The sequence below is a fragment of the Malania oleifera genome, chromosome 5 (assembly GCF_029873635.1).
Source record: "Malania oleifera isolate guangnan ecotype guangnan chromosome 5, ASM2987363v1, whole genome shotgun sequence".
In the NCBI taxonomy this organism is placed as follows: domain Eukaryota; kingdom Viridiplantae; phylum Streptophyta; class Magnoliopsida; order Santalales; family Ximeniaceae; genus Malania; species Malania oleifera.
Genome location: NC_080421.1, coordinates 63,672,980 through 63,745,068, shown reverse-complemented (window position 1 = coordinate 63,745,068; position 72,089 = coordinate 63,672,980). Strand labels below are relative to the sequence as shown.

General features: G+C 36.5%; 1 protein-coding gene and 1 non-coding gene across 2 annotated transcripts; one reads left to right on the top strand and one right to left on the bottom strand.

The window, feature by feature from the left end:
* The first annotated feature begins 8,708 nt into the window (after positions 1-8,708).
* Positions 8,709-8,814, top strand: LOC131156805 (small nucleolar RNA R71). The gene has a single exon (XR_009137077.1). It is a non-coding gene; the product is annotated as a small nucleolar RNA R71 (small nucleolar RNA).
* Positions 8,815-31,857: 23,043 nt separating this feature from the next.
* On the bottom strand, positions 31,858-68,060 carry LOC131155404 (protein PEP-RELATED DEVELOPMENT ARRESTED 1, chloroplastic). Its single transcript, XM_058108495.1, has 9 exons — positions 67,548-68,060; positions 65,343-65,498; positions 64,355-64,423; positions 63,806-63,976; positions 33,480-33,623; positions 33,192-33,350; positions 32,985-33,050; positions 32,646-32,705; positions 31,858-32,115 (listed from the first exon to the last, which is right to left on the bottom strand). The coding sequence occupies exons 1-9, from the start codon at positions 67,986-67,988 to the stop codon at positions 32,071-32,073; spliced, it is 1,311 nt and encodes a 436-aa protein (XP_057964478.1). The 5' UTR covers positions 67,989-68,060; the 3' UTR covers positions 31,858-32,070.
* Positions 68,061-72,089: the final 4,029 nt, after the last annotated feature.

The window sequence follows — 72,089 nt, the reverse complement described above, 5'->3', positions numbered from 1 at the left end:
TCTTCTGGCCTTCCTCAATCATGATGCGCCACTCTGAATCCCATGCTGCTTCGAAGATGCCCTAGTCATCTCGTGCCACTACTAAGAGGAAATGAGTTAAGCATCAATGCGATGATGCCTCTTCTTCTGGGTCGAATCTGGTTCCACCTTCTCAGCCAAATAAGAGGGGTCAAGCAGCCCAGAGAGAGTAGGCACAGACCAATAAAGGGCAAAGGGCTCAAAGGTTAACCCTTAACGATTATGATTTTTTGGCTGATGTATACATTCTGGCTTGAAGAGACTCGAGCCCACCCACAAAAGAAGTGCTACATTGAGAAAAAGAGGAAGATGGACCATTACATGACCTAGTCCACCACCTCTTATCATCCAGAGTGGGCGCGGGAATTCTACCGGAACATGTAGCATAATCCCATCACGGGCGTCTGGTTCACTACAGTTCACGAGATCACATTTGAGTTGACGTGTGATTTAATTAGTCAGGCATGGTCATATAAGGATATCAATGACATCCCTTAGCCTACAATCGATTATACGGACTTCCACCACATCATCCATTATATGTTTTACAGATCTTATTATTATGGTGGTATCTACCACAGAGGGACGTTCATGGCGAGGAACAACCTGCCTAATTACTTGCTCCTCCTCAACCTCATCTTACAGTGCAATCTTTGCACATTTGGGCATCACTCTAAGTGGCACGGCACCCTCTTGCAGGTCCTCTATGTTGCATATAGGGATATGGAGGTTAATATCCCTTAGCTTATCATGGATGACATGCTTATGTTCTATGAAACAAACCTGAAGTACCCCTGTTTGAAGAAACTATTGCCAAAGCCCATGCAAGGACAGCCTTCTAGGGAGCCTAAGAGGCCCCTAATTCCATATACCCAATTGATTATATCGATCCTGATGAGGAAGAATATCAACTGAGGAGATCTTGAGGCATATATCCCCATCAGAGAGGTCACCAATGAGAAGACAAAGAGCAAGAGTCTGACTTTGGTGGCCATGGCATGACTGAAGGTGAATCGGTGGGTGTCATTTGAGGGTGAGTTGAGTACTGAGTTTATTGTACCATAATTCTACCTGGGCCTAAGGAATAGCTTCATCCTTCAATACCACCACCACCTAGGGCTCCCAATAAGAAAAAGAGGGCGACTGCTACACCCTCCACCATGACTGCTGCACCTTCCACCCTAGCTTCTACTCGGCTAGAGATGGAGCCTCCTCCACCAGCTTCCCCCACCACTATGCCTCAGGAAAGGGATAACCTAGGCCATCTATGCCAGGATTTCTAGAGATTCACCATGGCGATGCAGCGTGACCTTGTGAAGACTTGGTAGGAGATAAGGTAGGGCTTCCAAGTGCTTTTTGATGCATTGCGAGTATGCTTCCTGTATTCTCTAGAGTCCTTCGTCTTTCTAGGATTCGCAGCTCCAACATCCCCACTTGCATAGGCTGAGGCCCCAGTAACTACCCCTAGGCCTTCCGCATCTCCAACTCTGCCATCTCTAGCTACCACTGCTCAAAGGATTTTTGCTTCACCAGCCCCTCCGTCATTTATGCCACAACCTTCCCCTCTATCTCCGCTCCGCACATTACTCCGACGGCTAGCCTAGTGGTGATGATTGACATAGAGTCCTCCAGCAAGAGTGAGATAGCTATTTTGACTGAGGAGGCTACAACACCAGCCTCTGCTTCTGCAGGCAAGGCCCAGTCCCCTGCAGGTCCTTTGAATTTTGTTGATGAGCCATCTACTGAGCTTGTGCTCATTTTTGTTACCCTATGTAGAGCCAGCCTTCATCACAACGTCACCGATGGCAGCTTCAGAGCCTCTAAAGGTGGAGAGTGTCCATCAAAACCCTTCTTTGTTGATGGTGCTCATTCTGCTAATCGACGTCGCCGAGCAGCCTCTCTCCATAGTTACACCACCCACCCCTGTCCTACGACACATTATAGAGAGTATGGTGCACGACCGAGCAGTCAAGTCTTCTAGTGCTCCCAAAGCTCACACACTACTTGTTGCCCCAGCAACTCTCGAGCCAGCTACTACATCAGTTGCTCCTGAGAAACCTACTGCTCTAGCAGCTCCCACTTCATCGGCTGTATCTGGCAGCGATTCTAAAGAGGATGCGATTACTTCGAGCATGCCTTCTATTGCTGCTAGTGGGTCTGATGTGCATACAGTGTCTAATGACTCTTATGATATGGGGGTTGGTGATTCCGATGTTAGTGTTGGTGGTTCAGCTGAGGAGGAGTACTTAGCACTCCATGGAGACTTATTTTATGCTCTTTCATTGTATTTTTACTATGCTTGAGCACATTATTGTTTTTATTTTTTTAATATATTTTCTATTTTGTTTCTTTTGCATCACCATGACTTTTATTTGGCTACACTGTAGCTCATTTTGTATCTACTTTCAGTATGTACTACCCGTTTCATATGATAATAAATAGTGATTTTCTTTCAATCTTTTGTGCCTTGCGTACTACTGCATTTATTCCTATATCTTGGTTTTATAACAGGTGCACTATTGTACAGGAATATGTATTCCTCTCATCCCCGTGCAGTGCTTCCTTTCCCTACTTTCTACGTGTTTTCTATCTTTACTTCAGCGGGGATACTGAAGTCTTAAGTTGGGGGTTGTGGGGTTAGGAAGGCATTACATGTTGCATTTAGGGGCACAAATATGACATGATTTTTAAATTTTCATTGAACATTGCCTACGACATGCCATGTTAAAACACTTAATGCCCTTTACATACTTTTATATAGCCTTTATGTTACAACCTTATGTTGTATCTTTTAAATGATTTTATTATGCTCACTAACAAGAAGTGAGTTGCTTATGCATAGTTTCATGAGGAATAGTCAGTTTTCTTATTTGGAAACTCGATGAGGATTGATTAGGAGTTCATTCGTTTTAATGTTGTTGTACGAGTTTTGGTATTCACATGGTGTATTACAAGGCTTAGACACACTTTCACATGATTTGTTTCAGTGAGGTTCCCTTGTGGGCACTAAGATAACAACCATGGTGACTATGACACCTGTTGAGGATTTTTTGAGCCCTTCGTTTTTTTTTTTTTTTTTTTTTTTAGAGTTATAAACATATACTCTAAGTTCACACAACTCAACTTTTCTTCTCTAGATATTCTTTGTATGCTAGTCTCCGTATTTTCATTTGCTAGCCTAGAGGTGATGTCCAGTGGGGAGATATAAACCTAGGTCTTGTAGCCTACTCAAGACATGAGTATTAAGCCAACACTAGAGATGAAAATAATTTACGAATTCTCTTCCCGAGTATTAGTTCTTTATCGATAGAACAAAGATAGTATAAAGTTGTATTGGTTGTTCTTGATGACCATGAAAAAGAAAAATTCAAAGAAAAGAAAATTTGATGCATAGGAAAGAAAGAAAAAGAGAAAATGATGAAAAATATAGATGTCTATTCCAAAAATCAAAACAAAGAATAAAAAGGAGAATAGCCAAGCTAGAGACTCCACAATCCCGCAAGTATCAACTGTCTTCGGGTGCTCTGATGCATATGATAGATTCGCGCATAGTTTGTGAATTGTGGATCTAGGGTAACTTTGGTAGGATGTTGGTAGGCTCACCAAGGCTTGGTTCCTTAACTACCAAAAATAATATTTATGAAACCTAACTATCCCAAGTTCAGTAGAAAGTGGGTAAATCGGGTATCGATCTACAAAGACTTAAAGCGCAGTTATCAAACCATTTCCAAATTAGTTTACTATAGCCTTGTATAAAAGAGAAGTAAAAAGGTGGTATTTTTCAATAGGTGAAGTCTAACAATCCACTGGAAAGCATGTTAAAGAAAGCAAGAAAATCTAAGTTAACCTTACTCCTACCAAGCAGTGTTTAGACATGAATATAGTTAAGGATGTTGTTTTTCATAATCTAAGATCAATGATTTTACCGTACTAAACTAATTGAAACCTGGCTAAACAATCCAAGGAGTCATTCAATGGCATAAAGTAGCAAGGGTGCACCAACTGTCTGGAGCACAATCAGGAACCGGAGTATGCTTTATCACAAACGATCACGAGAACCTCTATAGGATACTGTAGCCTAATACATGTTCCTAACTAAAGCAATAGAGGTGCTAATCCTGTCACTAAACATCATCACCATCCAAACAATAAATGAAAGCAGTAAACGAAAGCAGTAAAGAGAAAGCATGTAAAAAGATCAACCCTTTGCATTCATCACATCTGTCACTAACGCTAGGAAGTACAAAAGAAGACCATGTAATATACACTGGAAGACACACGAATGTCACCGATTGTCACAGGCTATTGAACACTTCATGCACAACCCAGAAATCTATACTACTCCTAATCTAACTTGGCTCTCAATGACGTCCTAGGTCTGTCACTAACCTAAAAGAGCCCAAAGAGGAACCCATAGAACATATTCGTAGCTATTATTTCTACCCATTGGGGTTTACAAGGTTTGAATTTTAAAATAGGAAATTTCTACAAAAATATCGCACAAGAAGATCGTTAGTTTCAACCAAGTCGCACCCTATTTTTCCCCTGGTTGCAACCTAGTTGAGCTACTAGTCGAGATCTAGACCTGGTCGCCCCTCAAGGTCTTGCTAGTCAATTTGCTGGTTGAGAATTGTAGGATCTCAATCTCAAGGAAAGCTCAAGAACTCGACCTGGACGCTCCTCAAGGTCCCTTGGTCAACCACTTCATTGAGATTCTTGGTATTTTTAGGCTTAGTAATCTTCAGTACCTAGACTTAGTCTCCCCTTTAGGGTCACATGGTCGAACACTTGGTCAAACCTTATAGCATTTTGATCTCATACTGAACCTTGGAGTCAATAGTGGATGACTTGGTCGCCCCTTGTGTTGGCTGGTCGCACCACATGGTCGAGCCTAGTCTTCTTTTCCTTTTGATGCTTTGAGGTCCTTGGAAGTTGGTTGAGCATCTGATTTAAGCTTTAAGTTTTCCAAATACTCCATTGGCTTCTCATATTGCTTAACTCCTTGATTTTAACCTGTTTTTGCTACATCATGAACAAACCTTGCATAACTCTAAACTATATTAACAAAAGGCATATACAAGATAAAAGAAGACAAAACAAAGGTTAATGAAGGCCTAAAATCATCTATTTTAGAGACTCATCACAACCCCCAACTTACACTTTGCTAGTCCTCGAGCAAAGAAAAAACTAGAAAACTAAGAAAAATCCTATCTACCTCCTCTTTCGTGGGAAACACAGTTGCATTTACCATATGCAATAAGGCTTTAAACCCCTAGGTTGATCCTAGAGGACGAGTTGTAGTCTCGTGAGGGTTTCCAAGGTGATACCCACAAACACCAACTCAATGAACATCAGATATGATAGCATGCAACACAGTCATACCATTTTACATACAAGAATATAACCTAGTTACGTACAGGCCTTTTCATACATGACTCCATTATACACACACTCCACAGCAATTTGCTCATGCAAGTCTCTACAATACCTAGCCATAAAAAACAATACACTCATAGAGAATCACCTAGCAATTGCAATTCAGAGCTAATATTATTATGTAAATTCAAGCATAGATAGGTTACATCACTAGGCATGTGTAAAGTGCATGATTTGCAACACTCAGGATACCTTTAGACACCTACAGAACGGTTGTCTTGACTCAGCCTCACTGGTATACCCTCAAAAACACTCAAGAAAGATAGGTTCACTCTCATATGTGAGGAAGAATGTCATGATCAAACATCCCACATATTTTGAAGAATTGACGTTAAGCATGGAGTAAACTAGTCTCATTAGAATGGGATCCAGCCTATTATGAGGTGTCAGGTCCTTCACACTAGCATATTCTCACCTACTCTCCCTATCCAATAAAGACCACCCTAGATTGACCTATTCATAGACCAGACATGAATACAACTCATGCATCTGCTAGGTAAAGAGTCTTGTAGAATCATGTGTTGTGTCCCTAGCTTGACTTTTTCATATACAGAGCAGGTATTCTATATATTTTTCATTTCTTTTTTTTTTTTTTTCTTCTGCTCATTCTTTTTATCCTTTTTCTTTCATGGTCAACTAGGACATTTCTCACAACTTTTTATGTCTTCATATCACCAATGGGACTTTAAGCTCAAAAAGGGTCCATGAACAAAGTCTATTTCTAGGCGTGGCTCAATTTTTACGTCTTGAGTAGGCTACAAGAGGTAGGTTTATATCTCCCTACTATACATCACCTCTAGGCTAGCAACTACAACAACAAAGACTAATGTACAAGGAAAATCAAGGAAAAGAGAAAGTTAAGTTCCAAAAACTAAGAGTTTAACATCAATAGTACCTCACAAGGTGTCATAGTCACCATAGTTGTTCTCTTAGTATTCTCAAGGAACCCTAAGTGCCACAAACCATGTGTGTGTGTTCTTTTCCTCATGAAGTACCACGTGACTACAAGAGTTTACCCAATGGTATTAACACCAATGAATCACTAGTCGTCCCTCGTAGAGCGTTATATCAGTAATTAGGCTATATCCCATGAAACAACACATAAATGGCTCACTACTTTGTTAGTGAGTATAATAAGGTCATACAACTAATAAGCCTATGCATGTAACATCTAGGTAATATAAGAGTATGTAAAGAGTATAATATATGTTAACATGGCATAAAATACATAGTGTTCACGCAAATATTTTAAAAAGTTGTCATTTTGTGCTATGAAATGTGCCATGTAGTCGTTTCCTACGCCCTACCCCCAACTTAAAACTTCAGTGTCCTCACTAAAGTGTGGAAAGAAAGAACCTGGGAATCATGGGAAAGGAAACATGGCATGGTGCAATAAAAATCAACCAGTTTACCTATGTAAGTAAGAAATATAAGATCTAGACATCACATGCAATAATTCACTGAAGCACAAAAGACATGGAGATACCAAAAACACCATGTATTTTCATTTATATTCATAGGCAGTAAGGTGTATATAGATCATCAAGAGAATAGGTACAACCCTTCCAAAAGTATGGTGATGCTCAAGACAAAAGAAAATACAAATAAGAGAAAAGAAATGAAATAAAAAGAAAGAAGACAGTATATACACATAAAGCGCATCAAAAAATTATCCCAAAAATTAGCCTTAGCCTAATCTGAGTCAGTAGCACCCCCAACTTACCTATGACCTACTCTAAGGTCCCTAAACGCTATATACTCGACAATGTACAACCTATAGACTCAAAGAAGAAAGAAAAATAAGAAACACAATTGGGTTGCCCCCACAAGTGCTAAGTTTACCATCTTCAGCCAGACGCAGTGAATGCTCATTTCGAATTCAACCAAGATCAATAATAAGAACCTTCTCCACTAATCCCTCACTAGCCAAATTCACATGTCCAAGGCCTTATCTCTAGACTAGATATTGAGTCACAAACAGCAGAAATGTTCTCATATGAGCCCTCTAGGCCTGATATGGAAGGGCTATTAAGCTGAAGTTTGATTGCATTTTTGAGAGGGCGGTCAACCTTAAATTGGTTAAATGTGTCAACCATTGACTCAACATTAGCTTTCTTTTTACACTAGGGGTTTGAGTGAAGAGTTGCATGATAGGACACTGTAAGGATATAGTGGGACAATTCTCCATCATTAGAGAGGGCAAGTGTCTCGGTAGTAGCTACCAAACTAGGATAAGGAGGATTAGATGATTCATCTTTTGGTTCTCTCCTGATCTTTTCCCTACCCTTTTCTTGGTCTACTTTCTCCCCGACCCTATTGTTTATCTCTCTACCACTCCAAAGGGTGATTTCAGCCTAGGCTTGTCTATTATATGATGAAGTTCCAACACTTGGCTTGCATTCTACACCATATTGGCCCTTAGGGTTCACGAGAGGCTAGCTCGACAACTTACCCTCATCTCTCCTACTTAAAGAAGCAGCTAGTGGCCCCATAGTGGCTTCTATCTTGGCAATAGATTTGGAATAAGAGTGAAGTAGTTGCCAATTTACATGGCGATCAGCCTCTATGCCCTTGAGGGTTTTCAACACCATCTCCTAGAAGGAATCATACATAGGTTGAGGAGGAGATGGTAGTTGAAAATATAATGGTCTCAGGATAGTAACAGGAGGATTTTGAGAGTTTTGATATGGGCGAGGGGGTAGAGCATTGGGTGATATTTGAGTTTTTGATCTTGGAAACTTGGATCTTGTGGCCTCTAGGAGAAGTTGGGATATTGCCTCCACCCATAATTGAACGTATTGGAGTAGGGGCCATTTGATGGCCTATCATACCAATTATGGGTAGAATTAACTTCTTCCTACAAAAGCTCAGGTTGGGAAGGTGCATATGGGAAATAGTAGCTTGTATGTGTGGGGTCTTAGTAGATGGCACACACCTTTGCACATGCCACAGATTGTGGTTGTTATCTTAAGGAAGATAACTGATATAGCTTTTGAATGATGGCGTGTAGGGTGGGTGTTAGGTCATGGCTTGCCACCAACTCATAGAATCCTTTAGATTTGGAAGCGGATGGTTCGGAGGGTCTGTAAGAAGCAACATTATGCCGTTGAGAATTCTCGGCAAGGTTCTCGAAGTGAATCTGGGCCTAATTCTCATGTTTGGAGAGGAAAGTACCTCCACACGATGCATCCACTATCCAACTATCACGTTCAGCTAACCCTTCATAGAAGGTCTGAATTAATTGCCACTTAGGGACCTGATGGTGTGGGCATTGACATAGCAGATCCCTAAAGTGTTCCCACATCTCAAAAAATAGTTCCCCACCCATCTGTAAGAAACTAGTGATGGCTCTCCTAAGCTGGTTAGTCTTCCCAATTGGGAAGTACTTTTTCAAGAATTCGTGTTGCAAGGTGGCTCAGTTGGTCACCGAGTTCAGCTTTAAGGACGTCATCCAATATTTGGCCTTATTCTTTAGAGAGAATGTGAAAAGCCTAAGGCGGAAAGCATCATCACCAAAATTGTGGATGCAGATGGTGGAACAAATCTCAAGGAACTCATTTAGATGCTTGTAAGGATTTTCATTTGAATTCCCATAAAAATTGGGAAGCATCAAGATGAAAGAAGTTTTGATCTCAAATTGAGTTGCCTGGACATCCAGGAACCAGATGCAAGACTCTGAGGTGTATGCATTAGGTACAAAGTAATCCCTAAGAAGCCTAAGTGGTTGCTCCACCACCATAAGTTGGTGGTGAGCTTGGGGTTCCAATATTTGAACAGTGGGAACCAGTGGACGTTCGACCATTACTTTAAGTTCATACGACTCTGTAAACTCATGATTCGAAGTTGGTTTCCTAAGGGACCTACAGGATCTCTCAATCTTAGGGTCGATAGGAACGAACTCAGGATCCAAAAAATGCAAACCCAACATACACAATTTATAGCACACAAATTCAAAACTTAAGAGTTAGTAAAAAATGAAAATAAATAAAGAAAGATGAAAATAAAAGGAGAGAAAATCAAAAACACAAGACAACAATACTTTAAAGTGGAAGTTGGCTTATAACCGTAGCCAAGTCCCTGGCAATGGCGCCAAATTTTGGTAGGCTTGCCAAGGCTTGGGTCCTTAACTACCAAAAATAATATTTATAAAACCTAACTATCCCAAGTTTAGTAGAAAGTGGGTAAGTTGGGTATTGAGTTATCAAACCCCTTCCAAATTAGTTTACTATAGCCTTATATAAAAGAGAAGTAAAAAGGTGGTATTTTTCAATGGGTGAAGTCTAACAATATACTAGAAAGAATGTAAAAGAAAGCAAGTAAATCTAAGTTAACCCAACTCTTAAAAAGCAGTGTTTAGACATGAATATAGTTTAGGATGTTGTTTTGCGTAATCTAAGTTCAGTGAGTTTACCATACTAAACTAATAGGAACCCGGCTAAACAATCCAAGGAGTCATTTGATGGCATAGAGTAGTAAGGGTGCATCAGCCGTCTGAAGCACGGTTAGGAACCAGAGTATACTCTATCACAAATGATCATGAGAACCTTTATAGGAGACTTTAGCCGAATATATGTACCTAATTGAAGCAATAGAGGTGCTAATCTTATCACTAAACATCATCACCATCCAAATAATAAATGAAAGCAGTAAAGAGAAAGCATGTGAAAAGATCATCCCTTTGCATTCATCACATCTGTCACTAATGACAGGAAGTACAAAAGAATACCATGTAATATACACTAGAAGACACATGAACATCGCCGAATGTCACAGGCTGTCGGACACTTCATGCACAGCCCATAAATCTATACTACTCCGAATCTAACTTGGCTTTCAATGGCATCCTAAGGCTGTCACTAACCTAAGAGAGGCCAAATAGGAACCCAAAGAACATGTTCATAGCTATTATTTATACCCATTAGGGTTTACAAGGTTTGAATTTCAAAATAGGAAAGTTCTGCAAAAATCTCGCGCAAGAAGATCGTCAATTTCGACCAAGTCGCACCCTATTTTTCCCCTAGTCGTGACCTAGTCGAGCTACTGGGCTAGATCTAGATTTGGTCATCCCTTAAGATCTTACTAGTCAAGATTCAGACCTAGTTGTCCCTCAATGTCTTGCTGGTTGAGATTTGCAGGATCTTAGTCTCCAAGAAAGCTCAGGAATTCGACCTGGTGGCCCCTCAAGGTCCCTTGTTAGACCACTTGGTCGAGATTCTTAGTATTACTAGGCTCAGTAATCTTTTGTACCTAGACTTGGTCGTCCCTTGAGGGTCACATGGTCAAAAACTTGGTTGAACCTTGCAGCATATCGATCTCAATCTGAACCTTTGAGTTTGTAGTGGATGACTTAGTCACCTTTTGTGTTGGATGGTCGCACCACATGGTTAAACCTAGTCTTCTTTTCCTTTTGATGCTTTGAGGCCCTTTGAAGTTGGTTGAACATTTTATTTAACCTTTAAGTTTTCCAAATACTCTCTTGGCTTCTCATATTGCTTAACTCCTTGGTTTTAACCTGTTTTTCCTACATCATGAACAAACCTTGCATAACTCTGAACTATGTTAACAAAGGGCATATACAACATAAAAGAAGACAAAACAAAGGTAAATGAGGGCCTAAAATCATGCATTTTAGGGACTCATCAGATGTGGTGAGTAGGTGAGAGGCACTAGGGTGAAGGACCCAACACATCGCTATTAGGCTAGATTCCATTCTTATGAAACTAGCCCATTCTATTTTCCTTGTCAATTTTTCGATGTACATGAGATGTTTAAGCATGCATATTTTTCCATACGTATGAGAGTGACCCCATATTCTTAAGTGTTTTTTAGAGTATATTGGTGAAACTAAGTCAAGACAACCGTTCTGTATGTGTTTAAGGATGACTTAAGTGAGATGAATCATTCACTTTACACATGCCTTGTGATTATGCTTGCTCAAACTTAGATTTATATGATGATATTAACTCTAAATTCAAATTACTGATTGATTCTCTAAAGGTTCTTGTTTTCTTGATGGCTATACTCTGTTGAGACATGTATGAGTGATTTGCTTTGGAGTTGTCTTTATAAAAGAGTTATTTGCAAAGAAGCATGATTGCAATAATGTTATATATCTGTATGTGAAATGGTATGTTGACCCTATTTGTCATATTCCTATTTTGATTATGACAAATACTCAGGTATTTAATGTCTGCCAAGTTGATGTGCAAGTTTATCTTGCCAGTATCATATGATGGCACTTAGAGACCTGAAGGAAAATGAAGACCCTGAAGACCCTAGTTGATATTTATTTGTTATAATTTCTATTTGGGTGTGTAATCTTAATTAAGAAAAGGCTTTGTAATATTAAATAGGGTCTGGTATGCAATAATTAATACCTTACCTACTTGGTAGGATGGATAAGCTCAAGACCATAGATGGACCTTAGGGAACACCCTTCGGTCGACCGACACCGGATTTTTTAGGTGTTCCTAAAACAAAAAAGACCTAAAAATGACCCTAGGACACTGACTCATGCATACATATGATAGATCATTTGATTGGGGTGATTGAATGCTTGAAATAGGACCGAAATGCACAAAATGTGCACACTTGGTCGATCAACACTTCATGTACAAAATGCCCCCAGTCCATCGACCAAGGATCGGGTCAATAGGTTGACCACAGCCTGGTCGACCGAACTATTATAGTTCATTTGACCCCGTTCGACCGAACTCCATTGAAGTCAACATAGTTAACCATCTGGTCGACCGTGCAGAAAATACACACCAACGCCCTGGTTGACCGAGTTCCCACGTGTAGGAACTCAACGATCTGGTTGAACGACCGGCTCAGTTCAAAACCTTCTTGATCGACCAAACCTTGCAAGATAGGAAAATCACCTTCAGACTTACAAGTCCAGTCGACCGAGCTCACAGTTTCATTTTAGTCCTAGTCGACCGAGCCTCAAGAACTTCGATCGACCAAACTTGTCCTGGTCGACCGGTCCTTTCGGGTTGCCCCATATTTTCCCCATGATTAACATTTTTTTAACGGGGTTAAATTAATTAAATATTATTAAAACTTTTATAATTATTCCATTTGTGTCCTTAACGGTTATAATCGGGGGGGAAGTCTATATATACCCCTTCATTTGGAATAATTAGTTACAAGATTAGCAAAACAATTAGGAAATTTTCTCTGATTTTCAAAAGCTCTATTTCTCACATCCAAACTTTATTTATTCATTCTTACACATCCTCATTGCAAACCTTGCTAAGTAAGAGTGCTATTGTGAGTATCTAGTTAAGCTTACACTCTCGTTAGTTTTAGTTGATTGTTATATATTTTTATCTGAGAGTAAGCTTGAAGTTTTTCTAGGAGACTTCATTAATAAGTCTTCCGTAGGAAAATTTCGTATCGCTTGTGAGTTTTGCGTCATCGTTGCAATACTCAAGAGTTCGTATTACTTTTTATTTGTGAAATAATTTTTTGCAAATTGATTTCAAATATCTCATTTGATTTACTTTGAGAAATATTTTGTTGAGATATTTGTGTATACGCAAAAAGATCTTATTGAAATATCCTTTGATTGATTTTATTTTCTTCAACACAAAGATCAAATTGTTTTATAAATTAAATCTGAATATCTCTTGTGATTTATCTTGAGAAAAATATTTTGAGATATTTGTCAGCATGTTGAAGATCTTTGTTGCTATATCTTTTCATCTTGATACAAAGATCAAATAAATATTACAAACTCTTTTTGAATATCTCTTTTGGTTTATATTGAGAAAAATTATTTGTTGAGATATTTGAAGTGTTCTTGTGATCTTTGCTTGTGCATTGTGATTAAATATATTGTGTGATACAAAGATCGTATCATTTGCACTCTCACGCACTAATTACATCGCTCATATAATTATCTGAGAGTGGACACTTACACTACACTGAGCTTATTGTATCCTATCTTTTGGTAGTGTATTGATTATCACTTACGCGTATTGGGTACATATCTGCTTTACATGAAAGCAGAATCACTATACCATTTGATTGAGTGAATATTATTTTATTTGCAGGTGTGGCCTGAGGGAGCGGTAATCTAGCCCGGTAAGGATTGTGTAGGTTGAGGTCAGCCCTATGTTAATTAACCTAGTTGTAAAGGTTGAGGTCAGTCTTGTGCTAATTGACCTGGTTGTTTAGGTGTTGCTTCACCCATAAAGTGAACCTATAGTGGTAATCCTTGTGCTTGTTAGCCAAGGCGGGGACGTAGGCAATTTGGCCAAACCTCAATAACATTTCTGAGTGTCATCTCCTTTACTACTTTATTGTGCATGCTTGATTAAATTTCTATTGCAATTTAAATTCTGTTGTACATTTGCATTGATTTATTTTACATGCACTAGATTGACCTTAGGCTTGTGTAATACTGTTGATTAGTGGATTGACTTAGGGGATAAAATTTTTTAAATTCTAATTCACCCCCCTCTTGGGATTGCACCAAAGCTAACATGGCATGATTGTGTTACTTGTTGATTCTAATTGATGTTCACTAAGATTGTTGTTTGTGGGTATCACCCTAAAAACCCTCATGAGATTATTAATCATCCATTAGGGCCACCTAGAGGTTTAAAGCCTTGTTGCATATGGTAAATGCAATCGTGTTTCCCACGAAAGATGAGGTAGATAGGAATTTGTTTATCTTTTGTAGGTTTCTTAGTTTTTCTTTGCTTGAGGACTAGATAAGTGTAAGTTTGGGGTTGTGATGTGTTCCTAAAATGTATTATTTTAGGCCCCCATTTATCTATGCTTTATTCTCATTTTCTTGGTAATTATCCCTTTTTATCGTAGTTTAGAGTTACATATAGGTTCAGGAAATTGGAATTTAAATTGAGGAGTTAAGCAATGCAAGAAGCCAAGGAAGCAATTTGGAAGCACAAGGCTCCACCAAGTGCTCAACCAGGTCTCCAAGGCCTTGTTCCATCCAAAGAAACATGACCCTATTTGGCTATGTGATGTGACCAGGAAATCACAAAGGGTGACTAGGTCATGACACGAAGACTCCAAAGTGTTGATTAATTGAAGAATCATAGAATGCTCTGACCAAGGCGTGACCAAAATATCTTAAAGGTGTGAATAATTCAAATAAGCCAAGATCTGAACAAGAATTAAGTGAAGATTTTCCAAAATAGCTCAACCAAGAGAAGACTAGGGTACGACCAGGTCAACTGTGCTCAAATTCAGAAACCGATGAGTGAGATTTTTTGCGAAACTTTCTTGATTTGAATTCAATCACTTATAAACCTGTTTGGGTATAAAATCAAACTTTGAATAGGGGATTAGCTTTCCCTTTTGGCTCCTCCTTGGTTAGTGACAGACCTTGAGTGTCGATTGGAGCCATCTAGATTAATTTTCAATTCATTGCTTTGTTCAATTTCGAGTTGTAATATGCAATTTTGGTTCCCTCTTGGAACTTCGAAGGCCAAATGACAAGCCTTGAGTCTAATTGGTGCTATTTAGATTAGGTTAAGTTGGTTCTCTTTTGGTGTTTCGAAGGTTCCGTGACAAACCTCGAATCCGATTAGCGCCAAGTAAAGTAGATTTCAATACCTTGTCAATTTACATTGCTCTGTGTAATTTCAATTCAATTTCTATACAAGTATGATTTCAATAGTGTCTTTCAATACCTTGTCTTTAATTCCTTGCACAATGAGTAGCTAATTCTTTCAGTTCTCTAGTTGTGATGAAACCCTAAGCCAGAGTTAATAGCTAGGTCTCAATTAATTATGCATAATAGGGATCGGTTATTAAACAAGTAATCAATGTTCCCTGGATAGGGTATACCTCGGTTCATAATCGTGCTCCAAATGATTGGTGTGCCCTGGCATCCCTATGCCACTCGAGTAGATTATAATAAACAGGAATTCATGTATGCTGGATAGAGTATACCCCGTCTCCCGATCGTGCTTCAGACGATTGGTGTGACCCAACTACCCTATGCCACTCGAGTGAATGACTTATCTTGGAAACCCTAATATAGATAATTGACTGAGCCTAGGTATCACTCACTAAAGGCTAGCTTGAATTCAAAACCAAAGACTTGCTTTCCATAGGTACTTTAATTTAATTTACTTGCTTTCTTAGTTTGATAGAAAAACCCAAAATTCCATCTTTTCATTATTGTTTCGGCGTAGTGAGCTAGATTAAAATTGGTTAACATCTGCACTAGGGTCCCTAAGATCAACACTCGACTCAGTCCTCATTCTACTGAACTTGTGATTAGTTAGGTTTCATAAATATTATCTTTTGTAGTTAAGGACCCAAACCTTGGGGAGCCTACCAAATTTGAAATGAAAAGTAAAATTAACAAGATGACCAAAGAACTAGTGAGGTTATAAGCAAATTGTAAAGATGTGAAAGATTCAAAAATAATCAGTCTTGAAAGAAAGATAGAAGACAAAACTAAAATCATCAATAACTTCACAAGAGGAAAAGAAAACATTGATAAACTGGTTGGATCTCAAAGAATGTCTTTAGACAAGGAGGGCATAGGATTCAATGGAGTTGAAAATAAGAAGAAAAAGAACCTCTACATAGGGTATTTTGTAAAAGCTTCTAAAAACTGTGCTAGCACCTCCTCAAATGCATATACTCACACCATATGTTTCTTATGTAAGGAGAAGACATAAAATTTGAATGTCCATTTAAAAGGAAAAATGTTAAAACCAAAAAGATATGGAGAGTCAAAAATACCTCTAAAACAAACCTAAAAGGACCGAAGAAGGTTTGGGTACTTAAAGTAACATATTAAATCCTTTTTGTAGGTATGTTTTAGGTCCACCCCCATAAAAATACAAGTGGTACTTGGATAGTGGATGTTCAAGGCATATGATGGGAAATAAGTCCAAGTTCACATCATTGACCCTAAAGCAAGCTGGACATGTCACCTTTGGAGACAATGCTAAAGGTAGAATTATTGGCATTGGCAATGTTGATAGGCACCCTCCTTGATAATTGAAAATGTTTTGTTGGTTGAAGGGTTAAAGCATAATCTACTAAGCATCAGGCAACTAAGTGATAAAGGTTCTGATATAACATTTACAAAGGACAAATGCATAGTTGAATATATCGAAAAACATGAAAAACTATTTATTGCAAATTGGGTTGAAAACGTATACTGCATAAACTTAGAAAACCTAGAATCTTAAGTTGTTAAATGTTTCATAACCTTAAATGAATCTATTTGGCTATGGCATAGGTGACTAGGACATGCTAGCATGGATCTGTTATCCAAGTTAATTAGAAAGAAATTAGTTAAGGGTTTACCCAACATAAAGTTCATAAAATACAGAGTCTGTGATGTTCGCCAACTTGGCAAGCAAACCAAAACAAGCTTTAAGAAGAAGCAGCTAATCTCCACTGGAAGGCCATTAGAACTAATTCACCTTGACTTGTTTGGCCCCACTAAAAAAAAGCCTAGGAGGAAAGCAGCGCGCGTTCGTCATAGTTGATGACTACTCCGGGTTTACCTAGGTGTTATTCTTATCCTCCAACGATGAAGTTTGTAAAATGCTAACTAACCTATGTAAGAAACTTCAAAATGAAAAAGGGTATGGTATTTTACACATAAGAAGTGATAGAGGTGGAAAATTCAAGAATAAAGATATTGAAAACTTCTGTGACGAAAATGGAATTTCTCAAAAAAATTTGGCACCACGTACACCTTAACAAAATGGATTTGTTGAAAGGAAGAATAGATCACTATAGGAAATGGCTAGGACTATGCTAAATGAGCATAACTTGCCTAAATACTTTTGGGTTGAAGCGATGAACACCACCTATTACATGAAGGATAGAGTGTCCCTTGGGGCTACTCTAGATAAAACCCTCTATGAACTTTGGAAAGAAAAAAGACCAAACATTTCATGCTTCCATGTATTTGGATGTGAGTGTTTTGTCTTAAATGATAAAGGGGGCCTAAGAAAATTTGATAGTAAGTTAGATGAAGGAATCTTCCTAGGATATGCTGTAAATAGTAAATCTTTTAGAATCTACAATAAAGAACCCTATCTGTTGTAGAATCCATACACATAGCATTTGATAAAGCTAATCCTTTCTCTTCTAAATCTATTGATATTGATGATCTAGACATAAGAAAGAGTTTAGAAGAGCTGGAAATTCATTAAATCAAGGATGAAAACAATGAAACTAAAGTACCATCTAATGATGACTCTTTATAATAATTTTAATTGCCTAAGGAATGAAAACTCATGAAGAATCACCCTAAGGACCAAATAATAGGTGAACCATCACAAGGGGTGTCCACTAGATCTTCACTAAAGAACTTATGTAATCATTGTGCATTCCTATCTCAAAAGGAACCGAAGAATATAAATGAAGCAATCAACGATGATTTATGGGTGGCAGCTATACAAGAGGAATTTAATTAGTTTGAAAGGAATAAAGTTTGGAAGTTAGTTCCTAGACCCGCTGATCATTCAATAATTGACACTAAGTGGGTCTATAGAAATAAAAAGGATGAAAATGGCATTGTAGTCCATAACAAGGCTAGGTTAGTAGCATAAGATTATAATCAAGAAGAAGGTATTGACTATGATGAAACCTTTGCTCTCGTAGCTAAAATGAAAGTAATTCATACGCTACTAGCCTACACATCCCACAAAAACTTCAAACTCTATGAAATGGATGTGAAAAGTGCATTCTTGAATGGGTATATAAATGAAGAAGTGTATGTAGCACAACCCCCTAGTTTTGAAGACTTCCATTTTCCAAATCATGTTTTTAGACTAACAAAAGCTCTATACAGATTAAAACAAACTCCTAGAGCTTGGTATGAAAGGTTAAGCAGCTTTTTGATAGAAAAAGGCTTCACGAGAGGTAAAATGGATAGTACCTTATCCAGTGCTATAATTGAGAACTTATGCAAAGAATTCACTACATGCATGCAAGATGAATTTGAAATGAGCATAATGGGTGAATTAACATATTTTATTGGTATTTAGATTAAACAAGCCAGAAATGGAACATTCATTAATCAATCTAAATATATAAAGGACTTGCTCAAGAAATTTGATATAGAATGTGGCAAGCCATTGGGAACCCTTATGAGCACTTCTATTAGTTTAGATAAAGATGAGTAAGGAAAACTGGTAGATGTTAAGTACTACTGAGGCATGATTGATAGTTTGCTCTACTTAATAGCTAGTAGACCAAACATAATGTTCATCGTCTACATGTGTGCTAGATTTCAAGTAGCACCTAAAGAATCTCATCAAATAGCTGTAAAAAGAATTTTAACGTAGTTGATAGGTACTATAGACTTAGGTTTATGGTATCCTAAAGATACATCATTAGAAATGATCAGCTATTCAAATGCAAATCATGTCAAATGCAAAATAAACCATAAGAGTACAAGTGGTACATGCCACTTCTTAGGATGATCTCTAGTGTCTTAGTTTTCCTAGAAATAGAATTTTGTGGCATTATCTACTGTTGAAGCAAAGTATGTAGCAATAGGTAGTTGTTGTGCACAAGCATTGTATATGAAACAACAACTCAAGGATTTTAATTTGGAATATGCTTTTGTGCTTATTAAATGTGATAATACTAGCACCATAAACATATCCAAAAATCCAATATCTTATTTAAGGACTAAGCATGTTGACATAAGACAACATTTCCTTTTAGATCACTTTCAAAAGGAGGATATCACTCTCGAATTCATAAACACGAATGAACAATGGGCAGATATTTTCACAAAACCTCTTCAAGAGGACCGTTTCATCTCAATATGACGAGAATCAGGATTATTGCATAGTAGGGAAGTGATTTGAGAAGAAGTGATTTATTAAGTTAAATGTCTGGGTCAAAATTTTAGAACTTCAGGCGACTGACCCTTCACTCTCAGTCAACTAAATAGCTACTGACTTGTGCGACTTTAAAGTCTACGTACTTCAAGCGACTGAACTATCATCCTCAGTTAATCAAACAACTAATGACTTGTGGTTTTTTAAAACCCAGGCAGTTCAGGCGATTGAATGCTTTAGGTTAGATGCTAGAATTGCACAGATATATATACTAAATGTTCTTGAAAACCCCAACTTTTTGCATCCTCAGGCACCTGAACCCTGTTCTTTTCTCCCCTAAAGCTTCATTTCACACTCTTTGGAGCTTTCCCACTTATATTTAGCTAGTAAATCTCCATTAAAGCTCCAAACTTGCTTCATCCTCTCGTTTTTACAGATTTAACAAAACCATTTCTCCTAAATCATGCCTAGGAAAAAAGCTAGGGCAACCCAGAGCTAATCCTCATGGAAAATGACTCCGATACTATTCAAAGGTGGCTTGTCTCTCCATTGGCCAAGAGGCTATACAATGAGCATATCAGATCTACCGAAGCAATTCTTGGTAAGATCTGGATATTTTTTTTTATGCAAGAGAGTTTCCCGAATATTCTACATATGTTCAATGTTCTAGGATGGGATAGATTTATTACGTATCAAACAAGAGGAATCTACATAAATTTGGTTTGATTGTTTTATGCAAACTTGGAAAGGGTAGAAAATATATATAGCACAAAAGTCATGGACAAAACCTATGCACTCACCCAACAGACCATAGCAACTAGACTCAGGAATCAAGTTGGTGAGTTTGAATTTCCTAATTTGGGACAACCCTTAACAATGGAACATGACTTCACACCACAAGATTTCTTACCTTTTATCATGACTGAGCAACCAATTTATTTTTGGCCACCCACCTTTATAGGCAATTAACCTTTGATGCAAAAATAAATCATCTGCTCATCACATACAACATTCTACCTAGGGTTGGGTCTCATAACCATCTATCCTACTTAGATTGTTTTTTAATGTGGTGCTTATGCAAGGGTAAATGCTTGGATCTTCCAACGTTGATTCTAAAATGGATGATTTCAAAAGAGGAAACAAGGCGAGTTATTCTTCATTATGGAGGAATATTGAACCTCATTTTTTATCATCACGATATTGCCAACTCATCCACCTTATTCATACGATGCACATCCTATGACCAATTTTCATCTACTACGGTGAAACTCATGGCAAACGTGTTGAACCGAGCACTGAGTTGGATAGCTAAGCCAAATAGAGCTCCTCAAGGCAATATAGGATTACATGAAGATCAAGATCATGGTCAAGATCCACATTAGGATGCACCACCTACTCTAGTTGTTCCAAATACTGATGCTCCTTCATGGTTCATGGATTATTGTTGACATAAGGACTCCCAGATGAATGCTTTTCAGGGCGATATGGATACAAAATATAATGCACTCCAATCCAATTTTAGTTCATTCGATCAGAGGCTCACACACATTGAGAGTCATATGGGTTGTACTTCCTCTTCGAAAGGAAAAGCTCCCATGGAGGCAAGTTCGGGCGATAAGGATGACGATGACGGTGAGGATGATACTTTTTTCGGTGGTGATAATCTTGATGAGGACTGACTCAATCTCAAAATAAGCAGTGCAAAGTCTATCCCAAGTATAGGAGTTCTATCATGTAATAATTAGTCCAAAAGGCCAGATCGTCTCCTCAGGGAATACAGATCAGTTTCAAACTCACATAAAACAAAAAGAAGAAAATAAGAAAACAATTTTACTGAACACAGCTCAAATTCGTAATTCTGAATTTTCGAGAGTTTGTGACTAAATTAAAATAACGCATAACATAAACTAAGAACTTAACACGCATAAAATAAATGACAAAAAAAGAATAACGATAAATAAACATCTGCAAGTAAACGACAAAAACTCAATAACTAGACTCAGCGACAATAGTAAACTAACTCGACACAATAATAGCTTAAATAAAATAAATAGATCCAACAATATCTAAACATAAACTAAACTTGAGAATGGCTCAACTAAATGAAAATAAACTAAACTTAACAATAAATAAAGCTCAACTAAATAAACAAATTAAACTTAACAATAAATAAAGCTCAACAAACTCTTAAATAAAAATAACTAAATGTAAACTAATGAAAAGCTCCAACAAGATATTTAAAATGCATTAAAGTAGAATAATCAATAACAAAGTTCCAACAAAGTATTTAAAATGACATTAAATTAAAATAAAACAACTAAATAACAATAAAAGAGAGAGAGAGAGAGAGAGAGAGAGGGAGAGAAATGAGAATAGAAGAGAAATGAAGAGAGAGGCCATAGCTTCTTTTTCCAAAAGGTGCACACGGCTCCCCCAATTCCCCCCTCCAATTTTCGACTATCACTCTCCAAAAATAAAAGAAAGGACTCCCCCTAAAACCCTAAAAAGCACCCTATATAAAAAAACACATTTTAAAATCCTCAAGAGACCTAACACATGCCCCCCTAGCCAAGAACCCTTCGGCCATCCAAGCATCCTCTTTTACTATTCACATGGTCTTGTCAAAACACATGGGCCTCTTTTATTTCTTTGTGCACACGGCCTTACCCCAACTCCCCTAGTTTGGCCTAGCTTTTGAAGCCCACTTCATTGTTCATGCACGCATGGGTGTCCCTTCCTTGTTGCATATGGCCCAACCTCTTCACACATGGACGAGCCTATATGCATGTAGCCCGAGACCCCTATCAAAGCTTACGGCCCAACCAAGCACTCCCCCAAAGCTCACGTGATCATGTCACTCCCATGCATTAAGCCCACGGCCCAGCTACTTCAACGCACATCGTTCATCCTTGCACATGGCTTTGTTCTTCACACGGCTCAAGCTCACGCATGCATGGCCTGTTCTCTTCAATTTACACACACACACAGCTTCCATACATGGCCTCTCTTCATGCTCACGGCCTTGATTCGAAGTCCAGCTCACATACACGGCTCACTTTGCATTTTAATTTTGACTTCAATTTCCAAAAATTATCCTGCAATAATAAAATATGAATATTCATAAATTTATGAAAAAAATAAGATAATTATCTTAAAATTATCAAATGAGCTCAATGATTAAAATATTGGACATAATTAATTATTTAATTAAAATGGTAACACTTAATTAATGCATTTAAATACTTAATTACACAACTTTGACGCGTAATCAAGGACTAGATGTTTGTTTGAATTCACTTGATGAAAACAATTAGGTTGTAATATTGTGATATTTAATCTTTTATTTAATTTTTAAACTCTTAGTTATTTTCTTGTCATGAATGCTAAATACTAATGCTACTTTCTCCTGATTACTAATTTCAAAACATTGTGAATTGCACGCTGGAAAGGATCTTATTGATTATGTTGTGCATGCTGGTTGATGGATATATTGATAGACATACTATTGACTATTGAACCTATTGTTTGTGAACTAAATGCTGGATGACGGTCCTATTTAGAGTTGCATGCTAAATTTTTTGTTTCATTCCTTTTTGTTGATGTCAAAAGGAGGAGAAGCTATAGCAAAATGAGAATGAGTAGATTAAGAAAAATGATATCTCTTATGCTAAATGTTGATTGAATGTTGCTTAAGGGAATATGATATTAAAGAGGAGAGATATTTATGTTTTTTGCTGAAGTTATATTGAAAATATGATATTATGTTGAGAATAAGATTTGTTAAAATGCTAAATATATGTTTGTTATGTTGAGAATAAGATTTGTTGAAATGTTGAATACATGTTTGTTATTGAGAATATGATTTGTTGAAATGCTAAACACATGTTTAAGCTAATAAACTAAAGTTGAAATATGTTGAAATTAGCTATGTTGAAAGAAAGTTATATGTTATACTATGCTACGATTGAAATTCTAAAATACATGATATATGCTGAATACAAGTTATACTTATAAGCTAAGTTGATGTTATACTTGCAAGCTGAGTTGGTTATTCATGTTATTCTTGTAAAGTACATTTTATACATGACTTGTTGAGTACAATCCTTCTGAAAAGTAGAAACACTAAATCATGGTTAAGCTTGAACAAGTGTGTGTATATTGATTATGTTTTTGTGTTTCATGTGTATAGTGAGGGGGAGCCTTATCAAGGCAACCTCATTTTGCTTTCTCATCATCAAAAATGGGGATATTGTTAGCCTAACAAGGCTTATTCTTGTTTCAATGATAACAAACTCTAAGGACACTAATTGTACTTTCAAGTTAAATTTCAGATATAATATTTCTCACAAAGCACAATGGTTAAACTTGGTTAAGACTAACTGAAGCTCAACTTAATTTACAAGTTATGAAGAAATCAAGCTCACTGAAGTATTAATCAAGCTTGGAAGACATTAAAGTTATTGTACTTGAAGACTTAGGATTTACTTGTAGTTGAATATTATTAGAGTTTTATGTAAGTAATCTTAAACTTCACATTTGTTTATGAAGCTCTTAGGAATGAATATTGGACTTAGAGACCGTTCATTAACTTGGAAAATATTTTTATAAAGTCAAAAAAAAAAAATTTCAAAGTAAAACAAACAAGTTTTGGAATCAAAAATATGAAATACACTGAGTTACAATGTGTTCATGCGACTGAGGCATATTGCTTAGACGAATGAACTACTATTGCCAGTGTAGAATAAATCAGAACATCAAGTCAGGCAACTAAACTCATGGGTTCAGGCGATTGAACTACTACTGCTAGTTTTGGAGTGCTTATTATAAATGGTTCAAGTGACTGAAAGTATGGTTCAGGTGACTGAAGTTTATGTTTTAAACTTACAAACTGCGCTAGTTTCTTTCCTATTTTGAAAGATATAGTTTCCAAACTTGGGGAAAATGGTAAGATTTTTTTCGTAATCTATATAAGGTTTATTACTTGTGCATTAGGGCACCAATACACGCGTATACACATTGAAATTCCTTCAATACTCTTTGATCCATACTTTGAAAAAGTTGTTGTGCATATTCTCAAAGCCCTAATTGATTTATGATTTCTACTAATGAAATTCTCAAATAGAGATAATAATAAGTATCAAGATGATGACAGGCTATATTTCAACTATCGAATTGTAAACATTATCCTTTGATGAGCCTAGTTGAGCCTATGCACATATTTCTTAATCACCCATCAAAGGATCACCCCCACATTAGGACATTTTTTAAGGTGTTAGTAGAGAGAGAGAGAGAGAGAGAGAGAGAGAGAGAGAGAGAGAGAGAGAGAGAGAGAGAGAGAGAGAGAGAGAGAGAGTGTGTGTGTGTGAGAAAGGAAAATGAAGATATGAAAGTCAAAAGGAAATGCAAAAGAAAAGAAAAATTATTAAGGAGTAAAAGCAAAGGAAAATGAATGAAAAGTTGCTCATAACACAATATAGCAATGGAAAAAAGCAAACGCTAATTGGTGAGCCAAGGAAATTGAATTTTGTAAACCCTCAGAAATGTGATCACTTGACAAGTTCAACGCCTCATAAATGTGAACTTTGAGCCTTGTAATCTAGTTCTTCTTTAGCCCATAATCCTTAGCCTACATTAGGGTCCTAATAGAAGTCCAGACTAGATTGGTCCATTGGCCTTACCTTAATTGAATTTTCAAAGTAGGACAATAAAGTCTTGAACTACGTAATGACCTGATCCCAAGCTAGATATGTAGGTAGTTTATTGTTTTTCTACCACAAGTTTGGTTAAATTCACTAAAAGATCATTAAAATTAGAGTCCTTAAATCTCTAAAGGTAGGGGTATCGATGTGGTTTTGATCCTAGTTTCCCATCTTTTTTAAACCCTATAAACTAGCCTACGTTTTTTCTGTGTCATTAAGACCACTTCAAGGTCTGAAATTCAACAGTGATACTCCAAATAATATTGTTACAAAAAATGATTAATAGAACAATTCAAATTTCAAAACTTTATATCAATGTCACAACAATCAAAGAACCTATTAATAGAAAACCAAAATACGTAAAATGAACCAAACTGTTGGTTCCTTTATTTACCCTTTCATTTATAAACAAAGTTGCCACTTTATTTTGATTTTTGAAAAGGTAAAATAAAGAAAAGTCGTTTTTAGAAAGATCTAATTCAGAAGCACCGTTGTAAATAGGGAAGGTGGAATTTTAAATCTTCCTAACTTGAAACTTAAAAGTTCTAGCACCCTAAAGCACCTATTCTAAAAGTGCTTGCAGAACTCACCCTATGTGAATGTGTGTGTCACCCACTTAAAAGTTCAAAAAATTGAAAAAATAAATTGTAAAAAGTGGAATATATATGCTTGTAAGATCAAGTGGCAACTATTTGCAAAGGCTGGTCGACCACCTTATGCAAATTTTCTACTTTGTTTTATTTCATAAAATTCACATTTCTGCTCTTGACCCCTTTTGAAAAGATCTTCAGAGAGTTCGTGCAAAGGCATATACCCCATGAAAACTCTACTAATTTTAATGCTTTTCAAATTTCTCAAACAAAACATACCAAAACAAAAGGAAAAGAGAAATGAACAAAGAAAAAGTTAGTTTTTTAAGTTGTGGCTGAATCTACAAAGGTAGATAGCCTACATATCTTCCATTGGAGGAATTAAGTTCAAAACATTCCTAAAAACATTTTGGTGAGCTTCAAGTAAAACACTTGTGTTATTTGAAATCTCTTGAAATCTATATTTTATTAGAAAACATGATTTCAAAAAAGAACCTCTATAAAACATAGTCTGAAGTCATGTTAAACCTTACGAAAAAAAAATTATTTTTCCCACCCTCAAATTACTTCATGGGTGATTGCTTTGAAAAATGGTATTTTCCTTGTTTAAACTTGAAAAGAATGTGAATGTTTTGTGGGAGAACGACAAACCCACTCTAAAATTTGTTTAAAAGACACAGAGAACATTCAAATGCCACATCATGGATGTATGACTCTAAGAATGTTTGAGAACTTCTAAAAAACTTGAAAGATTTGTGAAAATTTTGCATGAATCCATCTTTTGATGAAATTTTGGTTCTTTGTGGAAAACTATGAAAACTTATAGCAAAATAACACTCATAATCAAACAAATACACTCTAGTGAATGTATAAACTCAAAAGCACTTAAAACCTCGAAGAAAAAACAAGGGAAAAGGGCAAAAAAATATGCATTCTCAAAATTTGGCAGTCAACCACTTGGTAGCCCAATGGCTACGTTTTCAAACTAACCTGGGGTGGTTGAGTGCCTAAATGGACCGATCCACCTCCTATAAACAAATTTTAAGAAAATATGCATTTTTGGGCTTTTTGAAAGTACTCTTTTCCATGAAATTAAAGTAGAAATACCCTAACACCTTTAACATGAAATATTGACATAAAATAATGACAAAATCATGAAGCATTAAACACAAACATCCAGAAACATGTCAATATGCTTCATCATATACAACTCATATAAAAATATGAAAATAAAAGAAGTGAAGGGTTAGACACTGACCTTATTGAAGATAAATCTCTATAAATCAAGTGGAGGACCCTCTCAACCAAAACAATGGATGACATTTGCAGTTGTCTCTCTTACTTTCTTTTAACCAAATTCGTATTTAAGCCCATAAAACCCGTAAAAAATTCTCTCATTGCCCCCACTTGGACGTGCCCCCACCTCTCTCTTAAAATATCCTTTTGTAGACCTCCAATTGAATCTAAGAAAAAACCTATTTGAATTTAAATTTTGAAAATTCAAATTAAAAATTAAGTATTGTTAACCACCAAATACCAATACCACTACTTGACATATGGCAACCTTAGGACACATGACATGCCTAAATTGCCGAGCCAATCACAATAGGAAAACACAATAATTCAAAATTTTCTAGGTCAATCACCACCAAAATTAGACAGCCGACTCTGCTTGTTGGAGGCACCAAATAATAAATGGTGGGAAAGGGACTGTCAATCGCCAAAAGTGGCCAGTCTGTCACTTCATACTGCCTTCCTTTTCCTTATTATTTTTTACCTAATTTTTCATATGTTCAACTCTATTTTAATTTTAATGGGTAAAAAATGATTATCCACAAAGCGTTAAGATTTTGGTGAGACAACTCTAATTGGGGCAAAACCATTTATTTTTCGGACTTGTTATTAGTCTACAATAGCAAAAAAGATGTTTGATTATGCAAATTAATCATAATTGCACCATGATATTCATGCTTTGTTTTGAGGAAAAAAAAAATTTTGTTTGGACACCAAAATCATGTATCACTTGAAATAAGACTAACATCTATGTTTTTCAACAAAGAGCCATAAGTCAAGGGATTATGGAATAGCAACTCAAATGGAACCTTTTTGAAAATCAGACTAAGTCGGCAAAGGAAAAAGGGAAGCACCCATTAGAATCATCTTATCTTCATTGCATTTAGATAAAAAATTTTACTATGACATGACATTTTATTTGATTGAGAGTATAGAAAATCATGAAGATTCGTCTATTCCCTTTTTTCTACATCCACTCTTAAAAACAACAATTGGTTTTCTCACTAGTGACACAATGGTACGTTGCCTATGTCATAAGTTGATTTTTTTTACATTATTAGTAACAAAGTAGTATGGTTGCCTAGGTTACTAATAGCTTCCTTTCCTTAATACCAAGATTGTTTTTCCCACTGATGACACAGCAATACGTTGCCTTGTCATAGGTTTATCTCTTTCGACAACTATTAGTAACACAATAGATAGTTTCCTAAGTTTTTGATAGTTTCCTATCCTGAAGATTGAGATTAATATTCTTACCAATGACATAATAGCATGTTGCCTATGTCATAGGTTTATCTCTTCCAGTGTCTATTAGTAACACTTTTTTTGTTTTTTTGGGTAAAAGAGCGTGGCACCTCCTTTCTTTATTAGAAAACCCCTCACTTATGGTTAGTAACACAATGGTATGTTCTCATCAATGACACAATCATATGTTGCCCATGTTATAGGCACATTTATTACAGCATCTATTAGTACCACGACATCATAGCTTCCTAGGTCACTTGTAGTTTCCTTTATTAAAGATCGAGATTGGCCCTCTTACCAATGACACAATGGTACATTGCCCATGTTATTAGTTTATCTCTTTCAATATATATTAGTAACACAATGATATGGTTGCCCAAGTTACTGATAGTTTCTTTTCTTGAAGACCGAGATTGATTTTCTCGACAATGACATAGTGGTATGTTGCCTATGTTAGTTTCATAGTGGTATGGTTTCCCGGGTTATTGATAGTTTCCTTTCTTGAAAATGGTGATTGGTTTTTTTGCCAATGATATAGCGATATGTTGCATATGTCTTAGATTTGTCTCTTTTGTTATCTATTAGTAACACAATAGTACGATTGCCCTGGTTATTAATAGTTTCCTTTTTTGAAAAGCAAGATTGGCTTTCTTACCAATGACACAATGGCATGTTGCCGATTTCATAGGTATATTTCCTTTTGTATCTACTAATAACATGGTTATACTATTGCCCAAGTTATTGATAGTTTCCCTTCTTGAAAACTGTGATTGGTTTCTATTGACTTTTTTAGTCCTATCCTGTTTTGATTATGACAAACAACTGAATTTCATGTTTGTGCTTAGTGTTGAACAGGTTAAATCCTAGAAAAGCACAGATGATGCTACAATATGGAAACCTTGAAAAGCTCCTACATGATCATATTCCAAGATTTATTCCATGGACACCAGAGAGCAAAGACAGAAGACTTATGTAAACATCCCATCCACCAGCTTCATCTACCCCTACGTCTACCTCTTCAAAATCCTCTTTTAAATCATCTTCTTCCTCTAATTCATGATCACAGTTTATATCAGGTTGCATTGGCTAGACCGTGTATGGCCCCCTCTCATTCATAACAATAGATGGAACCGTTGGGAAGTCTGGTATGGACACAATGCCAGGTGAACTTTGTTCATGCCTATACTTTGTCGATGGTTATGGTTCGTGATAATACCTGCTTCCCACATTGAATCCTTGCAAAGTAGCCTCCTTAAGTCGAAGCTATGTTGACAAGAATTTTTTTCTAAAATGATGTACTGGGGACGTCATTCAAATCTAATGCCACTGTCACTTGTGAAAGGTGATCAAATAATATGTTGGTCTTAGCAGTATCATATTTGTTATATGGTTGAGAATGGACAAATGCTTCCCCCTGCACAGTTGGAGCTCCAACCATATTGTTGCTTCAAGGAATGCATTTAATAAAAATCTCAACAACACATACATCCGAACAAGAACTCTATAAGTCCAACGCAATTAGGACATCTGCATCATTTTTTATTTGGACGTCAATGTACAAAAAAATTTCCACCACCCCGCTCGTTGCAGATATCTCGATGTCAATCTAACATGTATTCATTTGGATCAGTATCAAATCCTTCATATATTTTTCGTTTTAAACTTTAACTTCATCGTCCTTCAAACTCAAATGGCCTTCATTGGCCCTGTGTTGTACTCACTACTGGTCAATCCATGAATAATCTCACCATCAATGTATAATAAGACCGTGACTTTGTTAGCTGACGAATTTGACGACATTATGACTTCTCAAAAATACAATTTTTCTGTACCATAAAGAAATTTCCATCACAATAATATATATTCTGAGTAAATTATGATAATATGTAACAAATATTTTTTCATTTACATAAACAACTATCTTAGATAATTAATTCCTCAATATGAAATGAAATTAATGTACAAAGTAAAAATAAAAATTAAAAATTAGTTAAACCATGAAGTAGCTAACACTGTTGTTACTGACCCTTGCAAGACAATAGTTCTAAGAATAAATCTTTAACAATTTCACGTAACACTAGAAGGTGGTGAAGGAGGTTGGAGCATCAAGGAAGAAGAATGAAATGAAAGAAGAGAAAGGGTGAGTGATAGTGGGGGATGATGAACGAATATATAAGGGATGGGGCATGTAAAGTTTGGTGGGGTAGGTGAGGGCATGACCAAACTGACTTTTGAAAAATTAGTTTTGGTCTTTTTACATATGCCTCATTCACGCATGCATGCATGCAGGGGGGCGAGTTTAGATTGAGCCTCGTAAGTAGGACCAACGACGTCTTAGTCAAATCCACTTGAGGCACCTAAAATTGATTGTGTACAGTGTGAGTTTAAGACGAGATGTCTCATGTCATTAGATAATAAATAAAAGAGGAAAAATGGGCTTTTGGCCCATGTTGGGCCCCCAGCCTAGAGTCACTTACCAGATTAGCAACTTGAAAAAATTATTCACTATTTAAGTTCTTAAGTGTTCTTTTTATCACTCTATTACTATCAACTATGGTCCACAAATAAACAGTCAATAAACACAGACAGACATTCGAAACCCCTGTCAGATCGGATTTGACGCATAATGATGTGGTGGCTGACCAAATTCTGTGATAGCAGGTGATTTTATGTGGATGGTCATCTTATCTCCATCTAACAGTACAAGAAAACCATGTCCCTCAAACTTCATCAACCCATGAAAACCTACCAGTCCAACCACTTTAGTCGTCCAAGATCTATTGTCATAATCATAAGAAGGCCTAACATAATAGTTCCTTATCTTCAAGAATCCACTTTTTATTTTGAACAAATATCAATATAATTCCTCCAAGTTTTATTAAATTATACTTCATTTTCCACTTTTCAAGGTTTTAATCGTAGTAAGCTAGACCTTTAAATTTCAATTTCAACTTACTTTAATAAAATGCTTGAATGAAAATGAAACTTTAAAGATCAAACGTTTCAACCTAGACATTCAAGACCTGAAAATGCAATAAAATGAGCTTTTTCAGCAGTCGTAAAATTTACCCTGTTATTTTTCAGTCTTGACACTCAAGGATTTGACCATTTAGCTTTCATACTCAAATTAAAAACCTAAAGTATGGCGCCCTTAAGAAGTTCAAAAACCAATCCCATTGCATAGCGCATGCCCCTGCTGGCCTCCCTAGGAATTAAGAAAAGAGAATTTTGCTGTGGGAAGTGAGGATTCTCATTTCAAAGCAATAAGAAACTCTTTGAATGATTATTATTCCCCCTCTAGTTAGGGCTCTAGTTCATCCATGGATTCTATTTTAATCATTTAACTAAATAATCAAAGCCCCATTACTAAAAAGGGGCGACTAGATTTTTAATCATCTCAGTGGGAATTTCCGTCAAAATGTCTACCGCTATAGGCTGGCTGACCTTTTCCTCCTTTCTCCCATAAAGCTTCTCTTCACCCAGTCCCATATCCAATTAGTAGAGATCGAGATGGGGAGACTCAAAATAACACAATTATCGTTGCCTCTCTAAATTGAGAGGTAAAAGGTAAAGCCAACAAACATATAAAAACTGGTGCTATTGCGGTTACACCTCCCGATTTGTCAGGTATACTACGAAGAATGGCATGGATTGGTAGGTAATACCATTCTGGCACAATATGAGGCGGGGTAGGCATCGGATTAGAAGGTATATAATTGTCGGGATGCCTATGTGCCCCTGTTGGCCTCCCTAGGAATTAAGAAAAGAGCATTTTGCTGTGGGAAGTGAGAAACCACTCATTGAGATATGCCAATAGCTGGTTTGATGGATGGCATATTTATGTTCAATACAATAAGATTCCAAAAGTTCTATTCGTCTGCAATAAGAGGTAAGATCCCTTGGTCAAACATCCTATCCACTTTCACTCCAAGAGACCATCAAAATTGGGTTTCCCATAAGCATCTAACGCCTGCAACATGAAAGCTAAAATGCTATTTCTTGAAGAACTTGAAGTGTCTTCTGATGAACCTGAATGCAAGATAAAGAGAAAAATAAGAATAAAAAAAAAATGGACGTGCAAATTACCAGAAATCTGGTGTAAAAACTTTGATAGAATTGAAAGAAGAATTTTTAGTTTTTAAAAACAATTTATAAACAGATCTAGTATCAGAAAATAGCTGGCTGAGCTATAAATTTAAATCAAGATATGATATTTTTCATAATTTGTTGAAATACAGAATGAGGAAATCCAATGAAAAGGTTTCAATAACTACCATGTGATGGTAAAAACTAGAATGCACTTCCTAAAAGATTATAACCACAGGAAAGAGGTTATTAGTCACTTCGACTCTTAGTCATGCTCACATCTTGTGCACCTGCATGACCTGCAATCTGCAGAAGCATGTGTGGGTGTGTGCATGCATGTGTGTGTGTGTGTGCGCGCGCACGTGCGTGCGTATGTGTGCATGTGTGTGTGTGAGAGAGAGAGAGAGAGATAATATTGTTTTTGAATAGTAGAGAGTTTTTAACAACAGTAACTAGAACAGAAAGGAAGTTACCCATTCAAGATGCTGCGCTGTGATGCCACTGACATTCCCATCATAGATACCACCTAAAACCTAACAAAGTCCAAGGATAAGAACAGCTTAGTGAGGATCCATACAAGTTTCATGTGCATAGTGTGGGTGAGCATGTGATGATTACATCAAGAAATTAAATCTGAGTATTAGACCATTAATGATTGACAGGCAGGTTCAAAGGCAGTAGTTGCTTAAGCAAGCACAAAACATAAGATTATTGGTCTAAATTGGAAAACTTCAATGGTCTTCAACCTCAGTTGGCTAGAGCCATCTAGTAAATGCAGTACAGAAAGACTAAAGCATGGATTAAACTCGCACCTTGGTCACAGTCTCAAGAAACATGCCAGGGCGCACGGGGCGGGGCTTTCGTCCAGTGACACTTGGCTGGTAATCATGGAAAGAGGGTCAATATTGGAAAGATACAAATACTGGAGCTCAAACAGTGACCCTTCTTAGGGTCCTTCTATTGATTTTATTTTATTTTATATAAACAGATCATCAAATGAAGTGCTATAGAAAACTTGCCCGTCCTGCGATTCCACCTGAAATCATTCCGGCACTTGCATCTTCCCCATCGCTGCTGGAGTGGTCTGCTCCTTCATCTTTTCCCAGCATTACATTCTTTATCATCTCCCGAACAGTCTTTCCAGGTTTCAGAGCAACCAATTTGGTTAAGAAGTTCACCTGCAACAACAAAAGAGGCTGTAGTCATACCACCATAAATTAAAACAATTTGGCAAAGAGCCATGTCAAAAGAGCTATTTGAATATATTTCATCAGTTTTGAATCAGTTGGGTGTCAACGCATCCAGACCTCAGATTCTGGGAGAGTACTAAAACCCCGATCATTTCTTTCATCCAATATTCCACCTCCCATCAAATTCCGAGCTTCCTCTCTTATCAAAACAAGCCTTGCAAGAAGCTTCCGATCAGGAACAACAGGCCGTGATTCCATAGTCTGCAAAAATACTATTTGAGATCTAACATGAATGGAACTATGGAAGAAAAAAATAACAAAATTTAGAAATTATGATACTTTGGTTCATATGCCAAGTGATTGGATACAAACTTCTAAGAATGTTTCCGGAAAAAAAAAAATTAAAAAATATTGTAAGGCTACACTGGTTGGTATGGGATCAAAGATGAAGATAATTGGATGTCCATGAATGATAATTTGTTTGTTTCTACTAACCTTAACTGTCCACTGAATGAGCAGAAAATTTTTAATAGACTTCATTTGATTGCCATGACTTCTGAAAAATATTCTTCATAAAGAAAAAAGCTTCCTAAACTATATAGATCCAAACATATTCAAAAAATGAGAACTTAGAAGTACAATCTCCCTCTCAGATTGATCAGCCAACAAACTTGTCAGCTGGCACAGTTAAAGCTTGTGAAATGGCATCTGAAACATCAGGAATATATCTGAGGGGCTTATATTTTTGGTCCTCAAGGGAATATAATAAATGTTACTTGAACCCTTTGGGCACAATGTTTACATAAAGCAAGCTTTCCCTTCCCTTTCCGTGTGTTCACAATCTAACACAGGTATTGGCCTATGGACTTAATGGTTTATCTGCTCCATGAGTTGACACATGTTGATGTGGACATTGCTGAACCTGATATTCTCTCATCTCTACAACACTAATCTCACATATACTTAGGACTACTAGTATTTCATTCTTAAGTTTATGAGATTCAGTTTACTTGTTTGCTTATTGTGATCTTGGATTGAGTATCTGTTGACATGATTGGTCACAACTAGTTTTAATTATGACAAATACTCTTGGTACTGATGGTTGCACTAAGGATTGCATGCAGGTTCACTGTGCACGTGTATTCGGGCTGAAAGACATATCATGATAGCGTGCAGTGTTCGTGCCGAAGAATGAAGGTTTGTGTGTTATTTCATTTCTTCATTCTGGGATGTAAATTTAATTATAGACTCTGCACCCCTATGACCTGTAATATTTTGCATCATGCATGATAGGTAGGTATGCTCAAATTGACCCTAGTTGGACTTTAGGTACCTACACAGACCATAGAAAGACCTTAGGGATTATACTTCGGTTGACCGACACCGGATTTTTTCGGTGTCTTAAAAAGGACCTAAAAATAACCATAGGACACTCACCCATGCATACATATGAATGATCATTTGAAATGGGTGATTGAATGCTTAAAATAGGACCGAAATACACTAAGTGTGCACTTTCAATCGACCGAACTTCCCTGTACAAAAATGCTCGGTCGACCGAACTGGTGCTGGGTCAACAAGTTGACCATAGCCCAGTTGACCGAACTCTTATAGTTCATTTTGGGCCGGTCAACCGAACTCCCCAGGAGTCAATATTTTGACCACCTAGTCGACCAAACCCAAATTGCCTTACAATGCTCTAGTCGACCAAGTTCCCACATGCGGGAACCCAACGGTCTAGTCGACCGACCGAGATAGTTCAAAATCTTTCCGATCGGCCGAACCTCACAAAAAAGGAAAAATGCCCTTAGACTTACAAGTTCGGTCGACCGAGCTCACAGTTCATTTTATTCCCGGTCGACCAAACCTCCAGAATTTCGGTCAATCGAACTTGCCTCAATCCACCGGTGCTCTGGGGTTGCCCCTCATTTTTACCGCTATTAATATTTTTTAAACGGGGTTAATTTATTTAAATAATTTTGAAACTTTTATAATTATTCCATTTGTGTCCTTAACGGTCATATTTTTGGGGAAGCCTATATATACCCCTTCATTTGGAATAATTAGCAGGAGATTAGAAAGATCATTAAGGCCAAAATTCTCTCAAATCCAAAAATCATTTTACAGCCAATACTACTTCCAAACACTCACATACTCCACACTCTTGATCTCTTTAAGCATTGTGAGTATCTCTAAGACTGTTGTGCTTAATCTCTCCAGCTAGAACTCTCACTTGTATTATTTTATTTGAGAGTTCAGCATTAAAGTTCTTCCACCGATTTCATTTGATAAATCTTGTGTGGGAAGACTTTGAGAGTTGTGGTTCTTGCATTCTCATTGCAAGATACCTAAACCTAGTTTTTGGTGTGCAAAAATCCGTTTCAAAAAGCTAGTCTTTCAAACAACTCCACTCTATTTGTATATTGAAATATCTTATTGAGTTTATTTGATTTAACTTACTTAGCATATTTGAAACCCTGATCTCATTTTGTGTTATTCACATATTGTGTTTCAAATCTTACTTGGATATACACTCTAGATCTGGATTGATTATCATACTTGATTGAGTGTTTAGCACACATTAGAACACTAAGCATATTTACATATCATTCGTGCTTGTAATATTGACTGAGCTGTATTGGTCCACACATTTGCTTGTCAAGAAGCGTATTTCCGTGTACAAATTTTATACACATTGGTTGTATTCCAGGCGAAGGCCTGAAGAGGGAGACTAGCATTGTCGAATAGTTCCAGACTAGCTTAGACCCGGTTAGTAAAGCTAGGTGTGTCATCCTAGTAAGGCGTGGTTGTAAAGGTTGAGGTCAGCCCTGTGCTAATTGACCTTATTGTATTAGGTGCCGCTCCACCAGTTAAGTGAGCCTATAGTGATAATCCTTGTGCTTGTTAGCCAAGGCGGGGACGTAGGCACTTTGGCCAAACCTCGATAACATATCGCGTGCATCATTTACTTTTTCCGCACTTTACATTTACTGCACGTGTATGTTTATTTGTTGATTGCATAGACTAACCCTAGGCCGTATTACACTGTTGGTAAAACTAGTTAACTTAGGCAATAAATTTTAAATACCCAATTCACCCCCCCCCCCCCCTTTCTCCTGGGATTGCACCAAAGCTAACAGTATCCATGGTTTTAAATAACAATAACAGTGCGCCTAATGGTAATAGTCAAGGTGTAATGGTTGCAGCCCTCACAGAAATTATGCAATGGGCAATGGACACCACATACAAGTTCATTTTTTGCATTAACAAACTTGTTAAAAACATAAAGTTTCACATGTTTTGATCCTAGAATCAAATATACCAATGCTTAAAATGATTTTTAGTAAATTTGAAACAATTTACATATAACATACACTACAAGGTATTGAGATCTTCTCCTTGCCGTAGAGATCTTACATCTTCAGATTCAACAAGAGAGATGAGATGACATGGGTACTTGAGTTTGTTGGCAACAGTCCTATGTTTCTGACTGAATGGAACTCTGATTGTGAGAATAAGGAGCTGCAGCTTTCAAGCATTCCCATTTGGGTTAACATCTACAGAATTCCCTCAGTTTATTGGACTAAGGGCTAAGCTATATTGCTAGTGCCATTGGTGCTCCCCTTTACCTAGATGAGAGAACCAAATTGATGAGGAACCTGCAGAGTGCCAGGGTATGTGTGGAAGTGGATATGGAGAGAAATTTTCCAGAGCTCATTACCATCAAGATGCCCTCTGGTTCTTTGCAAACTGTGGACGTTGAATACTCTTGGAAGCCTTCCTTTAGCGCAGGGTGCAAGAAAATGGGGCATTTGATGAAAGATTGTGTAGCTCCCAAGGTTTGGAAGCCTAAAAAAACCAGTTTTTAGTGAGAAACAACTCAATACAGTTCAAAATGCTGAAGAACTGGAAAAGGTTAAGCCTTCTACTGATAATCTGAAGACTGATTCCCAGATTATAGAGAAAGGTGTTGAGTCTGTCAATATGTCTAGCGTGTTGGACGATTCTAAAGGTGATAGTCCTGAATTTCCATTGGCTGAAGTGAAGGCTGCAGCTCACAGTAATGGGTCTCCAAAAGGGGCTGAAATGCAGGATACAGGTGACTGCAATGGTCCTGCTAATGCTGGCACAAAAATTCATAGACTGTAGAACTGTTTCTCCTTGTAATAATTCAGGTAGCGTTGGAAAGACAGGAAAGGATAAGAAGCAACTAGGAAGTAAAGGTAACAAGAGGGAAAGACCTCCTAAGAAGCAGGTCTTACCTGAAACCGCTACTGTTGCTTCTTCCAAATGAATATTGGCTGCTGGTAACACTAGAGGGTTGAATGACCCTGTCAAGATAACAGTGGTTAGAAAATTCACGAAAGATCATAAGCTGAAGGTTGTTGGGCTGCTAGAAACTAAGGTAAAGGCTAAGAGGTATGTTGTAGTTTCTAAAATGTTGAATGAGAACTGGATTTTTGTTCACAATTATAAAAATAATGACTCTGCTGCTAGTATTTTGGTGGGATTGGATCCTATGGAGATTAAACTAGTTGAACTTGTGAAGCATAATCAGATATGTCCATTCATTTAAATTCAGATTTTGGCCCTCTTTGGGTGTCTTTTGTCTATGGTACTACAAACTATATGGAAAGAAGGAAATTATGGAGTGCAGTGGGTGCCCTGAAAACTAGAATTTGTGACCCATGGTTTGTGTTGGGGGACTTCAATACTGTTAAAGATTCTTCAGAGAGCAGTAACAGTCTTAGTGACATCAATATCAAGGGAATGCTATATTTTCAGGTTTTCCTTTGTGAAATTGCGTTGGATGATGCCCCAGCTATGGGAGATGGTTTCGCATGGTCTAACAAAGTAGTAGGGTTAACAAGAAGAAAACTGGATAGAGTTCTCATCTATTCAAAAGTCTCTGATATGTTCCCAAGACTTCATGTGAAATTTATCTCTCCAGGTGTCTCGGATCATTGTGCCTCTCTGGTTCGGCTAGATTCAAAGGTGAATGCTTTTAATCCCCCATTTTTATTTTTGAATTGTCGGACTTCTCATGAAGATTTCCTGAAAATTCTGGAGAATAGCTGGAACCCAATGTACAGGTTAGTGTAGAAATTGAAAGGCTTAAAACAGGATCTAAAGAAATTTCATTTGCACCATTTCAGCCTCCCCAGCAAGAAAGTTGAAGTGAATAGGAAAGATATGCTTTCTGCTGAAGGAGTGGTTAAGGAACTAATCAGCCCTGAGTTGGCTACCCAAAAGAAGGGATTGTTTTCGGAGCTACATAATCAGGAGGAAGATATGATGACGCAGAAATACAGGATTGACTGGATAAGATTGGGTGATAGGAATAATAGTTTTTTCCATGCCTACCTTAAAGGGAAGAATATGAAAAGCCAGATCAAGTATATTCGAAATGAGAGGTGAATCAGTAATGGAAGATGAAGATATAACTACAGTTATCCTGCAGTACTAGATATAACTACAGTTATCCTGCAGTACTATGAGAACTTATTGGGAAGGGTTGATGATAATGTTTCAGCCTGCAATATTGCATATTTGAAGGAGATCATTGGTTTCACTTGGCAGGAGGATCGAGACCGTTAGAGGGTGGTACACACACCGATTCACAACCATAACGGCTGTTACAGTACCATAACTGCCATTACAAAATGTTCCGATCTGTTACAATGCCAAGCTGGCTATGAATGGCGAAAACAGGTTTTGTAGCCATTTGTTTTTGCATTTTTCCTTTTCTTTCCTTCATTAAAGCTTAGAAACTCATTTTTAAGTTGGTTTATTTAGTTGGTATTTTTTATAAAAACATTTTCATTTTTTGGGTTTATTTTCCTTGACATTTAGTGTGCATTTTTTCAATTGCTTTCATTCAAACAAACCCAACATTTTCTCTTATTAAATTACATATGTTCATATTCTATTAATTAGTAGTGGAGTGGAGATTTTGTGTTTATGATTTTGAGTCTTAATATATGCATTTTTGTGTTTTCCATTTGCAAATCTTGGAGCATACAACATTTTTTCATAAAGTACTATTGCACTTCTTCTTTTTTTATTTTAGCCTAACTTGGATTCACACCCAAAATTGCATGCTTTAGATTTTTTTATAAACGCATTGTGTTGTTTGTGTGGTTTCTATGGGTTGTAGGGTGCCATTTAGAAAATTGTTTAAAGTTTGCATTTAAAAATAAAATAAAAATAAAATAAAAAAGGGCGCAATCATGTACTTCGCCTATATAACACAAATTATCTTTGTACACACAGCCGGTACCAAACCCGAATAAAGGAGCAGGCTTGTGTTCGGTAGCTAACAGTCAACGAAAAACTTTGTCAGATCTTATTATCATGAATTCTTACCAAATTCACCTAAGTTAAGGGAATAGATTGGGTCAGTATAGAAGGGGCAGTGCTAATAAGTTAGCAAAGAAACTAAGATTAGATTAGCAACTTGGGATATAGAAACTCTTATGGACAAAAGTATGAAAATAGTGGAAATAGAGTTTAGAAGGAAAATTAACTTAATCTGGCTTCAAGAGACAAAATGGGTAGGAGAGAGCTAGAGAAATTGAAAAATAAGATTTAAGCTTTGGTACACTAGAAAAGAGAAACACAAAAACGGGTTGGGACTTATTGTAGACAACGACCTAAAAGATAATGTAATTGATGTTAAAAGAATAGGGAATATGATCATTAAAATCAAGATAGCTCTAGGCCTGGAAATAGTGAACATCATTACTATGTATGTTCCCTAACTAGGCTTAGTAGAAAATCCTAAAAGACAATTTTGGGAAGATATGGATAGTATTTTACAAAGGATACCAATGTCCAAAAAGACATTCATAGGAGTTGATTTGAATGGACACATTGGAAAGGATAATATAGGCTATGAGAGGATACATGGAGGCCATGGATATGGAGATAAAAATGAGGCCAATGATACAATTTTAGATTTTTCCATGTCTTATGCTTTGGTTATATTAAATGCTTGCTTTATAAAAAAGAGAAGAGCACTTAACTACTTTCAAGAGTGGGCATAATAAAAGCCAAATAGATTTCTTCTTAATTAGGATTGGGGATAGTCCATCTTGTATTGATTGTAAAGTTATCCCAGGTGAAAGTTTGGCTACACAACATAGAGTCCTAGTATTACGTATACATATTAAAAAATGGAAGAAAAAAAAGTAACATAAATCAACACAAAAGTATTAGATGGTGGAGCTTGAAGGGAGATAATAAAGTAAAATTTAAAGATTAAATGATTAAAGAGTGTGATTGGACTGTAGGATATAAGGTAGATGCAAATATTGTTTGGAATAAAATGGCTAATTCTACCAATAAGGGCAGCAAATAAGGTTTTAGAGGAGTTCAAAGGAAGATACTTGGGTTGTAAAGAAAGTTTATAGTGGGATCAAGAAGTCCAAAAAGCCGTTAAGACAAAAAGAATTTGGTATAAAATATGGCAAAATTGTAGAAATATAGAAAATCATGAAAAATATAAAGAGACGAGAAAAAATGCAAAACACACTATTAGCGAAGCTAACCATAGAGCTTATGATACTTTATATAATAGACTAGATACAAAAAAAGGAGAAAAAGACATTTATAAACTTGCTAGAGCTAAAGAAAGGAAATGCAAAGATTTAGGTGATGTAAAATGTATAAAGGACGAAAATGGCAATGTCTTAACTAGAGAAGAAGACATAAAAGAGAGGTAACGATGATACTTTGATAAGTTATTTAATGAAAACCAAAATGAAATATTAAACTTGGAAGTGACAAATAAGGAGAAGACCAAAAATAGAAGATTTATTCGCAAAATTAGAGTTCTTAAAGTTAAGATGGCATTAAGAAAGATGAAAAGTGGGAAATCTATAGGACCAAATAAAATACTAATTGAAGTTTGGAAATGTTTAGGAGATGAAGGAAATATGTGGTTAACTAATCTATTCAACATTATTATAAAAACCAAGAAAATGTCAGAAGAATTGAGAAAAAGTACGTTAGTACCTTTATACAAAAACAAAGGCAATTTTCAAAACTGTAATAACTATCGTGGAATTAAGATTATGAGTCATAGGATGAAATTATAGGAAAGGTTAATTGAATATAGAATAAGACTAGAAACGAGAATTTCAAAAAATCAATCTGGTTTTATGCTTGAGAGATCAACAATAGAAGCTATTCATCTTTTAAGAAAAATCTTGGAAAAATTTAGGAAAAAGAAAAGGGACTTGCATATAGTTTTTATTGACTAGAGAGCTTACCTAGGGAAGTTCTTTGGTGTGTTCTAGAAAAGAAGGGGGTTTACAGTAGATATACTAAGGTCATTCAAGATATGTATGATAAAGTAGTGACTAGCGTTAGGGCTGTAGGAGGGGAATCTAAAGATTTTCCAATCGCAATAGGTGTACATCAAGGTTCAACTTTGAGTCCTTATCTTTTTGCTTTAGTGATTGATGAACTTACTAGGAATATTCAAAATGAGATCCCTTAGTATATGTTGTTTGCAGATGATATTGTGTTGATTGATGAAGTAGGAGCGAAATGGAATCTAAGCCAAAACTTTGGAAAGCCATATTAGAGTCTAAAGGGTTTAGGATAAGTAGGAATAAGAAAAAATATATAATATGTAATTTAGTAATGTAAGGAGGAGTAGTGGAGAGAAGATTAAACTTGATAATCAAGAGATTAATAGCACTAATAGATTTAGATATCTTAGATTTATTATGCAAGCAGAAGGGAAAATTAAAGAAGACGTAATACATAGAATTAAAACAGGTTGGGTAAAATGGAGTGTGTCAAGTGTGTTGCGTAATCATACAATACCTTTAAAATTAAAAGGAAAGTTTTATAAGAAAGCTATAAGGCTGGCTAGGTTTTATGGTTTAGAATGTTGGGCAACTAAGAAACAACATTACAAAAAATAAAAGTTGCTAAAATGCAAATGTTAAGGTGGATGAGTGGAATAACATTGAAAGATAATAGTAAAAATAAGTATATACACAATAGTTTAGGCATAGCACCAATCGAAGACAAGATAAGGAAGGGGCGGCTTAGATTGTAGTAACCTAACCCCAAAAAAAAAATAATAATAATAATAAAATAATAATAAAAAAATAAATAAATAAAAAGATATTTTGGAGAAGATATTTTGAAAAGAGATATTTTGAGACATTTATATATAAATATCTTGGAGGAGATATTTATTTAGATTACTTAAGGGCTAAATTAGGATTTATTCTATAAATTCTCTTATTCTCTCTCATTCTCTCATTCACTCTCTCTCTCTCTCTCTAAGATCCTTCGCCGTTCGTCGTCCATTTCCAAAAACAGAGGGTACTGCGTGGATCAGAAGAGGAAACTCTACACTTTTAGTCGATCGGATCGTCGTTTTGGAGAGTTTCAGGTTTTCCCAAGAATCGAGGTAGGAATCTAATCCTAATTTTGATTGGATATTTGAATAGCAGTAGAAAACATAGTAAGGTTATGTTCTGTGGTTTTAGGTTTTCAGGATCTCGGGTTATCGATTTGGACCGTTTTTGTTGGCTTTATGGGAAGTCAACAGTCAACCCTGTTGCGAGGGATCGTAGCAGTGGGCCCCAGCTTGACAGTGCTTGGCGTGCCAGCTAGTTGGCACCCCTACTTAGAATTGGTGCAGCCCCTCATGTCCACCCGACGCTTAGTGCGGGGCTCTGCGCTGCCATTTAAAGGAAAAAGGTTGCGCCCCTTCTACCACCAATTGGTTTTAGAAGAACCGGTAAGGCTTGATCCTGAGAGTTTTCATACGAACTTTCATTTCGAGTATAAGGTAAGGGGAATTTGATTACAAGAGCTATTTTGAAAAACTAAACCGCTAAAAAGCTAATTTATGTTATTATGTATGATTTAACTGCTTATTTGTGAAATTCTACCGAGTAGAAATGCCGGTTTGACGATTTTATGGTTTTTGGTAAAAAAAACGAGGTTTTCGACGTGTAATCTCCAAATTTTACAAACATCGTTTATTTGTGTTTATACTATAGTAGGAGAGGCTCGATTCCTTTATTTATTCAGTCAAACTATGTATATTGAATTTCTATCATTTAGCGGGTTTTTGTATTAAACTTGTGTGATATATGTTGAAATGGAAATGAATGTATTTTCTATACTACTGATATAGAATATGGGAATGAAATTCCAATTTGTTATACTAACAATGTGATAAACAGAGGCTGGTGATACACCGAGCCGCATCAGTAAACAAAGAGGGGTAAACTGAGTGGAAAGACGCCGATTTGAACCCGCTGGGATTATTTCTATACTATTGATATAGGGTTGAAAAATACTTTCTTTGCAGAGTTGAAATAAACTACTATTATATGATACGGCACGATATCGTAGCTAGATGTACACGTGCAACCACACGTATTAAATGATGTGGGTACCAAGGTGGTCGGCTAGCAGGGTGAAACCATTGACTGATATTGGGCCAATGGAGGCATTCGGATCGTATGTAGGTACTTGGCAGTGTCTGCACGAACAGGGCATTGGACGAGTATCAATGCACAACCCGAGCAACAGGGTAAAACTGGTTATAGGGATATTTTGCTGTTGGTCATTTGATAAATCATTAAATGGTCGAAAGACAGATGTGGGAATTTTGTAATATGAATAATGATATACCTTATGCATTACTGTATTGAAAATATTTGATTTATATTCCAAATGTTGAATGAAAATATGCATGTATGCAGTCACACACTGTTGTTACTCCTCCTTCCTTAATGAGAGGTGTCTCACCCTATCTTACAACCTTTGTTTTCAGGTCCGTCCGTGCGTTGGTCCTAGTAGATAAAGGGACTCTGGTGGTTATTTTGGTTAGCTTACGTAAGCATCTAAATTTTGTACTAAACTTGATGAAAGTCCTTTTTGGAGGGTTGTAATATGACGATTACTCTAAAGTCGGAATGTATGTAAATTATGGATGTATTAGTGAACTCTGATATAAGGCTAGTAGTAATCCCAATGGATGTTTATGTTTTTCCGCAACATTTACATCATGATTATGTATGATTTACACCCGTATGTCCCTGTTTAGGGCAGGTTGTTTCCATATCTTGAACAGGTATAGGTATTTGATGTATGTGAATGACACCTGAGTCCATGTAAAGGGTCAGGTTGTTACATAGATGGTTTAGGCATTTGAAATGCAAGCCTAGTGGAGCACCTGTGAGGATGAGTGAGTTAGTTATTGTTTCTGGCAAGAAAAGGGGTAGGGGTAGGCCTAAAATAACTTGAAATGAGGTAGTGAGGAAGGATTTAATAGCCCTTAATCTAATAGAGGAAAATGCTCTTGATTAGGTGAATTGGCAGAAAATGATTCACGTAGCCGACCCCACTTAGTGGGACTAAAGGCTTCTTGTTGTTGTACATTCTAAGTTCTTTCGATTCTATTTTTTTCTATTTTTCTTACACCTAGTTTGGACACTAAAATACGTTATATTGTATACATTTTTGTCGTTGTTTAACACATGAACATTCTATATTCTATTTTTTGAATAAAAAAATTCCATAAAAAGCTAAAAGAGTACAAAAATGGAACTCTATATTTTATATTTCTTTATATTTATGATTTGTTAGTTTGAATTTCACTTATATTCAATAAAGTAATGAAAAAGTGGCAAATGCATGCTTCTTGTCAATAGCAACTTAAACAGCCCAGATGACATCCAATACTTGTAGTATATGTTACTCTAAATTGATTAAAATTTACTAAAAATCATCTAAAGCATTAGTATATAGGATTCTAGGATCAAAACATGTTAATCTATATGTTTTTAAGAAGTTTGCTAATGCAGGAAATGAATTCACAAACATGGTGAGCGTTACCCATTACGTAACATCCACGACAGTCACAACTAATCATTACTCAAACTGTTACCATTATTTAAAACCATGGCTGCATCTGCATTTCTGTTTGTTAATGTCAATTTATGAATGAATGCAACAGTGTATAAATGAACGTGTATGTGTACACTTATGTCTATATGCATTAATGTAACGGCAACATAAGCATGCATTTATATGTTCCAATGTTTGCATATGTGAGGTTCTTGCATGCATATGTGTAGGATAGTAGGTATGTGTATATATTATTATTGATGTAATGCATGGAGTATGTTTCTATGTGATTGTATGAAGTATGTGTTACATCCATGAATATGGGCACTATTGTACATGCACGAATGCATATCCATACGCGCTCATATGGACTTGGTCGAATGCATGTGAATGAGCACGCATGTATAATGTGAGTGTGAGTGGTGGTATGTATAAATGCATGTACATGTGCAAAGAGTATGATATGATGTTTGTGCATGCATGTGTGGCAATCTATATGCATGTTCAAGGAAAGTAAATGATGCATATTCCTTTGGGGTGGGGGAGGGGGGGAAGGGGGGAAAGTTTGGAGCATGTAAGTTTTATGTGCATGTGTGTGTGCATGCAAGTGAATATGTGGAAGCGTATAAATGTATGCATGAACATGTAGCACATGTAGGCATGAATGGGCATATTTGAGTGTATACATGCATGTAGGGGTATATGCATATGCAAGAATATGAATGGATGTATGTATAGGAGTTAGAGATTATATGTATGCATGTGTGTATGTATGAGTGTAGGAATGCATATAAAGTGGAGCACGTGTGTGCGAGTCCATGTGCATGCTTCGCGAAACTATGCACAAATCTAAGTATGTTGGCAATGCATCGTGATGTGTGTGTGCATGCATAGGAGTATGTAGGTTTATATGAGTTGGTATGAGAGCAAGGATGTGTAAGTGTGCAGGCAAATTTATGTCTATAAGTGATTTTTAATATTTTTATCATTGTTGGGTGTGATTATTGATACTACTTGTTAGCCTTGGTGGCTACATGATCTTAATTGTCATGTTTTGATGATAACAACCTAGTAATGGTTCACATACCTAGCTATGATAGGTACAAACTCAAATGCAAAGATCAAGTAAACTCTTAAAAAGTTAGACATCATAAAAAAGGGGGAGAAAGTTAGCCTTAGTGGCTACATAATCATATTACATGTGTTTTGATTGTATTAACCTATTTGTTGTTCCAAGTGTATCCTATCTTTGCAAATCACGTTAAGAACAGGTACAAGTGAGAAATACATAAAGGTACTGGATCAGAGGCAAAGATCGAACCAAGTAGACGTTCGAGTAGAAAAGATCAAAAGGTCACTCATGCGGAAGAACTCAAGCACATCCAAGGAAGCTAATGTAGAATCATATGTAATGGGGAGTGTTTGAGATAGTGTTTATTGTAACTCTTGCAGTATTGTTTCACGCATGATTATTGAGCAAGAGTTGAGTAAATTGCATGTGCATACTAGTTCGTAAGAGTACATAGAATATCACTAAGTCATAAGTTTAACACTCATGGTTTTCAAAGACAAAACAAAGAGTTTTATAAAAATATCCTTCACTCAAATGTATTTTTATATGGGACAAGTTTTAAATCATATTAGTATTATGATCTTTTAAAAACTTGGTCCGAGTTGGGTTTAAAATCTCATTTATGCACCTCTCAAATTTCCTGAACACCCTTCCGTGTTTGGAGCATAACTTTTACTAGAAAACTCCAAAAAGGGCGATCTTGGTATCTACGGAAAGCTAAGAAAAAATCTCACAACTTTCATGTTGAAGACTTCCATTGATTTGGGTAATCAATCAACACTTTGGGGTAAACAGTCGACGATTTCAGGCACAATGTGGCCCAAATGAAACAGTCGACGGATTACCCCAATCAGTCAACTAATTAGGCTAAACAGTCGACTAATTGGGTTAAACAGTCGACGATTTGTGTCGGGATTCAAGCCCCAACGGCTATAAATGGCTAGTTTTTAAAGTAAATAAGTCCAACGGCCATAAAATGGCTAGTAGCCCAATTTGCCTATAAATACAGTCCAAAGACTTGTTTAAAGATTGATTTTAGTCATTATATATTATTCCCAGGCACACTTCATTTTAGTTCATTATTGTTGGCCTAACATGGCTTTCGAATCTCGTTTTGATGATAACAAATAAAGGTTGATTTAACATGTTGTGGTTAAGTGATGATATTTCAGGAAAGCTTGAATGCCAAAGCTCAAAAGATCAAAAGAAATGCAAGTTCAAGATCACTAAGTACTATAAAGCACACTCATCTTCAAAGTGATCCAAAGAATGCTCAAGAGGACCAAAATGATCAAAGCATGTGAAAGCCTAAAGTTGACTCAAGCTCAAATCTAAGAGGATTCAAAGCAAAGACACATATGAAGACTTCAAAGCTTAGAGTGTTTATGTCTTTAGGAAAAATTATTTAAGTACTTCATACTAAATATCATGTTGAAATGATTTGAAGCTCATTAGCAGTTGTCATGGACTTAGAGACCTTATTTTAAAACCCCGGAAAATGTTCTTTTAAAGTAACAAAGCAAGATGGCTAAGTGTTTTTGAAAAATAACCTGAAAAACAGGAATTATAACTATTCAGGTGACTGAAGATTTAACCTCAGGCGCCTGAAGATTTTCCTGAGCAATTTCTGAAGAGGCAATGTAGGCTCAGGCGCCTGACCCTGTTTTTAGTTGAAAATTACACAGTTTTAAGGAACCTTAGGCGACTGACCCCAAGATCTCAAGCGCCTGAACATTGTTACCGGTTATATTTTTTATAAGTTTTAAAATTCAAATTTATGTTTTTTGTACCCCAAATTTCGTATAAACATGAGAAACACTCCAAGTAACTTGAGCAACACGAATTAAACCTTCTTGAGCCTATAAATACATGATTTCTCTAATCAAGTTCACACCAAGCATTGAAAATTTGCTCTCAAGCTAAAATTGCTCTTGCTCACTCTTTCATATTGACAATTGCTAAAATAATTCTGAGTTGCTGATCAATCTTTTCTGAGCTCTAACATCTTATTTACTAATTCCCATCAAGAGAAAATGTTCTAACCACTGAGGTTAGAGGAAAGAAAATTGTTTTGACTCCACAAATCTTGGCTCCCATTTTGCATATCACCCCGGGTGAATTTGATTGTCCAGCCTTTACTCAAACTTGGATTCCAGAGCAAGACTTCACACCCAAAGAATTTTTGCCTTTGATAATGGTTAACAAACCCATTTATTTTGGTCATCCACCTATGTATAAACAACTGAATCTTCAAGTCCAAATACTTCATAAAATCATCTCCAACAACATCCTACCTAAGGCTGGCTCATATGATCATCTTTCCTATGTCGATTGTTTAGTGTTATGGTGTTTACTAAAGGGGAAGAAACTTGATCTCTCTAGCCTCATTTTGAAATGGATGTGGGCCAAATTGGAAGCTACTAAAGTAACTCTTCCGTATGGTGGTGTGTTAAACCTTATCTTTGCTCAACTTAATGTTACAACACCTACTGAATTGTTCATCAAACGTACAAGATATGACATTTTCACCTCCACAACCCTCAAGCAAAAGGACTATGAAAAGCACGATCGGGGTTGGTTTTTGAAAGGAGGACGACCTCAAAGGGCAGCAGTTGTACCTCCTCCTCCTCCTCCAGCACAGGACCAAGGACCACCAGCTGACACTCCCTCTTGGTTTATTCCTTTCCATCATGAATTCTCTACTTTCAGCAGAGATATGCAATTAGGACTTCAAACCCTTCAAGAGAATGTTTCGTCACTTGATCACCGCCTCACTCGCATCGAGCAATATCAGGCTAGCTCATCTCGTGGCGTTAATCCTATGGATACTAGTTCTGCCCCTCAGAGTGATGGTTCATCTGAGGAAGAAAGTGAGAAAGGTGATGAAGAGGAAGCTGAAGAGGATGATGATGATGCTGATGATAACTGAATTATTTGTCACTTTGTGTTTCTTTAAGAACTCTCTATGTATTGGCTTTGTTTTATGTTGCTTTGTGTGTTTTTGTTTTTGTTTGACTTGTAAACTCTATTGCTTATGACTTTGTGTAATATGACTATGCTCTTTATGTGCTACGACTCTTTGTGCCTATGCCCCTCATTTCTTTTTGATTGATGTCCAAGGAGGAGAGATATTAAGCAAACATGAGAAAGCAAACATGAGATCTTAGAGAACAACCATGAATGACATGAGCAAATATGTAAAACATATAAATCTCGACATAAAGCATGGGGGAGTAAAAGCAAACATGAACATTCGAACATAAGAAGAATAAGACTGTAAGCATATATGTTGACATTAGCTATAGTAAAATATACTTGATTGTGACTTATTTTTTGAACTTACTCATATTTGAAATCATCATTTTTCATATATGTTAAAAGGCATGCTTATTGTAAGGGGGAGCCTTATCAAAGGTTCTCTCATCTTTGCTCCTTATTTGTCATCATCAAAAAGGGAGAGATTGTTAGCCTAACATGGCTTTTGAATCTCGTTTTGATGATAACAAATAAAGGTTGATTTAACATGTTGTGGTTAAATGATGATATTTCAGGAAAGCTTGAATGCCAAAGTTCCAAAGATCAAAAGAAATGCAAGTTCAAGATCACTAAGTACTATAAAGCACACTCAGCTTCAAAGTGATCCAAAGAATGCTCAAGAGGACCAAAATGATCAAAGCATGTGGAAGCCTAAAGTTGACTCAAGCTCAAATCTAAGAGGATTCAAAGAAAAGACACATATGAAGACTTCAAAACTTAGAGTGTTTATGACTTTAGGAAAAATTATTTTAGTACTTCATACTAAATATCATGTTGAAATTATTTGAAGCTCATTAGCAATTGTCATGGACTTAGAGACCTTATTTTAAGACCCCGAAAAATGTTCTTTTAAAGTAACAAAGCAAGATGGCTAAGTGTTTTTGAAAAATAACCTGAAAAATAGAAATTATAACTGTTCAGGCGACTGAAGATTTAACCTCAGGCGCCTAAAGATTTTCCTGAGCAATTTCGGAAGAGGCAGTGTAGGCTCAGGCAACTGACCCTGGTAACCTCAGGCGTCTGACCCTGTTTTCAGTTGAAAATTACACAGTTTTAAGGAACCACAGGCGACTGACCTCGAAACCTCAGGCGCTTGAACATTGTTAACGGTTATATAAGTGATCCAAAGAATGCTCAAGAGGACCAAAATGATCAAAGCATGTGGAAGCCTAAAGTTGACTCAAGCTCAAATCTAAGAGGATTCAAAGCAAAGACACATATGAAGACTTCAAAACTTAGAGTGTTTATGACTTTAGGAAAAATTATTTTAGTACTTCATACTAAATATCATGTTGAAATTATTTGAAGCTCATTAGCAATTGTCATGGACTTGGAGACCTTATTTTAAGACCCCGAAAAATGTTCTTTTAAAGTAACAAAGCAAGATGGCTAAGTGTTTTTGAAAAATAACCTGAAAAACAGAAATTATAACTGTTCAGGCGACTGAAGATTTAACCTTAGGCGCCTAAAGATTTTCCTGAGCAATTTCGGAAGAGGCAGTGTAGGCTCAAGCAACTGACCCTGGTAACCTCAGGCGTCTGACCCTGTTTTCAGTTGAAAATTACACAATTTTAAGGAACCTCAGGCGACTGACCCCGAGACCTCAGGCGCTTGAACATTGTTAACGGTTATATTTTTTAAAAGTTTCAAAATTCAAATTTTTGTTTCTTGTGCCCTAAATTTCGTATAAACTTGGGAAACACTCCAAGTAACTTGGGCAACACGAATTAAACCTTTTTAAGCCTATAAATACATGATTTCTCTAATCAAATTCACACCAAGCACTGAAAATCAGCTCTCAAGCTAAAATTGCTCTTGCTCCCTCAAAGCTCTCTTGCTCACTCTTTCATACTGAGAATTGTTAAGATAATTCTAGGTTGCTGATCAATCTTCTCTGAGCTCTAACATCTCAATTACTGATTCCCATCAATAGAAGTATTCCGGTGAATTCATTCTTGAGCTTCAATTCAATTTCTTTTAATATTTGTTTGAAATATATTAGTGTTTTCAATTGTACTAACCAGCTCTATCTGAGAGCATCTCTTTATACAAAAGAATTTTTTTCTTATTTCTTGTTTCTTTGACGATTCAGGTCATTGGATCGTTGTAACCGAGTGTGGGGTATCGCTTGGAGAGGGGGCTCCACCCTAAAGGAGGGATTGTAAACGGTTTGTTCCGCCCGCAAAGGAACGTATTAGTGGAATCCTTAGATGATCTTGCCTAAAGTGAGGACGTAGGCTGGGGATAAGCCAAACCTCGTAAAAAATTTGGGTCTCACTCTTTACCCTTTTCTATTTAAATTTTCAGCATCTATAAATTGTGTTTTAAGTGCAGGTAGCTAAAAATTGAGATTGAAAAGACCTTTTAATTTACAAAAGTACGTTGGTTAATCTTTTACTAAAACCTTAAAGGGAGTACGTTGATTAATCGCTTGCGGAAATATTGATTAAAAGAAGCGCAAAAATATTCATTCATATAGGGCTATAAACTGAAATTTTGCAAACGCTGAAATAAGAGAGTAGCAACTCTCACAAATTGGTTAAGTATTGTGTGGTTGGTTGATTGATTGTTGTTTAGTTTGTGATTGATATTGAAGTGATTGGTTGTGGTTGGTTTAATTGAGTATTTAAAATCATAACATTCTTGTGTGTTTGCTTAAGTATACAAAAAGCTATAAATTTTTAAAAACACTTAAAAGAATTTTATAAACCCAATTCACCCCCCCCCCCTTCTTGGGACTACACCTTAACTTTCAATTATCTTTGTGGTCAACATCTCTCTTGCTCTTTATTCTAGTTGTGATTCATTACTTGGAGAGATTTGTGCAAGATTTTGATTGTATCAATTATCAGCTCATTCAAGGAGCATTTGTTTTGTAAATCATTTTTTATCATTTTGTTGTATTGAATGTTCTTAGTGAACTAAATTACAAGGATTCTTGGTGAACCTTGCGGCTATTGGTGAGCGAAAGGGATTGGTTCCCATGTGAAGGTTCTTGGTGAACCTTGCAGCTCTTGGTGAACGATAAGGATTTGTTCCCATTTGTAAAGGCTTCTCCGCCGATGAAGGAGGCTTATAGTGGATTGTGGAATCCTTGAATTTGTCTCAAGGTGTGGACGTAGGCAAGAGGCTAAACCATGTTAAAATTGTTTGTCGAACTTTTCTTCCCTACTCTTTTATTTTATGTCTTGTGCATGATTTACATTTTACATATTATAATATAATTGCTTGTATCTTGCCAAGATTTATATTTTGACGAGAGAAGCAAAAATACGCAAAAGAGCCTATTGACCCCCCCCCCCTCTCTAGACTCGACTCTAGGGCCCACGCTACTATAATTATAAAGAAAATCCAAAAAAAAAAAAAATGTGTTCTCATCCCCTTTATTTCAATGTTATTTTAACACAAAACCCAAAAAATGTGTTTAAAACTAGTTTTTTCATGATGTTATTATCTTTTTTGTGCAAGTTTGAAGCACCCCGATGATGGAGAAATGGGTCATTTTAGGCCTTGCCTATTTATCTCTGAGGGCATTTTGTCTAGTTCAATTACTTTGAGTCATCTTGGTGATTGTATTAGACAAGTCGCGGTGCTTTCACAATTCGCACAACTCATTTTTTGTATTTTTCTGTGTTTTGCATGATTGACTATGTTTTCATTTATCTATTAACTTTAATCAATTCGACAATGAAACTCAAAAGTGGGGCAATGACATTGTTCCGAGACTCTCGAGGTGAGAGCAATCTCCACTATCGTGAGCTTGTTCAATATTTAAAGGTTTGGTAATTAAATAAACATGGAAGAGTCAGAAGTCTCGCTTAATGGAGTTCAATATGGGTAATCATAGGCTAATAAGGTACTGTTTCTTGGAACGGGTGTATAGGAGATGCTAATACCTTCCCCTTGCATAACCATACTCACAAACCCTACCATGGCAACACAAGCCAAAACTATTGGTTCCTAGACCTAGATTTAGCTTACAGACCAAAACTAGTAGAGATTTAGATGAACTAAATGCACCTCAAAAAATAACAAGTTAGTGGATACTCTGTTGAACACATTGAAACACATAATCTCACATCTTCTTAATCACTTCCTCGATCACCATATGGATTGTTGTGGGCCCCCACCCCCCCCGAGACGCATCGACACATTGGAGGGGGCGCCCTTTCCAGCGATTTTCATTTCTTGAAAATCTCAATGAAAGAGAGGTTGATAAGCTTACTATTTTGTTTAGAGCTTGGACTCATTTGTTCCTCAAATGAAGAATTTGGGGATTTGGTTTAGGGATGCTTTGGTTCTTTTAGTGTGAAATCTTTTTTCCAATCATTATGTTAAAATCCTCTAATTGTCATTCTTTCCCTTGAAATAATGTTATTTGGAAAGTTGAGGCTCCTTTTAAGCTTTCATGTGGAGTCTGGCTCTTAATGGAATTAATGCTATTGACTCATTGCAGGCAAGGAGGCCTTATAAGGCAATTGTTGATGTTCGTTCAGCTTAAACATACGTAGCAGAAGCACACAATCAAACATGAAACAATCAACAACCACTAATGCAATCACTCAATGATAAAATATACTCAAGAAGCAATCAAACAATAATAAGAAGAATCAAAAACACAACTAGAACACACAAGATTTACGTGGTTCAACAATAGCCTACGTCCACGGGAGCAACACTTCAATTTTCACTATGATCAATGTCAAAGCTAAAATCTTTGAAGCTTACTAGAAGCTTAATCCCATCTAGGGTTACATAATGATGTTTATATAACAATCTAATACGTACAGAAGTGTTTTAGTATAACTAAACTACATCTGTAGCAATCCCCTGGAGGAAATCCCTCTGATAAGCCCAATCTACAATATCCGATTTGAAAATACGTGATCTATGCCAATGGAAATCGTGGATGGTTTGACCAAACCATCGACGGTTTGGAGCAGAAGAAAACACCTTGCAGCTACTGCCGAAAACCGTCGATGGTCTGCCCTCCATGGCTGCACCTTGCATCTGTCCCTCGCGTCACGTAGTTTTCTCTGGTACATGTGATCCGTTCTAAATATGAGTCACATCCCCAACAATCTCCACCTTGGCGAATATTCACCACCTTAGAAATCTGAAAGCATAACCGCTGCTCTACCTGGGCCTATAGATTGGGACCTGCCTCCCCTTTAACACCTGGAGAAGTAAACCAAATCCAAATCACGCTTGAACTTAACCGTGATAATAGGAACTTCACCAAGATGAATACCCAGCTCCTTGCATGATCCTTTGAACCACAATGCCACCTTGACAGCCTCAGCCTCTACCAAGAACTCTAATCCAGTTGTAACTAGCACACCCTGAGACCGTACCCCAGATTTCCAACAATTAGGTCTTCCCATAACATACCCCGTTGCAAGTCTACTGTCATCCAAGCCCCCTGTGTAGTCTCCATCTTCGAACCTCACAACTGACAAAACCCTCTATTGCCCATAAGAAACCTTTGACACGAACGACCTGAACTTCACCGTTCGTCCTTAAGTACTAAGCGGTAAACTTAGATTCGCCAACGGTATACCAGTGACCGGTTTAACATCAACCATGCTAAACCTCACCAACACCTGATCTCCAAAACCACCTTGAGATAACCACAATCTCCATGTAATTTTGTCCACACAACCGCCCTGAGATAACACCAATCTCCCCACAGCCGCAGCTATGACTACAAGTCATCCCAAGATAATTTCAATCTCCTTGTAACTTTAACCTTGCAAATCTTCAACCCAAGAACACTCTTGGAAGCCCTCATAACCTTCATGTCAACTCCCTTTCTCAACAGAGTCCGCGACTGATTTACCTCAATCAGAACCTTCCCAGCAATCGACATGTCACTCATATAAAACAACAGAATACTTGCCCACTTGCAGCCTATCTCCCTCTCCCCCTCTGGAAGCACCACCAATCCCCACGTCTGATTCTTATACAGTACCTCCATCTCCACCACCATGACACATGTCCACCTACCCTTCCCCTGGCCGTGCACTGCCTCCTAAAAGGTAGTAGGATCCTTCCTGGTAGTAATGGTTGCATAAGACATCAGATCACACCTAGGCGATGGCCTGATAATGCCTCTGAGCCCGTTGTGATCCTGCTGGTCTCCCGAGCTCAAACTCCCTACATTTCTGTCCTGAGTCTGAAACTCCACCTGCATCACAATCTCCTTTCTACTCCAGTTTATCACGTGATACTGCAAGTCTCCTGAGTTAGAATTCTCTGCACTCCTGCCCTGAGTCTCTAACTCCACCTGCATAACATGCTCATTGCTACTACTACAGCTTTCTGACACCTGTTTCTCTTTATCTACCAGAGTACACTGTCCCATGGCTTTAACACCTAAAGTCATGTCTCTACCAATAGCAACCATATTTGCCATTAGATCACCCAACTTGAACTCATCTTTCTTATATACCAAAAAGATGCACTGTTCGAACATAACCACCAAGCCTAAATCCCACCTCACTAGAAAAGTGCATAGCTAGACCTCAAAAGTCTACCGCATAACCAGTCCAAGCCTCCCTTGCAACTCTCCCATCTAGTGATTCCTTTGGCGATCGATCAACCAAGAAATACGCTATACTCGCTAACTTCACCAAGAAGTCCCTTACAAGCCTTGCATACACCATGCCCTACTCACAAAACTCCTTGAACATCAGCGTACTCAGCACCAATATCTGACTTGAGGAACTCTCTCCCACTCTAGTACTCCACCTCAGCCACAAGTTATACCTGGCAAATAACTCCAACTTGCTGCATGAGATACCCCTAAACCTTTTTTGATAACCTCACAAAATACCCATGTCCAACCCGTGATGCTGCCTTTAGCGGTCCCCAAACATCCACACCAATGTAGTTAAGAATACCCACCATTTTGTGTATGGTTACATTACACAAAATGGTATTTCCTGACTCAGATTTCTTAGTCGCAGCTCCACCTAAAACTCTATTACCCTGCATTGCATAGAGATTCCCTGCTATCCTTTGTCCCTTCATCACCATCAATATGTCATCACACACTGATGAGAATCAACAAGCACCATTGAAGGATCCATTGCATGTTTCAGTTGGGCCTATCACTAGAGCAAGATCCAAGAAGATCAAAGAAGAACTTCATGGGTTTATTCAAGATATATGGGTTTATTCAAAAACGGGGCACTCCAAGCTTGGCCTAAAGAAAGATGAAGGTTTAATAAAACTTAATCCAAGTTTTTTATGGAGATGATCTTGCTTAATGGCTGTAAACTCCTTAATAATGGTGTGCTAATTCAAATATGGGATTTGACTTAATGGTGTAATATTGCAAGACAACTTAGCTTGCATGGGTTTTTAGTAAGTTGAGAAAGTCATTAATGTGTTTAGTAAGTTGATGTATTTATTATGTGTGTCCCCCATGCTTGTGTGGGAATTGTTAAGTGTTTAATGTCCTTGTCCCCCATGCTAGCTATATATATCTCACCATTGTAAGAGGACAACAAAATGGAATAAAAATGTGAGACTTTGTTTCTTGTTGATTCTTTTGAGAACTTGTGAACTTATCAAGGAATCCTTCCTTGTGACATTCAAATTTTATACCTTTGGTTCGTGATTTAATTATAATCATTGGGTTGAGATTTTATACCTTCGGTTCGTGATGCAATTATAATCATTGGGTCAAGGTTTGTAACTTTATACCTTTGGTTCATGATTAAGTTATAATCATTGGGTCAGGGTTTGTTACTTTATACTTTCGGTTCACGTTTCATTTATAAACGTTGGGTCGGAGTTTCCTATCAAAAATCTGAATTTTAGCTTTCTTGGGCAAGCATTCCAATATTGGTTGTTGGGTCTCAACGCATGTCGATTTGAGGTTCGCATCACACACCATCATCTTCCCGCCTTTGGATTTGTAACTATACCTGTCACAATCCAAAGCACCCAATGATATCACGTTCTTTTGTAGATCGAGTACATGCCTTACCCCACACAACGTGCTCACCACACCGTCATACATCTTGATCCTGATATCCCCCATTCCGATAACTTTGCAAACTGCACCGTTTCCCAGCAGAACAGAACCAAGACTCACCAATTTGTAAGTGGTGAACCCGGCTTTGTTGGGCGTCATGTGAAAAGAACATCTCGAGTCTAGTATCCAAGAACCTGTGAGGCATTCTGAACCTAATAAAACAGTAAGCATCTCACCATCACTACTCCCCGAGTCCCCTTCTTCAACTACATTCACAGATTTTGACAAACCCCCTTGAGCTTTTGCCTTTCCCTCATCCCACTCCAGACATTCAGGTTTTATGTGCCCTAGTTTCTTGCACTTAAAACAACGAACATCCTTCTTCCTCTTGGACTGAGTTTTATTACCACTCGATCCTAGTCTTCTTCCTCTGAGGGAACCCCAACAATGCACTCGTGATATCCTCCAACTCCAAGGTTTCTTTCCCCCAAGTTAGCGTCGTAACCAAATTCTCATACATAGGCGACATAGGTACGGAATTCAGCAGCATCAACGCTTTGTCGTCTTCCTTGAACTTCACATCAACTCGCCCCAATTCACTAATGATCTGATTAAATGTGTTGATGTGCTGAGTCAAGTCCGAACCCTTTGCCATCTTAAGTCAATAAAGCTTTTGCTTAAGATACAACTTGTTCAAAATCGACTTGGACATGCATCGGCACTCCAGTTTCAGCGAAACCGCCGCCAACGAATCCTCATCCATGACGTGATACAACACGTCATCGGCCAGACATAACTTGATCATGGAAACCGCCTTTGCTACAAACTCCTTCCAACTTGCATCGTTCATGTCGTACGGCTTCTTTCCGTATGACGCCTTCACCATCCCTTGCTGCACTAGCAAGTCCTTCACCCTTCATTGCCGAAGCCCGAAATTACCAGTTCCATCGAACTTGTTCACATCGAACTTAATCAAAGAGACCCCAGCCATTGTTGAACCAATAGCTCTGATACCACTTGTTGATGTTCATTCAACTTGAACACGCGTAGCGGAAGCACACAATCAAACACGAAACAATCAACAACCACACATGCAATCACTCAATAATAAAATATACTCAAGAAGCAATCAAACAATAATAAGAAGAATCAAAAACACAACTAGAACGCACAAGATTTACGTGGTTCGGCAATAGCCTACGTCCACAGGAGCAGCACTTCGGTTTTCACTATTATCAATGTCAAAGCTACAATCTTTGAAGCTTACTTGAAGCTTAATCTCATCTAGGGTTACATAATGATGTTTATATAACAATCTAATACGTACATAAGTGCTCTAGTATAACTAAAATACATATGTAGCAATCCCCCGGAGGATATTCCTCTGATAAGCCCAATATACAAGCCCCCGATTTGAAAATATGTGATCTTCGCCGACGAAAACAGTCAACGGTTTGACCAAACCATCGGCTGTTTGGAGCACAATAAAACACCTTGCAGCTACTGCCTGAAACCGTCGACGGTTAGGCCCCAAACCGTCAACAATTTGCCCTCCATGGCTGCACCTTGCTTCTGTCCCTTGGTCCCTCACGTCACGTAGTTTTCTACAGTACATGTGATCTGCTCTGAATATGAGTCACATCCCCAACAGCCATCAATCCAAATATAGCTATGTAACCAGCAAGCCTTTTTTTCTCCATTGTTGAGTGGCAAAGCATCTATGAGATACTGCCATGAAAATGCTCTTTTGTTAGGGCTGTTATGGGTTCTAGGAGTAGTAAAAAAGGGATGTTTTTGTGAGTGTGTTATGTTTGTTCTTTTTTGGACTTTTGGGCTCGAAAGGAATATAAAGGATCTTTAGCAGTGTTTTTAAAGGCGTTCCCGAGGCATGCCTTAAGGTGCGCCTTCAAGAGTTTTGGGGCCAAAATGCACTGAGGTGTATTTTAAAATGCGTAAATCCTTAAATGTGTACCCTTTGGGGTTGGGACGTATACTTCAGATGAAAGGCGAGATTTTTATGTCTCAAAATGAAAGGCAAAACCTTTGTGGGACGAACACATCTTATTTTAGTAGTATAAAAATATGTTAAAAGAAACAACAAAAAACTTATTGGGGCAGAACAACGCGCATCCCTTCAACAAAAGAAGATCCTTCCCTCCATCTGACGAGTTATTGCTGCTGTCCAACCATTCACTCTCTCCCCTTGCTCACAAACTCCCTCAGATCTTCAGCACTCTTAAGATCGTTGACCATCATTAGATCTTCTCCACATCTGCAACTCTAACATCTCAAGAGACCACTTTCCAGCACCTCTCTCCTTGCACATGACTTCCCTCACTTCAGCAAGCCACAGCGATTGAGAGATGGTCTCTCTTCAATCCCATTTGGGAGTTATCTCAGAGAGAAAGAGAGAGAACTGAGAGATATTTTTTTTTTCTTTTAACCAGTAATGCAGTGGGTGGAGGCTTGGAGTGAAATATTTAAGATCAATGATGGGCACATGGCAGTGGCCCTGTAATTCATAGGCAAATAGCCCACAGGCAGACTCTCTAAGCTATTTTTTAGTGGTAAAATTTACAGAACATATTTTATTTTAATTATCCAATAAAATTCATAGTATTTTTAGTATATATTTTTAAATAAAAATTTTAAATTCCTGAAAAGCTTACACCTTGCCTCAACAGGGGTAAAACACCTCACCTTATGTCTTCGCCTTTTAAAAAACACTGATATTTAGTAACAAATCAACACCTTCCCACTTATTATCAAATTGAGTTGTTTTCCTCATGGTTATCATGATCGTAATCTAGATCCTAGGATCCTAAGATCAAGATTTACCCACTCAATCCAGATTGTGTACAGGCACAGGATCAGGTACAATCACAATCCTACTTGGGACTCTACCAGTTGTACTTAGCGAACTGGACTGGCCTTTTTTGGTTCCTGAGCTTTAAATACAAGGCTCAAGACGCATTTTTATTGGCCTGATAGCTTTGATTTGCAGCTCTATTGGCCCATTTGGCCCAAATCCATCCTAATAAGGGCAAAATAGCGCCTGAACTTGTTCACTTCTGTTTACACCCCTACAGCAGCAGCTCTCTCAACAGCATGAAAAGAAAAAGTCCATCTTGCAGAACTCTCGAAAGCAGCAGCAGTTTTTTTTTTCAGTTCTGGTTGATAAGCTTGCATAGTTGTTCTTGCTGGATCAGCTTGTCTCCTTAGGTCCAGATCTTGAGTTATTCTCGTCTTCAATCAGTTCTGGTCTTTTGGAGTTTGATCAGCTTGCAAAGTTCTTATTCCTTGAACATGCAATCTCACAGATGCAGGGAATTCCCGGAGTCGGACTTCAGACAAACAAAGAGTAGCTCTCGAGACTGAGTTTCTGTGATTCTCTCCTAATTTCAACAGACAGCAACGTTGGCTGTAAATGCTGAGTACTGATTCTCTGAATGTCTTCTTGTCTTTCATCCTCTTCCTCCTCCTCCTTCCTCTTCTTCTTATGGTCAGAATCTGAATTTTCATACTTCAACGAGTCGTGACTGATGAGTGATCATTCTAATAGTCTAGTCTAATTATAGTGGCTGTCCAACAGAAAATAGAAGAAGCTTTTTAGTAGCTTACATTCCTCAAAATGTGTTTTAAACTTCTTATACTTATAAAACAAGTTTTTAGTCTTAAAGAGTTGTCATAAAATTCCACATACATAAATTTTTAATATTTATTTTACATTTTAAGCAGAATCTCACGATCCTCAGTTCGATATTATGATCTGATCCCGCGGACCCCTCCAACAATCCTACGTAGGATCCCAATTCTAACAATATTGGTTTTGGTTTTCCTTGCTTCATTGTAGGCACACTCTTTGAGGCTTTTCATGGAGTTTTGTCATCTGATCTTCAGAGGAATTTTGGGGGGTGGGTTTTACGTAGTTTTTTCCTTATTGTTTATAGGAAATTTCTGAATCTCTAATTTTTGTAGTTCTTGCTCTTTGCTTGTTAATAGTTTTCTATTTCTATTTTCTCTATTAAAAAAAGGCATATTCTACTATAAGTTGCCTCGTGCTAATACAAGACTACAGCTGAAATATGAGCTGGAATTCTAATCTTTATAACTTTCATTCACATGTACTTTCCACTATAAGTATTAAATCTTAAGTTTATGAGATTATGTTTATTTGTTTACTTAATTTTTGCACTATTCAAAGAAGTTCCCATGGACTACAGCCCGTCAGCTGTGTTAGCTATATTGTATTGGACCGAGGGTCCATGTTCCGAGAGCACACGTTTATTTGTGTTTGAGATAGAGAACACCTAATTGGAATTCATGCAGGAGTGGAGGTAGGTCGCATGCAACTGAACCTCAATAAACCTTAGTGTTTGCTTGATTGATTTTTTTTATTCACAATCTCTTTCGAACTTAGCTTCAAAATTAGTTTTTGAACGCATTTTTAATTGCACCATACTCAACTCCCCCACCCCAGCACAATTTTTGGGCCAACAAGTATTATTGTACATTCTACAAATAAATCTCATCGATATTCATTATATGCATTCATATTTCACAATTTGACACTATATGTCAAACTTATAGCATACAACAACAATTAAAACAAAAAACTCAAGCTAGGGGGGTTCGGCTACATGAAACCTTGTCTTCCAATTCATCCGATTGAGAGCATTTTCCCCCTTTATCTTAAAAGCTGTTAAATCCTTCCTCACTAACCTCATTTCAGGTTATTTTAGGTTTACACCTACCTCTTTTAATGCCAAAAACAATAACTCACTCACTCCACCTCACAGATGCGCTACTAGGCCTACATTAAATGCGTAAACCATCTAAACCACCCCTCCCTTATCTTGTCTTTGACCGGTACTATGCCTAGTTTATTGCACATATTTTCGTTCCTTAATTTATCTTTTAATATCATACCACTCATCCACCTTAACATTCGCATTTTAGAAACTTTTACTTTTTTGTGCATGTTGTTTCTTAGTTGCCCAACATTCTGATCCATAAAGCATGGCCGGCCTTTTAGCTGTCTTATAGAACTTTCCTTTTAAATTTACAGGTATTCTACGATCACACAACACACTTGACACATCCCTCCATTATACCCAACTTGCTTTAACTCTACGTATTACAGCCTCTTCAATTTCCCCTTCCACTAGCATAAATAGATCCAAGATATCAAAACCTACTAGTGCTGTTAATTTCTTGATTATCAAGTTTAATCTTCTCTCCAATACTCCCCCTTATGTAACTGAAATTACATTTCATTTATTTTGTCTTATTCCTACCTATCCTAAAACTTTTAGACTGTACATGGTCCTCCAAGGTTCTAACTTAGATTCCACACCACTCCTACTTTCATCAATGAAGACAATACCATCTGCAAACAAATAACACCAGGGGATCTCATTTTGGATATTCCTACCGAGTTCATCAATCACTAAAGTAAAAAGATAAGGACTCAAAGTAGAACCTTGATGTACACCTATTTTGTGATTGGAAATTCTCTAGATTCCCCTACTGCAGTCCTAATGCTAGTCGCTACCCTATCATACATATCCTTAATGATCTCAGTATATCTATTGTAGACTCTCTTCTTTTCTAGAACCCACCAAAGAACTTCCTAGGTACTTTATCGCAGGCTTTCTCTAGGTCAATAATGATAAAAATACCATTCCATAATGAGAAATCACCAAAGAACCAAAAAAAAGGGCAAACAAACAAACACAACAACAAATAACTAGTAATAAAAAGCAGGAAAAATATTGATCCAAGAATAGGAAAAAATCTAGAAAAAAAGAAACAAAAAAAACAAAAGGGCCAACATTTATTGCTGTACACTCTAAAGTTTCATCTACATTCATATTTCATAACTTGACAATATACATCATAAAAATAGCATAATCATAAACAGATCATCAATAATGAAAAATCACTTAATAACCAAAAAGAAAAAAAAAATTAACAACAAAGAACTAATAATAAGGAGCATGAAAAATATCAGTCCAAGAACATGCAGTAATCTAGACGTGTTAGGGCTGTGCCAAAAATAGTGCCATGATGTGCTGGGAAGTGTTGGAGTGTGTCAAAAAAATTTAATTTAATCGTGTCAGGCAAGCGTTGGGTTGCATCAAACTGGTGTCACTATTTTTTGACATGTGTCAAACACTGACACTTGAATGTTCTTGAATTGTGTAAGTGCTACCTAGATTACAAAGCCAAAAAAAGGTGAGGATAAATTCCCCGTCAGAAAAAAAAAATGGAAGTCAATCATCCATGAATCCTCCTAAAAAACAAACTTTCTCCTCATTGCCAACACAAAAGAAAAACCCTAAGATAATTATCAAGGACTCATAAATAAAATCTAAAACAAGATCATTTTCTTGCACGTGCTATGTGTTCCAAAAAAAAACATAGAACAATCTAAGCATTAGGCATTTTCCTATGAAGTACCTCAAGTATGTCATCGGCCTGGTTAGCTATATCATTTAGATTTGCCCCCGGAATATGAACTTTGGTGCCATTCTCACCTTTAAATACACCACCACCACCAGCCACTCGGCATAATAATTCATGTCTGCTCTCTTTCTGAGGAGTTCTACAAAGCAAGCCAACCACTTGAACCTATTAAAAGAAAGAACATGAGAACAAAACTTAGAACTAATAGTAAATTAGCTTCTACCCCAGAGCTAGACACGGCCATTTAGCTTTAAAATCGTTTGGAACACTTGAAAAAAGTACTTTTTTGGAAAAAGTACTTGTCTAAAGCGTACTAATCAAAAGTGATATGAGATTACTTATTATAAGTACTTTTTTTCAGAAAATAAGTATTTTATTTTCTATTTTTTTTAGGTAGTTTGAAAAAATACTTTTTGAAATAAGTACTTATCTAAGTGTAAACCAAACACTACTTTTTGTTACAAGTACTTACAAAAGGTACTTTTTTGAAAAAGGACTTCTTTTTTAAGATGTTCCAAACAGGGGCTAAGAAGATATCCTTACTTGTGGGGGGCATTTTTTGGTGAGATGGGATAGTACTGTCTCCTTGATAACCTCCAAGAGGGATTTCCGCTGAACAAATATATTGGATAAACTGTTAAAATCAATTAAAACCAACAACAATGCTCCAACTAAAATAATTTTAAATCCCATTAAAACGGCATGTTGAAAAGATTCCAATACGAAATTGTTAGTCTCAACAATATGGCAAAGTGCAGCAACTATGTGAAACCTTAAGTGGTGGGTCTATGGAAGTGAATCAAGAAAGTTCTTTTGCATGTTAATGAATAATCCATGTCATTAATAAACAATTTCATCCATTCAAAAGGTTTTTAATCATTTTATTTAAAGCATTTCATGCAATGCAATCTGCAATAGAATGAAAATAAAGCAACAGCAGTTGAAAAAAATTCAGTCCCATTAATGCTGAAAGAATCCAAAATAAATAGTTCACCCATTACCAGCATGCTTCGGCCAAAATGTACTCGCAAAAAATATGAGAAATCAACGTATTGCCTAAAAGGCAACTCTTGTCCACAATGGCAACTAAGGTGGGAGGAAAGAAAGCAAGAAAGATACTGTCAATCACCCATGTTTAGAATTTTAGAGTCACCAATAGAGAAAGGTTCACAGAATAGTTTATTAACGCAGAGCAGCTACAAGGGACCAAGTTGTAATTAAGTTTTACCCTACAAAAAAGAATTATTGGTCTAGGACATATATCTCGACATCTTAAGTGGAAGCAGAAAACGGTTTGCCCAATTGAAGCCTCATTGGCAGGTGGCATATGTCTACTTTGCTTATTTTATGCCAGCAAATAATTCCTTAAAAATTTTTCTTTGATGACAGAAGAAGAGAGAAGGCAAAATAAAAAAAGAGGATAAAGCATCATCCAAAAGGAATTAAAAACAATGAGCACCTTAAGATATAAAAATTGATGTCTCCTCCTAAAGATGGCCATAAAAAAGGGTTAGAAATAAGAAACTAGTACCTTATCATCTTGGTCCTTTTCAGCAATTTGGATCATGTACTCCAGGGCCATCATAAACCCTGTCTCCATCTCATCAACTCTCTTCCCAATAACTCCTTGTGCAGCCAACTCAACAGCCACTTTCTCAGATGCTTCATCCATATTCATATCTTCTAACTGTACATGCATACTTGAAATATTTAATATATTTTTATGAGTTTCCATGTTTATCACCCTATTCATGCCTTAAAAAAACATTTCTCAGTTCCCTGATCGCCAAACAAGAGACAAAGAATGCCAAATAATTAAAACAGAGGACGCAGATTTGCCAGGGAACTCTTAAAATTTTTTATTCTAAACCAGAGCAAAATAAAGTGATTTTCAAACACTTAAGTCCTCCAAATATGTAAATGGTGACTATCATAGGAGAGAATAGATTCCAATGAAAACTGTCACCTCCAACTTGCTTTACCAAATCTTCCTGTTCCAGTATACCATGTAATTTGTTCTTCACCAAAAGCTCAGCAAAAGTTCCATGGATGATACAATATATATTTATATAGTAGGGAAATAAAATCCACCCAGTTAATTAGCTTTGGAACTTCTAGAAAAATCATTGACAAACCATTCACTAGCTCAAAAAGAGAGCTTGAAGAGAGTTATCTTCATAATACTAAGGAGAAACACCTAGTTGACCTCATTGTACTCTTGCTTCCATTTTTATTAAACAATTCTCACATTTCTCCTTCTTGCATCGACCCTGTCCTTCAGCATTGGTCTTATTTATATCAATTTACTTGAAAATGAGGAATGAAATGCTCAGTGTCATGGTAGACACAAAATTCAGGCATAGAGCGCAATAGAAAACACAAGCAGTAATACGCACAAGTACTAAGCATGATGATGACAATAACAACAACAACAATAACAACAAATAACCTGAAGTATTAGCTCTAATTTGAGCAGAACCACAGCATGTGAGTGCACTAAAGTACTGGGAAAGAGAGTATCAAGGATGCATATGTGGCTTATAACAGATGAACTTCTGATATTTTTCAACCATATCAACTTCCATGAAGGAAATAAAACAATTTGACAAGCAACAATAGGATGAGAACAAAACCCACATTGCAAACATAATGAAATCTCAATTTTTTTCTCACAAGTAAATTTTTAGGGCTTGTTGAGCTGTGGGAAACCGTTTTCATTTTTCCATTCCTAATTTTCCAGAGAATTCATAAATGCCTCCTGGTTCAAATATAGAAAAATGAAAAATGTATCTCACAACTGAACAGGCCTTTAAAGATTTGTACAAATATGTATGTTGTTAAACAAACAACACAAAATTGCAAGGGAGCTCAGTTTGGTCCTGTGAACATTAAGGTTGGAGCTGAAGATCTACAAACAATCACAGGTGCACTCACACACACAAAGCTGCCTATTGGAAATTTGGAATATAAAGATTGTTCACTAACCAACAACCAGGAAACTCCAAAGAAAAAGGTTGAGAGCTGAGACACATGTCAATTTAGGAAATTTGAGGGTTTAGGGTCTATAGGCTTACATTTTAGGTATTTAAATATCAGTACTACTCATATTTAATCTTCACCCTCCAAAGTCAAAAATATGCCTTCCAAGTGCCTGAAAAGTTCAGTTAAAAACTTGGAATAGGCTTTACATTTTAGATATTTAAAAATCAGCACTACTCATATTTAATCTTCACCCTCCAAAGTCAAAAATATGCCTGCCAAGTGCCTGAAAAGTTCAGTTAAAACTTTCAACTTCAGAAACTCACAAATTTGTCAAACCCGTGAATTCCTACCAATGCGCAGGAAGGGGGGAAAAGAAAACTATCGACTAAGATGGACTATAACCAGCTACTGTACTGAATATAAATAATAACACTTGGGTGGTCGTTGTGGTGGGGGTGGTGGGGCGAGGGTGAAACGCTCTGAAGAACCAAGGAATCGTTCCTTTATCATTTGGTTATCTTTTAAATTACTTCTATTGTTTTTAAAGAGCAAAAAAATTGCAATGACTCCAGCCCTCAATAGCATTCCAATACGCTAACCAACATAGAACTTCTTAACTCTACAGACTGAAATTCTCGACTAATTAGCCTAATGTGTACTGGAAAAAAAACCAAAAAAAAAAAACACACACACACACACAAACGAAAAGAAGTTCTGAAAACATCATCAAACGAAATGGAAGAATTTAACTCACAAGGGTGACCATCTCCTGGAGAACAGAAGTGACTTGTTCGCCCCCTTTGAGAAGAGCTTCGTATTCGGCAGTGCTCCATTTTCGGTTTCCTTTTTCTTGGGTTTCAGGACTTCCAGCTTGTGCATCAAAACCCTCACTTGTGAAGCCTCCACCCACTTCATAGCTTGTACACAGGGCCAACAAGTTGTGCTTCCCGACTAGCTCACGCAGTCGTTGGCAAGGGCGCCGGCGCCGTCGCCGGCGGAAGGAGGGGATTGAGCAGAAAAATGAAAGGGGAGATAGAAGATTGTAAGAACGACTGATTGTGCTTGGAGGAATAGGATAAAGGAGATAATTTGGCAACATTTTTATTTCTTTCCGAATCTTCGTTCTACCATTGAGGATTTCATGAGGAGCCTTCGTTTTTTTTTTCTCTTTTTTTTTTTTTTTGTTCGGCATCATGGAATTTCAAATTGTTACAGTGAGGTTGTTAACGAGTCAGGTCTCCTGAGAACCACTAAATATTTGACTCCATTCGTTCAGACTCATAAATTAGGTTAAACAAGATAAATTGGATTTCAAATTTCAACTCAGAAATTAAACGAGTTTAGTTCAAAGTAAAATATATTCAACTTGTTTATTGGTTATTAGCTTATAAGTTAACTCATTATAAATAAACTTGATCTTAGTATCATTAAATATTTTATTTTAATTTTAAAAACATATTTTTTATTATTATTTTAATTAATTATCAATCAAATTTAATTAGTTTAGTAACTTACTCTTTTACTAATTTGAAATGGTATACAATTGAGTTGAGTTTGAGCTTGAACTTTCAAGTTAGGCTCAAGTTCAACTTATTTATTAATGTGAAATAAATTTTAGTTGACTCGGATTTAATAGTAAGCTTTAAACTCAAGCACTCTTTCGAGTAATCGAATTAAATTCAAATTTGCTTATAACTCAACTCAAGTAAACTTGTTTGTAATCCTAATTTATAGAGATATATAGGAGGATGAGGAGAAAGCTGGGAAGTTACTTAAAGACAATTTGTATTACACAAAAAAAATTAGTAGAAAATTTAGAATTATGAATTTGTTGCTCCCAGCATATGTTCTTTCAAGTTATGCTCTTTTAAAACAAAAAAAAAAATCAATTTTAGATATATTAATTTAACAATGGGTAAAAAATGAAAAATATATGTTTATTGGCATGTCAAATTATGTTTTATAAAATCATGTAACTATGAAATATCAAAAATTTTAAAGATAAGTTAATTAAGTTGATTTTTTTGGCATTTATAATTTTCTCTACTTACAAATGTTAATAATTGAGCAATACTAAAATATCAAAAAATATAAAAGTTACAAAGATATTATTTGCATTCTGTTAATTAAAAAATGCTAAATAAATGTATAGATATATGATATTCCTATAAGCATAAATTAATAATCAAATAATTTTTTATTACTATAATATCATGAAAGTTGAGGTGTAGTCCCAAGAGAGGGGGTGAATTGGGTTATTAAAAATTTTCTTTTAATTCTTTTCAATAATTCTTAACCCTTTTGTTAATTTAACAATCACACAGCATAGGCTTATTTACTTATTCGATCCACAATCCAAAACACAACACAAGTAATCAAAACTCAATCAACCAAAAACCAACCAACAACTTTAAAGTAAACAACCAAAGATACCAAATACCAAACTAAGATATAATATGCAATTCTCAATTTTTGCAAGAACTCAAGATTTTTACTTGTTTGTAGCCCTATAAATATATGTAAGTCCTGTATTGATTGATTTGAATTCTCAATAAGAAATATAACACTCTTTCCAAGAACTTGGACTTTAAATAAACTTTCAGTTAATGAGTCTTGGGTGTTAATCAATCAATGTACTGCCTTACGATTTCCGCAATTTGTATTGATCAACCAACGTACTTCCTTTCGATTTTCGCAAATTCCAAAATCAAATTAATCTTTAGTTTATTTAATATCCAATCCATGCAGTGTATATGATCAAGAATCAGATTCGACCACTTCGTTAATATATGCTAAAAAGTAAAGAGAGTAAGGAAAGAGAGTTACACCACGTTTTTTACGAGGTTCGGCTTATCCCAAGCCTACGTCCTCGTCTTAGGCCAATACCACCTAAGGATTCCCCTATATCGTTCCTTTCTGGGTGGAACAAACTGTTACAAGTGATACTCCATGTTCAAACACTCCTTGAATAAGGTATAGCAACGCCTCTCCAAACGATACCCCATGTTCGGTCACTCTTTCAATAGGCTAGAGCAATGCCTCTCCAAGCAATACCCTACGCTCAGTCCAACAATTCAATAACCTGAAATCGTCCAAGTATTACAAGAAACAAGAAATAATTTTTGTGTACAAGAATACTCTCACATAAAGTAGATTAATACAATTTCAAACACTAGATACTTCAATATATAATTATCAAACTGAAATAAGATTGAAGTTCTAGTTAGATTTCACCAGTATCCTTCTCTAGAAGATGATCAGTAGTAGAAATCAGAGTAGGATGGATCAGCACTTCAGTATTCTCAGCTAATCAAATTTTGCAATGAGTGAGCAAGAGAGAGCTTTGAAAAAGCAAGTGTGCTTTCAGCTTTGAATCAGATTTTTCAATTCTTTGTGGTGATTTGATTTGCAAAACCATGTATTTATAGGTTTAAAAAAGTAATTTCGTGTTTCCCAAGATTACTTGGAGTATCTTCCAAGTTTTTAAAAAATTTGGGGCACAATAAACCTTTATTTGAAATTTAAAACATTTAAAATTTCTAATCGTTAACAGTGTTTAGACAACTGAAGTATCGGGTTCAGTCTTTTGATGTTCTTTAACACACTGAAAAATATGAACTGGACACAGAGTCAGACGACTGAATTGAGGGTTCAGTCTTCTGAAGTCTCATATCAGACGACTAAACTAAGGGTTCAGTCTTCTGAGAGTGTACTGCCTCTTCTGTATTCCTTCAGAAAAATCTTCAGTAGACTGAACTAATTCTTCAGTCTTCTGAAGCAATTCTTCAGTAGACTGAATGAAATCTTCAGTCTTTTGAGGGTGCACCTCAGCCATCTAGGCAGACCAAATTCAAATTTTTCATTTTAGTTTCCAAAAATCCTTTTTGTTATTTTGCTTTGATTTCTTATAAAACATTTTCCGTAGTTTTAAATAAGGTCTCTAAGTCAATGAATAACCCTAGAAGAGCTTTCAACATATTTCATAAGATATTTAAAAACATGAAGTTCTTACATCATATCTTTTAAAGCCTACAACTCTAAGCTTTGAAGTCTTCCATGATATTTTCGTTTTCACTCCATCTTGTCTTCAAGTTTCAATATACTTTAGCAAGTTCTCATTCATGCTCTCATGATCTTCAAACTTTATTAGATCATCTTTGAATCCATGCCTTAATATTCTTTAAGTTTCATTTGATCATCTTTCTTTGGAGTATAAGCTTCCATTAATCTTTGTGAGCACTTGACCTTGTATTCTCTTTCTTGATTCCTGTCACATCATCACTTAACCAAATATGTTAAGTTCCTCTTATTTGTTATCATCAAAACAAGATTTTAAACTTTATAAGGCCAACAATCTCCCCTTTTTTATGATAACAAATAAGGAGTAAAAAATTGAGTAAGCCTTAAAAAGAATCCCTCTTACAATAAGCATTAACTTAACAATATTTGCAATATCATGATCAATTTCAATATCATGTTCATATATCAAAATCACATCATTCAAGATCAAATACTTTCATAGTTAAGCCAATATATCAACTTAAGTATGCAGTATCATGCTCAATTTTTATCCAAAATTTCTCCTCATTTTGACATCAATCAAAAAAAGTAAGATTTCAAGAAAAACGTATAAATACTAAGGCAATGAACAACCATAAGCAAAAATATAGATCTAATGAAGACTCAAAACAAAAACTTCGCATTTATCATGCATAATAAGTTTTAAAAAAATATTGTATTTCATAATTTTCAATGATTTCCAGTAATAAACATAAATCATGATATCATTATTTAACAATTCTTACTCCCCCTGAATGAAATGTATTTTATATTCGATAAATTTAGACTTTCATTTGAAGTAGAAACTATGTATTACGAAGATACTAATTATGCTTTTAAATTTTATAATGTCGTGCTTCAAATGTTATTTATTTCATGTAAGTGCTCATGGAAACCAATATCAAGAATAATATCAATATCATAAATATCATAACATGCTTATGAATACAAATATGTTGTCATGCTCAAGTATCAATTAACGTACTCATGGATACCAATATATTTCATAGATACCAATAGTAATATTATATCATGAGCTGCTAATGGATATCAATTTATGTTCATAGATACCAATTTTTCAATTCAACTCTCTCTCCCCTTTTGACATTAATAAAGAAGGTTATCAATAAGCATATGCATTCTAATGCATGGTACAACACATTGATTGTGGCCAACTATTTTCATTTGTTTTAATATGATAAGTATCAATAAGCTCGAAAAATCATCCTTATCTCCT

Excerpts from the sequence above, each read along its gene's own strand:
- LOC131155404 (XM_058108495.1), bottom strand. The coding sequence starts at position 67,988 with ATGATGCCGAACAAAAAAAAAAAAAAAGAGAAAAAAAAAACGAAGGCT. Across the intron at positions 33,051-33,191 it reads CAGGTGGAATCGCAGGACGG|CCAAGTGTCACTGGACGAAA; the intron begins GCAAGTTTTCTA and ends CATGATTACCAG. Across the intron at positions 32,116-32,645 it reads CAGCGCAGCATCTTGAATGG|GTTCATCAGAAGACACTTCA; the intron begins GTAACTTCCTTT and ends TCTTGCATTCAG.